The following is a 60,948-nucleotide window of genomic DNA, read 5'->3' on the forward strand; positions in this document are numbered from 1 at the left end:
GTTTACCTTATTGCTTAATTATGCAGTCGGGGTTTAATACCTAATCATGAGAATCGTACACATTTCATGACCAACTGTTTATTTCTTCGGAGAACACATCATTTCACCGATTTCTTTCAATCACTTATTTATATGATCATTAAAGTTTTAATGTATATAGAGAGAGGGGTATAGTGAGCCAGCTCTAATGCACCCATCTCCATGTGTCTGAACATTCTTTCTTTACATGGTGCATGACAGTTGACAGCATCTAAGCTTGTCTTAAAAAAAGTTTTGAATGCCATTAGCATTGGCTGCCTGCCTCTGCAACTTTTTTTTCATTCAAGCCCCTCTGGTGATTTGCTCCCTGGTGGGGGCATCTAAAAAGCTATTAATTTCATAGGGACAAATTAAATTTTAAAAAAAGAAGAAAAAAAAGTCAAATCAGCACCGCCTAATGTGGGGTTAGGTTTGAAGTTTTGAGTCTTTCATTGCTAGAACTTGGAAGCAAAAAAGAAAAAAGCTTGTGTGTGAGAAATATCATTACAAAATTTACACCAAGGTCAAAAGGTCCTCCAACCTAATCCATGTTGATGATTTTTTTTTAATTATAATAAAATCTAAAAATCTTTTAGGATTTTAAATAAGTTTTATTAGCAAATTGATCTCTAAATTATATTTTGATTCTCACATAAGTGATTAATGTTTTTTTTAATATCCGAGTTGATACTTAAATTATAATTTTGTCTTAGTTTATCTTAAAATTTAACAATATTTAAAAGGGTAATCTGTCAAAATAGTTACTTTTGTTTCTTTTAGGTTACATTTTAGACACTTATGTTTGAAATGATACGTTTTAATCACTTACGTTAATGTGTTGTAACATTTTAGTCACTGAGTCGTTAATTGCTGTTAACGGTGTAATAGTAAGTTGACATGGCACATTAAATCATCATTTTAAACAAAAAATTTAGGCTAAATTATACAATTGGTCCCCATATTTTTTTTCGTTTTGGTTATTTTTTTATGTTCTTTTAACTTTCCTTTCTTTCTTCTTTATTTTCCGTTCTCTTTTGCTTCTCCCTCTATTTTCCTCCCTTTTCCATCTCTTTTAACGTAAAAAAAAAGTTAAATTGCTCAAAACAAAAAAAATATGGAGACCAGTTGTATAATTTAACCTAAAATTTTCATTTGAAATGATGATTTAACGCGCCACGTCAGCTTACCATTACACCGTTAACAACAATTAACGCTTAGTGAATAAAATGTTACAACACGATCACGTAAGTAACTAAAATGTAACATTTCAAATTTAAGTGGCTAAAATATAACCCGATAAAAAAAAATGATTATTTTGATAGTTTACCTTAATTAAAAAGAACTAAATGCCAACCAATAAAAATACACTACATATCTTGGCTACCTATGTCATGGATGATGTCATTTATCGTGTGTCAAAATTTTTATTGATGGAGTTTTTTCAAATGTTCACTTTTTGGGTAACGTAGACCAAAATCATAATTTAAGTATTATTTTTGACAAAAAAAATGAAAATGAGATTTAAGATTGGTTATTTTTATTCAAAACTTTTAGTTTATGAATTAAATTTTAGCTCGAATCTGAGGTAAAATACATTTAAAATATACGGATTAAATTTTAAACACGTGTATACTTACCGCACGAATATTTGAATCTATTAGTATTTTCACCACCAACATTTTGAATCTTAGAAACTGATTTGAAATCTGGATTATAGTTTGAGGATTGGCTGGAATTAACCCTTTATTTAAATCACTGCTAATTTGGTATTTCTCTTGGCCTTGGGAAGGAAGGTTCCACCACTGCATTATGTTTCTGATTGGTCAATTTCTCATTTATGGGAGTGCATTTGTCTTTTCCGAGAGACATATGCTTATGTGTATTCAATATATATGACCTAAAATTTGTCTCTGGATTGTTTCATTAAATTTTCAAGATATTATAATTATTTTAAATGCATAAATTGGGAATAAAATAAGGGGTGCACTATATCTAAAGTTATTAAAATGTTAGTATGTTTACGTTTTAGTAGTTTAACTTTAAAAAGTTGCGAAACAGTTACTGAACTTTTTGGAAATTGTTATTTAAATCACTGAACTATTCAAAAGTTTTTGTTTAAATCACTAGGATTTTTTTTAGCGAGCTCAAAGCAACGATCAGTATGGTAGATCAGTACCCATCAGTGAGTAGAATAACATACTTTAGATCCAAGTCAATTTGACGGTTAGTGTCCCAGATCAGAGAAGAAAGCTATTTCATGGGAAAAAACTGAACTATAGAAGAAAAGGGAAATGTGAACTTTTGATTGGTGCAAGCAACGTGAAATGAGAAGGCCATATAACAACAATTTTAACAATCTAGTAACTTAAATGAAAACTTCCGTATAGGTCAACGACCGTTTTGTAACTTTTTGAAATCGAGTAACCAAAAAATAAACTTACTAATAGTTATAGTTTAGCAACCTTGGGTGTAGTTTGCTCTAAATTAAATTACAAAAAAAATATATTAAAGAAATATGATGTTTAAAATACATTAAGAATATATTTGATTGTTAGCTGCTTCTTTGTTTTTTGAGGGGAGTGTAAATAAAGGAATTTATTATCCCAATATGAACTCTAGCAAAATAGATATGTTACATTGTAAATCCTATAAAGAGCAATAGGTGGAAATAAGCTATTGAGTAGTATAACTAGTTAAGAAACTTGTAATTTTATTAGCTCCCCTAAAACTTTCATAGTTGTTTGCATAAACTTGAATGTTCTGAACCGAGGATTTCTTATTGTGTCTCCTTGGCTACGAGTTTAGGATATATATAACCATGATAATATTTTCGCTTTCCATTGTCACTTTTTGATATCCCCTCGACCAATCCATCTTCAAATCATATTATATTGCCATTTCTTAAAACACAGAGCAACTATCAATAAAATGGTTATGCATTGGAATGCAATCCTTATGCTCGCCCCTGATCACTCCACCTACTAATGCAAGTAAGAATGATTGTTTCTTTTGTAGTGCGACATATCATAAAAAAAGAATTGTATCAATTATCATACTTGGCGGATAAAGAAGGGTTCACTTCTTAATTTTGTTTCTTCTAAAGTTAATTTAACTTTAATACCTAGTTACATTTGGTGGATAGATTCTGGTGTAATAATTCACATCAAAGTATCTATGCAAGATTATCAAACTATCGAAAGCCTAATCAAGATGAAAGATACATTTATGCAGACAATGGTAATTTGATAGAAGTTGAAGCAACGTGAACTTTTAGATTATTATATAAGAATTGGATTTTATATGGATTTGGATGAGTTTTTTTGTTATTTCGCCTTTTTTGTAGAATTTGATTTCTATTTTAGCATTGGACAAATTCGATTATTCTTGTTCATTTGGAAATAGAAATTTTAGTTTTTCAGAATTCAAAATTTGTTAGTTTCAGTTCTTTATCAAGTTATGATAATCTATATTTACTTGATACTATTGTTTCATTTAATGCATCATTGTATACTACCGTAATAGGTAAGAAATACAAATTAACCATTGATAATTCAACTTTGATGTGGCAAAAAAGATTTGGTCATATCTCCAAAAGGAAAATTGAGAGACTTGTGCATGATGGTATTCTTGATTTGATTGCTATTTCAAATTTTCATGTGTGTGTAAATTGTATTAAGGGGAAACAAACAAATATAAGGAGATTTGGTGCCATAAGGAAACTAGACGTCTTAGAACTAATACACAAAAATGTTTGTCAACCATTTCCTACAACTTCTTAGAATGATCAACAATATTTCATAACATTCACATACGATTTTTCGCGATATGACTACCATTATCTCATTCATGAGAAATCACAATCAATAAGTGTGCTCAAAAAATTAAAAGATTGGAGTTGAGAGCAAACTCAATAAAAGGAATAAAAAAAGTTCAGATCATGGTGATAAATATTACGATAAATATGATGGTTTGAGTAACAACGTCCAAGACCATTTGCAAAATTCCTAGAGGAAAGTGGTATCATCTTACAGTGCACTATGTTGAGTTCACCCCCTATGAATGGTGTTACAAAAAGATGAAATAACACATTCAAAGAGATGGTGAGGAGTATGATTAACCATTATACCTTGTCCAAATCACTTCGAAGAGAAGTATTAAAACCGTGGCATATATGCTTAATAAAGTTTCGACTAAAGCAACTAAAAAGATCCTTTATGAGCTTTAGAAATGTAAAAAGTTTGGCTTAAAACATTGCACATTTGAGGATGTCTACTTGGGGTTAGGCTTTATGGAACAAAAGAAACGAAATTGCACTTGAGGATTGTCTGTTTCTATTTTATAGGACACCTTGAAAGGTTTGGGGGTTACAAATTTTACGATCCCACTATTAAGGCTATTTTTGAGACAAGTACTGCTCGATTCTTTTAGGATGTTGAGTTTGTTGAGGAAGAATTAAGAACATTGTATTTGAAGAAGAAGAAGAAGAAGATATTGATATTCCTCAACACATTTATTTAATTGTTGTTTACAATTATTAAAAACAATTTACTATACATTATATTTTTCAAGCAACAACTCTGAATCAAGACAATGTCATTGAACCTTTCGATCAAGTATAAGAAAATTTTCAAAAATAGCAAACTCTACAACCTCGAGAAGGCATCGATTATAAAGAGACTTTCTATTTGGTTGCATTAAAAGACTCTTTCAGAATTATAATGGCTTTAATGACATATTTTGACTTTGAGCTACATTGTATGGATGTCAAGACTATGTTTTTCATTAGTGACATTGGTGAGATGATTTAAATGGTGCAACTAGAAAACTTTGTGTCCAATCATGCAAAGTTAATAGTTTGCAAATTGAAGAAATCTATCCATAGACTTAAGCAAGCCTCTTGTCATGGTATTACAAATTTTATCAAGTGATTATCTCATTCGATTTCGAGATGAATATGGTTGGTGATTGTATATGCCAGAAGTTCAATAAGAGTACGCATATTTTTCTAGATTTTATATGTCGATGAAATACTAGTTTTAGTAACGAGTTCAGTCTCAATTAATGCTCCAAAATTTTATTTGAGTTTAAGGAAATGCAAAATTTCCTTATGCTTCGGTAGTGAGGAGGAGTTTGATGTTTGCTCAAGTTTGTATGCATATTGATATTGTGTAGATTATTGGGATGTTAGGCAAATCCTTAAGCAAATTCAGGTATTGATAATTGGAAAGGAAACGAACAATATATATGGTATCTTCTGAAAACATAACATTTTATGTTCACATGTTAGAGGTTTGATAAGTTAGATATAATCATGTATACAAACTTCAATTTTGTTAGAATATGGATGCAAAATTCTTTCATTAGGATTTGAATTGTGATGTTAAATTGCAACCATTAATCCAATAATAACAATAACGCATCAAACCCAAAGCATATAGATTTTAAATTCTTGGTTATTAAAGAAAGAATTCAGGGAGGACATGTGTCTATGGAGCATATTGGGACAACCTTTATGGTGGTTGTGAATGCACTTGCTAAGGGGATATAACCCAAAGCTTTTCACGAGCACACCATTATACTGGTGTTATGTCATTTAAGGATATTAGTTTTAATGGGGATTTGTAATTTTAAATGTTCTTTGTTCTTGTTATAAACTCATTTTCAATTATTTCAATTTATGGATAATGTAAGGGTTTTTTTTTTGTAAAAATAAGGTTTTTTTTTTTATTCACACTTTGATTTTGATAAAGTTTTATCTCAAGAAGGTTTAAGGAGGACTAATGAAAATAGACATGTTTAGTTCACATTACATGTAGTTTTCATATTACGCATTCATACTTGATTTATATTATTTTTTGTGTTAATGTATGTGTTAGGGATGGATTTAGTTACAATATGTGTATGTAAAGTAGCCTTAGCTCGTGTTAATAAAATTAATGAATGAGACTATTTGAAATACATTTTGGTTATGATAGTGAACTTTTGAACTCATAAGGTCATTTTATAACATGTAATTATAAGTTGATAAGTAGTCCAAGTGGGAAATTGGATCATAACATAAATGTCACATATATATAGTAAGTATAATTACAAGTTATTGGTTACTATAATAAAATGTTAGCTCAAACTAAAAGTAATCTATAATACATATTAGGCTTCAATCATTGAATAAAGTATGACCCTAAATATGTTAGATACTCAAGTAACTAATGTTTAATTGATGACGAGCTAATTAGAAATTAAGTTTAAAATACAAAAGTTACTTATTAGGATTATGGTCTCCTGATTACACAAGTAATTTTTCTAACACCTATTTTTATAAAAGAGAAAGTTACCTTCTCTAGGAATGGGTGTATTAATTTGGAAAAATAAAACCACAAAATTTAAGATTTTAATGTAGATGAGGTTTATAATATATAAATAACTTGATATATCATTTGATACTTGAGTTTGCTTTTTTCTATTGTGGTATCCATGTTATTTTTGGTTTAATCCGATACCTACATTTGACAAAAGTTATATATTTTGATACTCAAGATAACGACATTAACTTTTTAGTATTTAATTTGAGTTTTAAGGTTTATTTGATTAAAATTAATTGCTAATAATATTATGTTTGAAGTTTTCTTGATTTTATTAATAGAGTAAATTTAGGTTAATTGTGAACTTGTTTAATTTTATGTTAAATTTGCCAAATATAGTTTGATGAATGTGATTTAATTTGGGTTTTAGGGTTGATTTAATGAAAGTTAAGTGCTAATATTATTAGTTAATTATGAATTTTCATCATATCAACTCTAAAACTCAATTAAACACTAAAAATTAACAATGTTATCTTCAACTACAAAATATATAACTTTTGTCAAATTCAACTACTATATTTAATCAAATTTTAACACATATACCACGTTAGAAAGAAAAATATCAAACTTATTTCTTTAAAGATTTAATTAAAAAATGAAAATAAATTTAGTTGGCCATCCAACAAAGTTGCAAAAGCCAGTTAGCAAATCACCTATGATTGATTGTAGGGGAGAAGCAGGATCATTTTTTAGGGGTAGAATGAAATTTTAATTTTTTATAATCTATATATTTATAATTTTTAAATGATTAAATCGATTTTTAAAATTTTAGGGGGCAAAGTGTAATTTTATATTTACTAATTTAAAATTTTAAAACTCTTTAAAGGACCTAAATAACAATTTTCCATTTTAGGAGGGGCTGGGGTCCTGCCAGCCCCTCTAGCTTCGCCTCTGATTGGATGGCTTAGAGTGTATATGAAAATTAATAATCCTAACAACTTAATTCTATCTAACTGGGTTAAGTCAAATAAAAATAAATTTGATATTTTAAAGTAAAATTTTAAATTTGAATTTTGTGAATAAAAAATAATATGTAAAGAATTTTATTTCATTTTAGAAATTTAATTTAACTTATTCAAAATTAAATCGAGAACCAATATAATTAACGAATACCGATAAATCTCAAAATTAAGCATTACATTCTTATCTATAAAGATATATATTTTTATTTGGTTGCATGGAATCTTAAGGGTAAGATTACTATACAAATTAATAACTAAGAAAATTTCATAACAAAAAGGCTTACAAATACATATTAATTATTTTTTTGTTTTGAATAGGGTGATCGTTCGATCCAATCGAATTGAGTGAAAAAATTTCGAGTTAATCGAGTTGACGAGTCCAGTTTTATCATCCTAACTTGAAATCATATATATTTGAAATTTTTTTTAAAGAAAAATAAAAAAAATATTTTAGTATGATAAACTTGAATCATTAATTAACTTATTTAGGTCCCAAAAATATTATTTTAGAAAAAATTTAACTTTCTTTATATATTTATTATTATTTTAAATTTTTATAAATATTTTGAATTATTTTGTATTTTTTTTAGAGATCAATTTGCTAATTTTCAAACTTGACAAGAACCAAAAGGGTATTTACATCAACTTGTTATTGAATTATGAAATTCAACTCGAAACTTGAATAATTTGAATAACTCAAGATTCAAATTTTTTCAAATTTTTCGAACCTAATTTTAAATATACAAATAAAATCATATCCAATATTTATTTCAATTGAAAAATGCAGAAGAAAACAAACAAACAAACAACTTCCTCAAATGACAGTATCGAATAATATCTTCCTTACAGATTAGCTAAATGAGGAATGTAATTTTAAAATTGCTTTTATTTATCACAATCTATTATTTATTATTTATGTTATTCAGATTTTATTTATTCAGGATTTTCCTTACAGATTTTTTGTACCTATATTTAAATATGACCCACCAGGGAGCTGGCAGTAGGGCAAAGTTAGAAAATTGTATATTTTCGTAAAAGTTAAAATGTAATTTTATCAATTTAGTAATGTAAAATTAAAATTTTATCATGTTGAAGAATTAAAGTGTAATTTTATTATGTACTAATTTAAAATTTCATCAATTATAAACGGTCAAAAATGAGATTTCCCTCTTCTTTATATCAAAAGATTACATAGTAGAACAGGGGGATAAGGTACCCTAGCAATATCTTCTTCTAAAAATTTTTGGATCTCCATAGGCGAGGCTTTATATAAGCATAACTCTTTTTCGTTTGCAAAGGCCATTTTGACTAAAGTGTCTGTTGCCTGATTATTTTCTCTAGGAATGTGCCGTACGAACCACCTTTCTTCCTGGGATAAAATATGTTGAATCCCCCCTAACGAGAGAAATACTTGGTTCAGCTGAATTGGGATCGTAAATAACTTTGACTACCTCTAGATTGTTTGACAGTAATACCCTTACTTGCGAAGTAGAACTAGACCATCCAAGATTCTCCATAACTCAGCAACAAAAACTGAAGACTTACCTAGAAACCATTTATAGCCTAATATCCACTTTCCCATTTTAAAGGGCTGTATAAAGGGCAAATAACGGTTTTCGCCTCTTATTTGATTATATCGCCTTTTAAACCCTTATACTTTGTAACGTGATAACTAATAAAATGATGAAATTTCATAATTCAATTTCCGATATAGATTTCAAACACAAATACTTAATAAAAAAAATATTCATTCATGAGATTTAAAGTGAAGGAATACTTTTAAGAATAGAATCTAAACTAAATGTAACTCATTTGTCTGGCTTACAATTTCTTTATTATATACATTTTTCTTACAAAATCCCTTCAGACAGAGCTGGATCTTAGGGTGTGTTGTTAAATTGCTTCACATAGTTGAGCATTTCAAAAATACATGTGGGCATATATATATATATATGAAAAAACACATGGAGGAAGTTGATGTAAGAAAAAGTGTCGGCAATGGAAGTTTCCGACCCCCCACCAATAATGGCACTGCTGGGACAATGGAACTGTCCAGTACCCTAGAAATGGAAATATTTTAATTCAAATATTTATTAGTTAAATTGTTTTTTATTAATTCAGCAAATTACCGGTTTCAGTACTTTATTTATTTAAAATTTCCCATATTTTCGATATTCGATAGTTACATTGATAATAATTAAATTGATATTTATTTGCTGTGTGTGTCCTAACGTAAGCATGCATGCATATTTATGTTAGGACTGTACATTGAATGTTGGGGGGACTTAAATATAAGAACTATAAAATTATTGAAAAAGTGGGTCAAAAAAAGGACACCACAAGGGGATTTGGGCCTGATATTAATTTTTGGGAGGGACCAATAAGATTTATTGATATTAATGGTGTGTGCTTTTTCCCTTTTTGCTTTTGGACTTTGTAAAATAAAGGTATAATGTTAATTTTAACTTTAATGTGTCAATTTGACCTATATTCTTTTTCTAAGTTAAATTTGATCTTAACATTTGATGAAGAATCAAATTTGACTATAGACATTTTGAAAAAGATTCAACTAATTTTTTTAACAAATATACTGACTAAAATACAGAAAACATAATTTCAAGAAAAAAGCATAAAATGTTTTACTATTTTTGATTAAGGATTTAATTGATTATTTATTTGTTTCTACGAGGATTTAAGCTTTTCCTTTTCGTTTTTTTATTACATATTTTTGGTTACCGTCCTACATTATGTATATTTTGTTCTATATTGGTCTCTAGATTCGGTAATTTTCTTTTAATTTACTCTTTGAATTTGGATTCCGTTAAGACATGATGATATAATATTTTGATATTGCGTCACGTCATCACTTTAAAATATTTTTACGTTCTTTCTAACTTAGTTTATGCGTTAAACAAATTAGGCTATGTTCCATTACTTTTATATCCATTATTATCTAATACAAGCTTAATCACCGTCCACAAGTATACCTCTCGAGGAGTTTTATGTTCTAATAGTAGTAGATATCAATTTTGACTAATGTTAAAAAAATTATAAAATTTTCATAAAAATCATTATTTTATCCAATATGTTTATGTTGTTATGAAATAAAAAATGAAGAGAGTAAAAATAAGACTAAAAGAGAAGGAAGAATCGGAGATAGAGAGCAAAAGAGAACATATTTTTATTGATCAAATTGAGATGTTTACAATACTTCTCCAAAATCTATATTTATAGATATAAGAAGTATAATTGAAATAAAACTCTACTTTCAATGAATATTAGGGTGTTAAAGTATACCAAACTTATCTTGAATTTGATGAACATCCACTTAATAATAAGATATTCATAACACTCCCCCTTTAATGTTCGTTGGTAGATAATGTGACTCGTTATAACCTTACTAATATAAAACCCCAGTGAAAAAAATCCTTAGTGAAGGAAAAATAGTACAGTTATTTATAATACGCATAACATGTTGCCCTCATTAAAAACCTTACCAAGAAAATCCAATGAGATAAAACTTCGGTTAAAGGAAAAAGAGAATAACGTGTATTTACTCCCCTCATGACAACATCACATAATATCTCATATTCTATGTATTTAATCTTGATCGTTAGCTTTTCAAATAATCAACATATTTGATAAATATTTATATCATCATTCTTCTAGAAGTCATGAGTGAGGAAAAATTTGGGAAATATATTTTGAACTTTTCAGAGTTTAACAATAATCATAATAAACATTGATTATGATCCTTCTATACATGCGTATATTTGATCATTTTATAATCTTCTTTCAACTATTATTCATTGATTCGATTTTACCACGTATGTTCAAATCAATTTAATTCGTAAATATTTACATAAACATGTTGAACAATTTTTGAAAAATTCTATATGCTTCTAACATTCTAAATTCTTAAAGATTTTAATATAAAATTTACTATATAGTGATCCATATAAATTTTATAACAATAATCATTAGACACATGTCAAATCTTTCACAAACTGTCAAACTAATAAGGGATCTAAAGGTTATTGCATCCACTACAAAAGAATACATTTTCATAATTATTGCCAGAACTTAGTGAAAAACTTCTTCTTCTTTTTTCGTTTTTACAAAACTGCTCATTTGTACGTCTCTGGCTTTATACCTTTAAATGTTTGAACTATTGATCCAAAATCTTCCTAAATTTAATATTACTTGAATTGCATCTTTCCATTTCGGCCAATCTATTCCATGTCTATATTTCTCAGCACATCTATTCAATATCTTCATTTTCTTTCATTATTTCAATAATAATATTACTTGCAAGGCCATTGTTGACAACTTTTATTTTCATGGTTCCATTATCGAGATCTTTTTATTTCCATCATTTTCATATTCAAGTACTTGAATCTCTTCTAGAGTTTGAATAGTTAGTTATGTCTTGGGTCTTTTCAGGATCACCCGCAGGGGCGAAGCTAGAAAATTTTTATGGGGGGCCGAAATTAAATTTTAATTTTTAATATCTTATTTTTTTTATAAATTTTAAAATATTAAATCAAATTTTTATAATTTTTAGGGGGCAGAAATTAAATTTTAATTTTTAATAGCTTATTTTTTATAAATTTTAAAATATTAAATCAAATTTTTATAATTTTTAAGGGGCCAAAGTGTAATTTTAACTTTATTAATTTAAAATTTTAAAAATTATAAATGGCCTAAATGGATAATTTTCTATTTTAGGGGGGTCAGGCCTCCTAGATACGCCACTGAGCACCCACCTTCACTATATGATTGTTTTACTTTATTGTTTTTTACGAGCATTTTCATATTTGAAAGCAATGGATCTACCATGCTTTAGGCATGTATTATTTTCAATTTATTCTAATGAGTTGTCTTACTGGACTTCGACACATCAGCTAGTATTCTCATTAGGTCAAAAAATACATCTGGCAGTTAACTTGTAATAGACTGAATTATCCTTTTGAACTTCCGGTTTAAATTACTTTCTATGAGGAGCTAGGTAATGATAATTCATTCCAAAAAATTATTTCATCTAGCCATTATCATTTCTCTCCTCCTAATGTTGAGAAAACTTGTAAAATCAAAGTTGTAGTAACTAAATCATATTATAATCACTACACCAAAACAGGCTTTTAGCGGCGTTTTTAGTGGCGTTTGTATAAAAAACGCCGCTAAAAATCAAGCATTAGCGGCGCTTTTAAAATACCGCCACTAAAGATCGGGTATTAGCGGCGTTTTTTAGAAAACGCCGCTAAAAATGAGAATTAGTGGCGTTTTCCAAAAAGCGCCGCAAAAAACCTAAGCCCAACGACGTCTTTTCCTGAGTTTTCGGGGCCTTAGTGGCGTTTTTCAAAAAGCGCCACTAAAGATCTGGTCTTTAGCGCGTTTTTGGAAAAGCGCCGCTAATGCTCTGGTCTTTAGCGGCGTTTTTGGAAAAGCGCCGCTAATGCTCTGGTCTTTAGCGGCGTTTTTGAGAAAGCGCCGCTAATGGTCTGGTCTTTAGCGGCGTTTTTGGGAAAGCGCCGCTAATGCTCTATTCTTTAGCGGCGCTTTTGTGAAAACGCCGCTAATGCTCGTCTTTAGCGACGTTTTGTAGAAGTGCCGCTATTACTCATCTTTAGCGGCGTTTTGGGAAAGCGCGCAAAATGTATTTTATCTTAATTGGTTTATTTCTAATTGAATATTTAAAATCTTAAAAAATAGTGACACGTAGAAATAATTTGAAATAAAATACATGGAAAAATAAAAATACTATTATTTAAAATATTTTTAAAGTTTTTGGGTGCATAATTATTGATTCTTTTTAATGTATATATTAAAAATTTCTTATATAATCGTAAAAGAGATAGTATTAATTTTAAAATATTAAATTAATTATCATTATAGTTTAGGGTTTTTTGTTTAGGGTATATGATTAATTTAAGATTTAAGGCCGGTTTAGGAGTTACTATTTTAAGGTTAATTTAGGGATCAGTATGGATTTAGGGATTATGATTTAAGGGCTGAGATTTAAGATTTAGGGGTTTAGGTGTTAGATGTTAGGGGTTAATAGTTAGGGATTTAGGTTTTAGAGATTTGATGGTTTGGGTTTAAGGTTTAAGGGTTTGTGATTTAGGGTTTAGGGAATAGGGATTAGGGGTTTAAGGTTTAGATTAATTAGTATTTTTTAATTTATATATTAAATAATTGTAAAAGAGATAATATTAATTTTATTATATTAACATTATGATTATAGTTAAGATTTAAGGCCAGTTTAGGATTTACTATTTTAAGGTTTGGGGATTATATATGGATTTAGGGATTATAGATTAGGGATTATGATTTAAGTGTTGGGATTTAAGGTTTAGGGGTTAGGAGTTAGGGGTTAGGGGTTAAGAGTTAGGGATTTAGGGGTTTAAGGGTCGGGTTAAGGTTTAGGGTTTAGATTAATTATTTTTTAATTTATATATTAAATATATTCTTATATAATTGTAAAAGTGATAATAATAAATTTAATATATTGAAATTATGAGTATAGTTTATATTATTTAAGAGATATATAATAGATAGACTTTATGTATATTGAATGGTTAATTTGGGGTTTAAGGCTTATTTGAGATTTGTTAAATGATACAATTTTATACAATTAATTAATGCTTTTATATTTAAAAATACTTAATCTAAACCATTTGATATATTTGATATGAATATATAGGTAATTATTTAATTTGGATAAGACCAAATTATAAGAAAAAAAATACAAAAATAAAAATGAAATAAAAAAACTAAAATTTATAATATTATCTAATTCTTTTAAATATTACCTAAAATATTAATTATTCTTTATGTAAAATTTATATGAAAGATACAATAATTGAATATAAAAAATATGAGAGCTTTAGCGGCGTTTTCGGCAAAAAACGCCGTTACTATGTATTAAAATTTCTCAAAACGACCCCGTTTCAATTGAAGAATTTAAATTTTTTAGTACCGGCGTTTTTATTAAAAACGCCGCAAAAAATGATTTCACTTGGCGCCCAAAATTCCCCCCTGAAACCCCTAATTCCACTTTTAAAATTTCTCCGCCTAGTTGTCTTGCTCCTTCTCTCGTATAAATTTCACTATTCCCTGTTTAATTCATTTCCATTTTGTTTTGAATAAATTTCAATTTCCTTTTTACATTCACCGCTGCAAGTGCAAATCCAAGGGCTGCCATCTTTCAATTCCAAAAATTTTATTTTTTCTCCTCGTAGATCCTTCTCCAGTTCATTGTTCTTTTTTCATTTTTCATTTCATTTCAGATTTTTTTAAAAAAAAATTGTTTTTGAATACTATTTTGGTTCAGTGAGGAAAGTGCTGAGCTTTGTGGTAGTCAGATCTAATGGAACCATGAACTTGGATTTTCATTCTTGGAATTTTTGTGAGTGTTTCTGTATTAGGTTTTAAGAAGCAGAACTAATAGCCTTGCTTAACAGCAAGCACTACATACCAACGCCAGCTGAAGATGGAGACGGAGAACCAGAACCCTTTTCAACTTGATGTGATAAATCTCCTCGCTTTTAACCCTTTTCACAACTTTCCTTCCCTCCCCACTTCCAGGTTTGCCCCTTTTGTTCCTTCCCTCCCCATTTTAGGGAGGTCTTTTATTTCATCTTTAGTGCTGATATATTTTCTCCTTAGTCTGGACTATGTCTTCTTGTCTATTATACCTATTGAACACTTCTATTTTGAAGTAAAATTGTTATAAACAACATGGAGGTTTTATTAAGCAACGAGGGTTATTTCTTCCATTGGCTTGGAGGGCATGAAATTGTTTGAACTCTTTGAAGTGAATTGTGGTTGCATTTAGCTTTTTTTTTTAACAAGTATTTGTTTGATTTATGTTTTCCTGAAACTTTGGTACTCTTGTTCGAAGCTAGGATTATAATTTGTTCTTCTTGCTTGGTACTCTTGTTATTCTTTGTTAGTTCGTCACATGATATGTTCTTTTGTCTCGGTTTACTTACGATGGTAGATTAACAGATGATTCCAAGTCTGTCCTCAATATTCAACCCAATTGTTTCTGTTTTCTGTAATTATTACGACTGGAAATGTATCTTGATTTATTGTTGATTTATTGTGTTTTTTTTTCCTTTTGATTTTTGGCGACTTAATAATAGGGCTTCACGGTTTAATATTGGTAGATCTTTACATTTATGACTAAAGTTAGATATGTTTCAAAGCTAGAAAGTAGAGTTGCAGCAATGGATGGATCTATTGTAAGTTAGATATAGCTCTTATTGTGTTTATTGAAGAAAAAGAATCGCTTAATTCCCATTATTGAGTTTAGAGCCATGGTATTAGTCTAAGTAGAATGCGAATTCGAATTGAATTATGCAATGGAAAAGCTTTACATATTGTATTATCTAATAATATCTTATTAGAAGAAAATTGGAAAATTCATGTATCTGAATCTAATATCTGCAAGAGTTAAGATTTTAATTTGGTTCGTTAACTTGTTCTCCTTGTTGATGTCAAAATTTGTCTTCATGAGTTTTTGAGCTTCCCAGCGTTTCATTGTTAACTGCTCACATTTTCTATTATTTACAGTTGTTGATAATAAGTCGTATCTCCATGTTTTTTTTAACTTCCTTATTGCAGAATCTACGTAAGAGGAACTATCTTGGGTTACAAGAGGTACTAAGAATTTAACTTTTTATTGCCTTTATTGTATTTTTGTTCATCGGTTTTAAGTCGTTCCTTTTTGTGGAATTAGTGAATTTTCTTAAGGAACTTGAATGTTTAGTTATATGTATGAGAAATTTTAGTGAGTTAATGTTCCAAAATGGAGTTGAAGGTTTATTATTATTCATTTTTATTAAAAAAAAAACTAAGTCTGGATATAGGAAGAATTGTAGACTTCTGGATTCAAATTTCGGACTTTCTCGGTGCCACCTTGAAAGGATAATTACATGAATTATTTGAGCTAAGCATTGGGTTTTGGAGTTTTCATTTCAGATTTAATTGGTACGAAATTGAGTAAAGGAAATTTATTTGCAGAAGTAAGGTTTTTATTGGCTATGCTCTATATTGATCCATAAATATCTTGGAGTTTCTATTATCAGTTGTCTTTAGTAAAATTCTTAGTTTCAGTTTGGGATGGTTTCCTGTGAGTTTTGGGTACCAAACACTTGAATGTACTAACTAAATACAGTGTCATGTTTGCCTGTTTAGCATTCTCTTGTAAGCACGCTTTATGATTGTTCGTTTCATCTGTTAAGTAATGAAGGATTAAGAAATTACTGGTCTGGCACTGGAGGTCTTATCCTTTATGTTTGGATTTTGGACATGTTATGGTCTTTCTTTAGAATGTCCTGTGCTCCTCTCTTCAGCCTACATCAATTTCCCCATGTGTTCTGTGTGTCAATGGAGTTTAGATACTTCTCAAAGAATAGCTTTTTGTATTATCTCTCTGTATTTATTTTCTTTAGCAATTACCTTAACTCTATCTTGCCACACAAAAGCGTCGCACATTAGGATCCTGGAAGATAGTAAGACAGTGGAGCCTCCTACCCACTTAGCTTCTTTTATTGCCCTGCTTTTGTTTCCATCTATCATTGGAACTCTTTAAGTATTTCATGCTATTTCTCTCAAAGAATCTTCCTAAAACATATAGAAAAATATAACCTATTTTCCAATTCCATTCATATAATATAATATGCCTATCGAAACAAGCTAAGAAGAGTTTCTTATTTGGTTAAAGAGCGAATCACTTGGTTAGGCATCTAGAGGAAACTTGTTGGGTATTGTGTAGCTTGAATTATTGCAATCATCTACAAGGTCTTGCAATATTTTGCATATATTGCAAAAATAATCATGAATTTCTGCAATTACCTATATTCTCCGTTGGATCAAAATTGTTTTGTTTATTTGCAAAGTTTTGCGGGGGATGCGAGTTTATATTTGTGAGCACAATACTTCTCCTCCGTGTAACTGTAAACTTCAACTTATCTTGGACTTTCAATATGTCTTGAGGAAACATATTCTTTACTTATGTCTTGAATTGATAATGCACTTTTTAATGTATCAATGTTTAATAGTGATTAAATTGCTATTATAATTTGATTTTAATGTTATATGTTATTGATTTTTCGTTTATACATAAATGCAAGAAAGTAAACATCCAATAGCTTTGTTTATAGCCTCTTATTTTATAATTTGTACATGCATGCAATTATCTGCTTGTTATCTTGTGGATTCCCCAAGATAATAAGAAGAGTGCAAGAAAACTGCTTCTAGATTTGTTCTTATTCACAAGCTAGACAATTTTACTCTTCCATGTATATCCAGAGAGCCAGCACATAAAGACAGACCAACAAAACATACTCATTAGGTCGCTCATGCTTAATAACAATAAGGGTGGTTCCAGTTCAAAGGATGTGAAAGCTGCAGCTGAGGGTCCTAGAAAGAGGCATTGATTTTGTATTATATTTAACTTACCTAGAAAGAGTTAATTGTCTTATCACTCTCTTTAATCCTCATTTCAGGATAGGGATCTGAACATCCTTTTGTAGCTTCATTCATGGATCAGTACGAAATTGAGTAAAGGAAATTCATCATGCTATATTTTTCTTATTTCATGTTGAAGGCAGGCTTTGTAATTTATGATTTGAGATGAACAGTGCCCAGCATGAAGTTAGTCATAGGTTCTGCACGATCAATGAATGAAAAATATGCCAAGGCTGGAGTGGAGAAAGCGATTGTGGCTATCAATGGTATTATCGAATGTGTTATATTTCCTCAACAATGTCTAATTTGAGTTTATAGAAGCAATAAACTCATGTAGTAAATGATGGATGTAGTAAACCCATTTCATCTAATTTGAGAGGGTTTTGAATTTCCATTTTAGTCTATAAATTTTCAAGTTTATTTCTGTACATTTTGAACTTGTGCTTTTTTTTTTTGCAATCAATTAGTTGCACTATTTGAACTTGAAATTTTGAACTTGAAATTTAACATGATTTTTCAATATTTTGACTAAAAAAATAATTTATTATATGATTAAATACTATCTTTTTGACTAAAAGTATATATTTAATACTAATTAATTTTTGATATTAATAAGGTTTGATTTTAATATTTAATATTTTTAAATGTTTTTTAAAAGAATGGTACTTTTAGCGGCATTTGTAATCAAAGCGTCGCTAAATGTCTTGAGCTATAGCGGCGTTTGTGAAAAAAGAGCCGCTAAAGGTCTTGAGCTATAGCGGCGTTTGTGAAAGATGCGTCGCTAAAGGTCCTGATCTATAGCGGCGTTTTTGTAAAAAGCGCCGCTAAAGGTCCTGAACTATAGCGGCGTTTTTATAAAAAGCGCCGCTAAAGGTCCTGATCTATAGCGGCGTTTTTGGAAAAGCGCCGCTAAAGGTCCTGATCTATAGCGGCATTGACAATAGCGGCATTTTTTGCGACGCTTTCAAAAACGCCGCAAATTCTTTTAGCGGCGCTAAAAAGTGCCGCTAAAGGCATAAAAAAACGCCGCTAAAAACCTGTTTTGGTGTAGTGAATTAAATCTCCAATTCATTCAGGACATTTAATAATACAAAGAGACTCATAATATATATTCCCAACTTTCTTTGAATACCTATTTTGTGCAATGTGGTGAAGCAACTTAAACATATACCGCACATTCAAAACTTCTAAAATGAGTTGTATTTAGCTCCTAACCAAAAACTAATTATAATAGGGAGTATTTATCACAAGTTATTAGCATGATGAGTACAGGTTTTGATTCATGTAAAATATCATACTTATACATATATTCAAAAAAATTTTTGTTCTAAAAAAATATGGTTTAGCTACTATATGGAAGCATTTAATTATTAATTTTGCTAAACCATTTTATACACGTAAACATCAGGCTTTGCGATATTTACTCGCACTGACAATTTAACATATAATGATCATTAAAAGCCTGACAAATGAACAAACAAATGTTACTAAGAATTGTCAATTGCATAATCTGGAAGTTTTGTTCTTAAACGAATCATTAAACAAATAATCTTGCAAACAACAAGTTGCGATTGGATAACTCACATGTAATTATCTTGTAGATTCATCTACCAAAATAATATTAAAACATTTCACTTTCAGGATAAATGAGTCAATATTTCTTTCATAAAAATGCAAAAGATTCAATCTCAACTTTTGTTAGTAAGGTCCTAATAAATTGCCTTCTTTGAGAACAATCAGCACATGATAATTCCTTAAAATGAAGAATTTTCAGGTTCTTTAATAAATGTCCATATAAATTCTCATTTATCGCATCATTATTGATTAGAATGGTCTAACTGATCATGGCTACTAATTAGTATATTTGTACTAGTAAACTTCTACCGACCCGACTCCCCCTATTCCACCCCTTTTTCTTCGACAAAAAAACACCCAAACACTTTCAAAAAAATCCTCCAAACCTCAACAACACTCATAGTTCTTGAAAATATTTTTCGAGAGGCCATCAACCACTAAAATACCAATTCCGATCTGTTGAGAAAATTCAAAAACTTATTTCTATTTTTCCATTTTTTTATTTTGAATTTTGCTAATTTCTTAGAAAATATTAGTGATTTTGAAGTATTTTTATTTCGAATTTGTGTTTTGATTGATAACTCTTGCACTATTTTACTTATTTAGAGACATTATGATTTTGCTAGTCGAATTTTTTGTCTTACTATGGTTTTGAGACTTAAAGCTCGAGCAAAGCGTCAATAAGACTCAAATCTCGAAGAGGGACAATCTAGCAGACCTAGCCAACCAAGTTCGCATTAACAAAACCCGGACCTCTTTCGAAACGACATGAATTTAACCCATTTTAGGATCCTCACCATGAGGAAATTTATTAGAGAATGAGGAATGTTTTATCCTTGACAATGCTATTGATGTTGGAGCAATCCAAGTTCGGAACATTATCAAAAGACCTCAAAGGCGAGCTTTTTGTGCTTCCTCTTTAGCAGGAGTTTCAATCTTAGTTCAAGAATTCTATGCCCATGTCCAAAACTCTAATGTCAATTACTTTTGAGCTCATCATAAAAGGGTTAAGTTCGACTTGCATACAATTAACCGTTACTATAATTTTTTAGACATAGAAAATGATGATATTTTGCAGGTGGATTTGGAATGAGTCAATCTCTATGATATCATTCGACCCTTAACAAACAATGTGGGCTAATGGAGGCAAAAAAAATATAACTACACTATAAAAGATTTTGAAAATGGTACTCTAATTCCAATCGTTTACTTTTTTCTCCATTTCATTTGTGATCATTTATTATCATGTACGCACACCTCGGATGTTACACCATTGAGGGTAGTACTATTATACTTTTTTTAGAGTAATCACTCAAACAATATCGAAATACTTAACTATAAAGAGATTAGAGCCACTGCACCAAAAGCGATACAGGGCCTCGCTTTCTCGATTGACTGTAAAGGGCGGCGATTAAGCTCAGGAAAAGGAGGCTATTGGGTTTAATATATTAATATATAAGTTTTCTAATATCAATTGGGTTGTAATGCCCCAGAATTTTGGCCTAGAAGTATTGGGCCTTGAGCAAAGGAACGGTTTAGAAACTGTGTACAAAAGTATGTTTGCTTTAGTGGTTAAGGGTTCTGAGAGGAGTTGGAAAAGTCCTGGGTTCAAACCTGGGCTTTAGCAAAAATTTTGGTTTTAAGTGGATAAAACCTTGGATGCTTAGATGTAGGTCTTTGAAATTATTGTGTTAAAAAAATGTCATAAGCAAGCATGTGGTCTAGTGGTTGTGGCGTCATTAAGGTTGCAAGGGAGCCTGGGTTCAAGTATTGGCTCTTGTAATTTATTTTGGTTTTTCTTTTAAAGGAACTTAGACTTTAGCCTTTAGACCTTTTAGTTAATTGAAGGCAAAATGTGACACAAAAGAGCTTGTGACAATAAGGTAAGTAGCGTGTTAAGCTATTGAGGGGGGCTTGGGTTTGAATCCCATTGCAAGCAAAAAATATATTTATTTTGCTAGCATGAGGCGGCAGGAGTTTGACATGGTTTTGAACTCTGTTCGGTGAGAGTTTGAATGGGTTTTGGAGGATATCAAGGAGGGATATTTTGAGAGAATATTGGAATTTGGGGTGGTTGTTGTTGTGGAGAGCTATATATCACATCTCATTTGTTCCTTGTTCTGAATGGGGGGAGATCGGTAAGGCTTTCAAGGTATTCGTTGATTGGCACATTGCCTGGGAACCAAGGGTGGAATCTGAAAATCGTATCAAGTGTGTAAACTCCCCACTGTAACTGTAGATCTCATAGCCGTGGTGAAATCTGGGCTGAACAGGCCACACGAGCGTGTGGGCCCACTTGGGCCGAGTAATGGGCCTTGGACCCATTTACACTGTTGTGACCAATTAGGTTACCTAAGTCACTCGAAGCGACTACGGACCTTTCAAGAGGTCGATATCTGGATCGAAATACCCTCGATGGTAAAATGACCGTAATGCCCTAGTGGGTAAATGACTATTTTTGCCCCTCGAGGTCAAATGATTGTTTTATCTGTGGTTAAATGACTGATTTGTTTGTGTTTGGTATGACTGATTTGTCTTTGATTTGAATGACTGATTCTGAGTATGGCATTCTGCATACACGACATACTGCATGGGGTTGAGATACTGTTATGGAGGAAGCATTGTACTGGTGGCTCTGCCACAATCACTGTTACTGGTGGTGTGGCCACATATACTAATTACTGGCAGCTTTGCTGCGATACTATTGCTGGCAACTTTGCTACGATGCTACTGATGACTTTGTGCCGATCATAGTACCGTTACTGATGGCTTTGTGCCGATCATAGTACCATTACTGATAGCTTTGTACCGATCATATTACCGTTACCGATGATTGTATGCCGATCGTTTTACTGTTACTGATGGCTGTGTGCCAATCATATCATTGTTACTGATGGCTTTGTGCCGATCATGTTACCGTTACTGATGGTTGTATGCCGATCATATCACTGCTACTGATGGCTTTGTGCCAATCACATTATTGTACTTATGGCTTGTAGCCATTCTGTTTATAGTTTATAGCTATCTTGTTTACGGCTCTTAGCCATTCTCACTACTGGCAGTTCTGCTGCATTATTACTACTGGCAATTATGCTGCGATATTGGTGTGAGGGTTGGGTGGGTTGACTCTGTCCCCACATAGTGTGTTGGGTTGTTACGGGTGGTGTATTGGCTGGATTGAGATGGATTTGTATATTTGCACCATCTCGATCATCAGACGTGCTTAGGCCCACTTGTTTCGTATGGGATAAGGTCCACATTTGTCATCATTCTTGTTAAATGGCTCGCCTAGACCGATTACATTTCGTATGTCGACTATTTAATAAGGGATTACATACTGAGTTTTCGTAAACTCACCCTTTCCTCTTAACTGTGCAGGTAATCCTCAGCCATAGTTGATTCGATGCTGCGAGGGACTCGAAGATGGCCACATAACCGCATCAGCTTTCATTTTTAGCTTTTGATTTATAAGTAACTAAATTTGGGTATTTTTATGTAAAAAGGCCTCTTTAAAGTTATAAACTTTAAATTGGGGTTTTTAGTTATTTAGTTTGATATAAACTGATAGTTGTAGAATAAGACGGGTTTTCAAAAGGTAACCGTTTTCAAAGACACCACGTTTTCGCAATAAATGAGAGTTTTAAAAATTTATAACGTTTTAAAAGTGATTAGTTTTTAATGATGCACGCTTGGAAATGAACAACTCGTTTTGGAATCACCGTTTAATAACAAAATGATTAATTGATTTTAAAGATTTCAACAACAAGTTTTACGCTAAACACCTCAATGTGACACCGCCAGATTCAGCCATAACTCCTAGGCTAGGTTTGGGGTGTTACATGGGTGGTTACCTTACAAAAAAAGTGTAATAGCACTACCCTTGATGGTGTAACATTTGAGGTGTGCGTACATTGTAATAAACACACTTAAATAAAGTGGAAAAAAAGTAGGCGACTGGAGTTAAAGTACCATTGTTGAAATCTTTTATGATATGGTTGTCTTTTTGGTGCATCCATTGGCTCACATTGTTTATTAAAAGACGAATGATATCATAGAGATGGACTTGTTCCAAATCTACCTACAAAAAATTATCATTTTCTATGTTTGGCAGGTTATTATAACGATTAATTGTATGCGAGTTGAACTTAACCCTTTTATGACGAACCTAAGAGAAGTCGTCGTTAGAGTCAAGGATATGAGCACAGAATTCTCGAACTAAGGTCAAGACGTCCGCTAAACAGAGAGGTTCAATACAACATGGCAAAGGGGCGCCAGAGGTGACGCAAGGGCACAAGCGAGGTTCAATACAGCACGATGTAAGGGTGCCAAACATGGTCCAAACTTTCGAATTTTATGACGTAAAACGTTGACGAAAAGTTTCAAGATCGCACGCAGGAGCGCCAAAAAGGTGAGGCACTAATATAATATTACATAAAACAATCTATATATATTAGGATATTGACAAAAAAAACACTTTAAGAAGGTACTTCTATATGCAGTGCTTCCACAAATATAGATTGTCCCAAACGTAGTATTTTGTTTTGCTTTTGATTTTTTTCCTTTTGTGCCTTAAATAATTCATGAGGTAGCGATTTAGTAACTAAATAATTGACAATATCGACATACCATGGAATAATCATTTTAGTTACGAATTAATCTATCATAATTTAATATGTCAAATTAGGTGCCCCATTACACTTAAAGAGCTTATTTTCAAGCAATTTATATGTCTTTGTCGTGTTTTTAGTTAGTTTTAGTTCTTTGCATTAATAAATGATAATGTGCATTTTGATGCTGCTTTGAGACCCAAATTGGCCAAATGGCACCCGAGGAATCTAATGAGGTTGGAGAGTGATGCAGAGAATCAATGGTGACCCGAACAGAAAGAAAACATCACCTACAAGAGGTGTATCACGATATGGAAGCATGGGAGTTGTGATACCATTGACAAGAGGAGACAAAAAATGACTGCAGAGGAAGTCCTTGTCCAACCTTACCCCCAATAAATACAATGTCCAAGGGCATTTTGGTTAAAAACTTTGGGTTGTAATTAAATGTTAAAAGCCACTTTTGGTTGAGAAGAAAGGGAGAGCTTTTAGTTTTAAGTTTTTTTTTTATCTTTTTAACTTAGGTTTAAAGTAGTTTTCTTCTTCATAGTTTTAGAGTTTTAGAGTTTTAGTTAGAGCTTTTCCTGGTTTTTCTTAGTGTTAATGGTAATTAGTTAAGTTAGTTATCACTGTAACTAGGATTTATTTGCTTGTTTAGTACCTTAAACTCCTTCTATTTTCAATTTAATCCTTAGTATTAATATAACTCAGTTCTCTTTTAGTTTCATTAATAAAAACATGATCTTTTGAGTTTTTCTTCAGCTCCATTATTGCTATTTCTACTTTCTTCAAGTATTCGTTAAGAAATGTCCAACTTTTACTTAAAAACCTTTATTGTTTTTACTTTTAATGCATGTTTGCTGGTATGTTGGGTATTGCTTGTTTAATAATGATAATGAGTAGTTAAACCTTAGGTGGTTGGTTGATGGAAGTGTTGTCTAGTTAGTTCTTGGTATAGAGACTAAATCGTAAAAATTGGACTAAATCGAATAGACTTCAAAACTTAGAATTGACGACCCTAAGGGAAAATTTAGGTAAGTGAGACCAAAAGGAGATCTTATCAGGCACCAATTCGATAGTCTTGAATTAGTTAGTGAGGTCGAGAGATAAATCAGACTAATTTGTCTAAGTTGGTAAAGTGGAGACCGAGAGGTAAAATTGCACAAATTTAGGAATTTAATTGGTTTTGATCCCGAGTCCAAAAGTTAATTAGCAACATGGAAGTCAATCAACCGCTGTCTATTATTAATTTGTTAATTTCGTAAGTTTACTTGTTTTACAATTTGGTCAGTTTTCTTACTAAGTAGTTAAATAGCGTAGTTACCCTCCAAATTATACTTCGTCGTAATATAGAAATTAGTGAGTGGCTAGCTAGACTCCTTTCTTGCATGCTTGTTAAATAAAAATTATTAAATTGCTGACTCTCTTGGGTTCGATCCTTGAAATACTCAGATGTTCCATTGTAACACTACAAACATTACAATTGACCTGTCACACTTGCAGCCATCGCACGTAGATCGATTATATTTGTGTTGATTCCACACCCCAATGTTCACACGCCGGTGGCACGAGCGATCATGAATAAGTGTTCTACATGAGAATTGTTTCATATATGTATGCTTTGAGACTCTTTTGAACTTGTAATTGAATTGATCTCTACTTGGATAACGAGATAATTCGTGTAACATTGGTTGTAAATGAATGGTATTGCAAACATGTTGTTCCCAAGTTCTGATATTCATGTTTCTTTATGTTCAATTAATTGTTGTAAATACCTTTAAGGCTATAAGCCTTGGTTGGAAGCTGATGGCTCAAATACCTACCTCTGCCTTGAGACATGTTTCATGTATGCATCCCTTGAGACACATTCGAATTTGTAATTAAGCTGATCTATTGTCGATAACTTTGCGAGTATGCGTGTAAATTAGGTCGTCAAAATGAATGGTATTGTGAATCAGTAATTTCAAGGGAAAGATCGCGTCGGGTTTCTTGAAACAGCTGGGTTGATTACTCCTCACTTTCTTTGTTGGATCCTAAGATGAGGAGTCAATTTGCAGACCAAGAAAAAGGCAATGTTTATGGTGGGTGTATGTCTATTTCTTTGTGATGCTGGAGAACACCATGCTTTTTGCCTTATAAGTTAACTGAGACTTAAGCATTACTACTTGCATAATTTCCGGTCAATGTCCTGGTGTATATATATATTGTTTTATGCAATATTATTAGTGCCTCACCGTCTAAACTTAAACATGTCTTGAAAGAGGTCCCAATTATCCTAAGGGTTATAGATGCTTGCCATGGCATGATGGCAAGTTTTTATTGATCAAAGAATGTTAATTGTCTTATTTGTTCCCATTCTCATATCCTTTTTAAACGGAGAAAAACTGACTGGTAAGAGTGTTGTATCACTGTAATAACGAGGAGCGAACCAACTGTCTTCTTGATTTGCTCTACCATAGATAGAAACACTGCAACTTTTTCGTAATCTCTGCAAATGGCAGAGAAACTACCTTTCCTCCTTCTCCTTTGAAATCCTCCGACCCTTAAACCTCCATTTTTAAATCAAACCTCCCTCCCTCCCTCAACCCCATTCCTTCAACTTGAAGACTCCCAACAACCCATTGAGCCACGAGTACGGAACTGGACCTGCATCTGTAGTTCACCTGACCTCAACCGTGGGTTACAGGGTTGTCAACTCCTTAATCGACCCTTCTTTTGACTCCAATCAACTTGGCAGAATGCCAGTGATTTGGCTAAGTTGTTTGAGCACTTTCAAAGAAAACCCCGATTCAAAAACAAGAGTATTTGACTGATGAAGTACTAGTAATTGTCAAAGGTTCAGGCTTTTGCAAGAAATTCATTGTTGCTGTTGTTATTAGTATCTTAAGGAAAGAAAGGTCTGTGTTGCAGGTAATTTGTTAAATGGCTTGCATAATGAAAGGGTTTAGTTTTGATGTATATGCTTATACTTCTTTGATAACTGCATATGGCCATAGTGGGAGGTATTGGGAAGCCATGGTGGCTCTTGTTGATGGGATGAAGAGTGATGAAATTGCCCTGGATGGTTATAATTATAATACACTTATAAGCTGTTCTTAAAGAGGGCCTTTGTACGAGGAAGCAGCTTCAGCTTTATGGGTGGCTAGTTTTAATCCTGAAAATGTTGCACCCGATTTAGCTGGCAGTGAACTTCAGAAAGTGTTTCCAAGGACGAAGTGAGGCAAGCCTCTTTGTTAGCAATCTTCAGAAACTCGATCTGCGTATTTCGAAGAACGAGGAAATTAGATTATTAGAACGTATTGCAGAAAAATGGTCATAGAAGAAGGTCTTAAAAACAACTTTCTGTACTGTGTTCTTGCCGTTGATCATTCTAAGTACGGAGACAGTGAAAATATGATAACATTGCACTCGCTTTAACTCGCAGCGAACTTTGTATCATACAGTCAATTAGAGAAGAAAGAGGAATGGAGAAAGAAGGGAGAGGTATGTATAATCCCTTTTATTACCAATCCAATATATGATCAGGTTTCCAAGCCATTGTCTGCTTTGTTCTTTTTTTGTGTGCATGAAATGGCATCAATTCTTTGCACGCGAATTCGGATGCATTCGGTATCGTTGTGTACATTCCATTGATGAAAAATATGCATTATTACAACTAATAATCAGTGGAAAATCATGAATTATAGTACATAAGTATGAAAAAGAGAGATCCTACTCTAGTTTTGAGTTGCATCAGGTGAAGTTTCTGAGACTTCTTGGTTAATCCCCGGTGATGTTAAATCTGGAAGAAGACTAACCGAGGCCTCATCCGAAACTTCTTGTTTCGGTCGGGGTGTGTCCAGATTATCTAAAGGCACCACCAGTTGTTCTATATCATCAAACTGGGTCCATTTCCTATCCTTTGCATGAACTAAAACAGGGTACATTAAGATCCCAATGATAATAACTATACCACTTACAATGAATGTTGTTGCAGAAGCTAGGCACATGACAAGAACAAGTAACAATGCAGGTGGCAAGCAAAGCATTGTTACACCAAATGTTTCCAAAGGGACCCTGTAAGGTCTATGTAGATCTGGTTTTTTGATTCTCAGTTTTATGAAAGCAGCAAATTCGAGAAGCATTCCAATTGAGTAAAGGAAATTCAGGAATTCCAGAATTTCCTGGAAACTCATCCATGACAAGAAAATAACTCCAGTGGCTGAGCACAATATGCTGAACGTTGGTGTCCCATACTTTGACCTACAAAAAATGGGTTTTCAAGAACATGTTAATACATAGAGTGTGCTGGTGCAATAATAGAAAGGGTTGTTGTCGAAGTTTAAAAGAAACTTCTACTTCGACTCTTCGTTTTTCTTTAAGTATTTGTTTCGTATACATACTTGAATCTTAGTACAGGGATATGATCCTCCACTTACACTCTAAAGTCTAAACACCCGAATTGGACTAATGTAGTCATACTTTGAAGGTAAAAGTATCATAGAAGCCCTTGTACTAAGAGAGAGATTACATTTTGCTCCTACTCAGAAAATGGGCAAATTAATCCTCATATGTTAGACCAAAAAGCGAATCGATCCTTTTTGTTAACAATTTCATCCAATGGTACTATTAAAAACTGGCATGGCTGGGGAAATAACAAGACAATGACATATGGCGTGCACATATACTTTATGTTGACATAGAGAGACTAGCTTTTAACAGTAGAAATGAATGAAATTTTTAAGAAAAGGACCAGTTTGCTTTTTGATCTAAGGACTAATTTACCTTTTTTTTAGTAGAAAGGGCAAAATGCAAAAAAGTCTTAGTATAAGGGCCTCCATGATACTTTTACCTACAAAAATGGGCTTCCAAGAACATTGTTTGTAATCATGTTGATACATACAGTGTACTGGTGCAATAATGGAAAGGGTTGTTTCAAAGTTTAAAAGAAACTTCTACTCCGACTCGTTGTTTTTCTATAAGTATCTGTTTCCTGAAACATGCTTGAACATTGGTATGGGGACATGACCCTTCACCTATACCCTAAATCAATCAACGAGTCCGAATACTTGCACCCGAGTTTGACTCGTGTGGCTTCTAATTCAATGCTTTCACTCAATTTTAATCATATAAGGAAGCAAAAAGATCAGGGAACTTAAAGTTACCTTGAAGCAAAGATGGCTGGGAGCATTCCCATCTCACTCATTCCTAGCAGTTGAAAAGCATCTGCACTCATTTCAGCTTCAAACAACCCCAAATTAGACATTGCAGCAGCTGCTTGAATCCACCATTTCAGCCAAAGCCCTCCTATTAACATCCCAACATCAGAAAAATACCCATCAGTCCATTCACTAGAAGGAGAATTCAAAGTCCCTGTCCCGGCCAAAAGCGGAATCAAGTACGAACAAACCACCAAAACCACCGCCCCGAGAAGCGCTTTCGGGAACGTCTTACTCGGATTTTCAACCTCCCCCGCAAGAGTACTTGCCTTATCCCAATAATTCAGATTCCAAAACATACTATTAAAGTAACCCCTCCAATCCACCTTGTTAAAATCCACAACAAGCCATTGTTTAGGCTTTATCCTAGGTATTGAAATCACCCCCATTACAAGGAAAGGCAAAAGTGAGAAACCAGCAAGTGAAACAGCTGAAACTCCCACAATGTGTAGCCCTCTATAGTTCAAATATGTTAATGAAATTGTGATCCCTAAAAAAGCTGGAATCCTAGCAATCATGGTGTTAAATATGGGAAATGAATGTTTCAAGTAATCGAGGAACAAAACAGGGTATAAAGCATTGTCCATTACACCACTAAACCATTTCCAAAAACCTTCTTGGAAACCCCAAAAAGGACCAAAAGCTGAAGATATCCAAATAACATATCCACCATTTTCAGGGAAACTTGTAGCAAGCTCAGCTGTGATTAGAGCCTCTGGGATGCTCCAAAACAAGGGGAAAACCATGAAACCAAGCAAAGACAAAAGAGGGCCACCCCCTGCCCTTACTGAATCTTCTATACCAAAAGGACCACCAGATACCTCATAGAATATCAAAGCTATGAGTGGCAATAGTGTTAGTTTTGGATTGGTTTTGATAGAGCTGGTGCTTGCACCCTCTTCCCCACCCATCAATAGATAGGGAAACAAGAAGACAATAATAGCTTTCCCCTTGAAAATGGGCAAAAACAATGATAAAAATCAGATCTTTTTTTGGAGTTTAAAGATGGAAACTTCAATATCCAAAAGAACCCAAAAAAGATATGGATTTTCTGATTTCGTTTACCTGTTCTTCAAAGGATTAAAAAAAACCTGGGTCTTCTCTGAAAAATAATAATAAGATAAGGAAGCTACAATCTTTTTGAGATCTTCAATGATATTTTCTGGAAACTATTACTTTTATTGGGTGGGGTTCATTTATTCCACGTTTTATTGCAGAAAGTGTGTTACACCCAAAATTGAATATGATATATACATATACAAAATTTGCTGACAGATTCATACTTTTATTCGTGAGCATAATAGATAAAAGGTAATATAATTTTTTTCTCAATTTTATTTTGGTATTTGTATTTTTTGACACATAAATTTGATAATTAATTTATTTTAATTTCTGAACTTAAAAATATAAAAGTTTAATGATATGACACTCATTTCGTCACTTGAAAATTAAAATTATATAAATTTTCAAGTGATGATATGATATAATTTTAAGATGTCACATTCGGTGTTTTAATAATTCTCGATTCAACCAGTTTAATCAATTTGATTACCAAATCAATAATAATTAAATAATTAATTAAATTTTCATAAAAATTAAAAGGTAAAAAAATTAAACCAATTCAACTATCGATCTTTGTTCTAATTTTCAATTTTACCAATTTCAAGTCATTTTCAAATTAACCAATTCAACCATTTTATTTGGACCATTATGTTGATCATTTTTTGTCGACTAATCCAGTATTGTTCCAATAACAATGATCAAATCATCAAAACTTGACAAGACCTAAATTCAAGTATCAAAATATATTTAATTGTCAAATTTAAGGAACAAAATGGAAAAATAAAATATAAATACCGAAATTGACCTAATTACCAAATTTGAAGCTAAAATTATATTATTCCTTAAAAAGAAAACCATTGTTTTTTAATTAAAAAATCATTAAGATGTGACATATTCATCCCATTTATTGTAATTTAACTCATATTATAACATTTAGTAGGTGAATGGGATATAGAATTGGATGAATCTGTATACTATTACTCTAATTAAACTACTTTAGATAAGTGAACTCAACTAAAAATGGTAGTATATTTTCAAGTAAACATCACATCATTTAATTAAATTATCTCATAAAATTGGATTTCACAAAATGGTAATTTTAGATTTTTATAAGAGAAAATATTTAGTACACAGAATTTTTAGACTCTAGAAGCAACGGTAGAAGTTAACAAGTTGTAATACTCAAAATTTTCGTTTCTAAGAAAGGATAAGTATTTTAAATGTGACTCAAGTATTTGGAGAGAAAGTATGAATAACGAAATTCAGTAAGGATCAAATTGGAAATTTTTAAAAGATTAAGGACTACAGTGTAAATTTATCATTTTGGAAAAAAAGGGTGAAAATTTAAGAAATAATTTTTGATGGATGTGACGAGATATATTGATATGTGGAAATTGAAAGTTGAGATAGGGACTAAATTGAATAAAGTGGGGAAGTAGAGGGACTAGAGTGCAATTTTTCCATTTGTATGGAGGAGGGACTTAAATGCAGATTTTCCATTTTAATTGATTTTTAGATACAAAATGATGGGGTTAAAATCCAATAGCTGATGAGGTGGAAATTTTGTGGAAATTTATGGAAATTAAGGTTGGAGAGTGTTGAAATTTGATTGGGTGATGGAATAAATGGACTAAAATGAAAAAAAGGGAAAAGTGTATAATTTTTTACACAATTGGAAGGCTGAAAGGTAGCATCTTGGGGCAGCAAAAATAAATGGGAAAGAAAGGAAAGGAAAGGAAAGGAAAGGAAAAAATGAAGAACTATGAGTGTGATTATACTAAGAAAATGTTATGAATCAAGAATGGAATTGTAGAGAAAGTCAAGGGCAAAATAGTTATTCCTTAAATAAAATAATTATGAGAAAATATCATTGGCAAAATATGGGTCATTGGATGAGATTGCAAAATAAGATGAAATCTCGACCATTTGATTGTAATGATTAAAGTTAGATTTTTTATATATTAAATAATAATATTTTATTATTAAATTAGTTGAGATATTTTGATGGAAAAATGAAGAAACTTCTTCATCTTTTATATAAGTGATTCATTCCACTTTCAAAAAAAAAAAAAAGAGAGAAACTTTAATTTTTATACAATTTGGTCTTTTGTTATAAAATTCCACCATGTCACCTCAAAACCTTGAAATTTTTCATAGCCACCAAAGAGGAAAGATGAAGTATAGGTCTAGAAGAGCTTGTATAACATCTCGGAGGCAAGACATAAGAAATTAAAAGTAAAACAAAGTTGGAAGGAACGTGTAAGATTATGATGAGAGTGAGAAAGGAAGAGAACAGAAGCAAAGAAAGTGAGGATTTGGCTAAAATAGAAGTAAGTACTTAATTGAATTCTAGTTAGTTTACTTTAATTAGAAATTTGAGTATTTAAATTCTAAAATGAAATAATTAAATAAGATATGATTAAGATTCTTGAATATGTATATTGAATTTAGTAGTAAATATGTAATTAAAGGTATGTTTGTAATGTAAGAAATGGTAAAGTGATAATTTAGTAATTAGTGAATTTTATGAAACTAAGGATTAAATTATAAAGAGTGAAAGTTATTTATTTGTCATTGATTGATAAGTGAATAGATGCGAATCTGAAGTCACTATAGAGTGGACTAAATTTTAAAGAGTGTAAAATTTTATATGTGAAACAAATATTGTGATTAAAGGTTTAAATGAAGTGAAATTGTTACGAGTAAATATTGAAATTTCGTTAATTTAGGGATTAAATTGTAAAATTTTCAAAATTACTAAGTGTGCTAAAATAGTGAAATACAAATTTCAGCAAAGTGTTATATGAAAGTGAATTAAAATCTAAACTGTAAAGTATTGTAAATATGTGATATGTTAGTGTTCATGTGAACTAATGTATGAAGTGAAGATGTAATGTATGTAGTATGTATTCAAAGTGAAAAAGTAACGTGATGCAAAGTGATTTATGTAATATGTCAAGTAAGTCATATGAAAGTGAATGTGTGAATGTGTGAAATGAAAATATTATGTATATGTTTATGTGATTTAAAATGAATGAAAAAAGTGTTATGTGAATAAATGACTTAGTGAGCTCAGATGATAGATGATATGTGATAATAAAAAGATTTTGGAGTTGAGAGAGGTTGGGGGTTTAGATGGGAATCAAGCTGGTGTTGCGGGGGTTCAGAGGGGATTAGGAGAGGAGAAATGGGATATGTAATGTGTTTAATGGAGTTCTTATAAAGGTCAGGAGTTCTGTTTTGGCCCAAAGCTCTACAATGTATCAAAATTATTAAAACTCATCTGAGACTCATTAAGGACCGCAAAAGTGATATGTGAAAGTAAACGTATATATGTATGTGTAATGATATGTGAAAATAAAGACAAAAATGAACGCGTATGTTAAGTTTTAAAAGATATATGTAAATTAAATGTTTATGTTATGTTTGTGAAATGAGAGAAAGATTTTGATATGCAAATGTAAAAGTTAATTAGTGATAATATATGTTAAAGTTAAGACTATAAGTTATAAAGTTAATTTAAATGATTGTATGTTTTGGAAAAAAGAATTAAAAGTTTAAATATAAACTATGTGAATAAATGTTATTAAGAATTTATTTAAATGTTATATATATATATATATAAATGGTAAGATAGAATTCAATTGAGTACTTACTAAGCTATTCACGTAGCTTAACAAGTTTGTTTTAAACGCGTAGGTGATAGATAAGTTTTGAAAAGAATTGAGGATTGTCGAAACCGTTTTTTTGAAAAACAAATTTTTTAGGTTGTCGACTTAAAAAAAAAACAAAATAAATGGGAGTCGCCACCAATCTTTTATTGAGGTGTGATTGGATCACCTAAAAAAACGGCTTTGGTCTACGAGTTTTAGAAAAACGGATCCGGGAGTCAGTTGCGTACGAGGAAGGATTAGCACCCTCGTAACGCCCAAAATTGGTACCTAGTTAATTAATTAGTGTCTTAAGGTCGAGAATTTGGAAAAAACGTAATCCTTAGCAAAACTTAAAAGGCTACGTATTAAGACCCTTATTATTTCAGAGAAATAAGATACCACACCCAATGCGTTAGGGCATAACATTCTAATTTTCCCCAAAATGAATCGGGCCAAAATACTTGTACAATAAAACTTTAAAAGAACATCCACTTATCCAAGATTTAAGAAATCACACCCAATACGTTAGGGCACGATTCCTCTAGAATCCCAAACTCGGAATATTTCCTTTTCTTTAAAAGAACATCCACTTATCCAAGATTTAAGAAATCACACCCAATACGTTAGGGCACAATTCCTTTAAAATCCCAAACTCGGAATATTTCCTTTATTATTTAAAAAAAATCTTTATTTCGAGAAATCAATGCGTCACATCCAATACGTTAGGACACAACGTGTTGAATTCCCAATAATGAGTTTTTATTTTATTTTATTGAAGAGAAATGCTTGATTATCGGATTTAACGAAGAAAATCGGAACTCAATACGTTAGGGCTCAATTCCCTTGAAAATCTTAAATACGAACATGATCTCAATTTAAAAAAAAATCTTAAATACGAACATGATCTCAATTTAAAAAAAAAAATCTATCTTTAAATTTGAGTAAAAAAATGATGTAATGTGATTTTATACATGCAAATGCTATAATAACAATAATAACAATAATAAATACATCATCGACATAAAAATAATATAAGCAAATGAATAAACGAAATAAAAAAAGGTAATCCATGACATGCAAAATATTAAGTGTAAACACAATTATACAATGGATGGGATAGCAAACAAATAAATAAGGATCAAAAGATGTACACATGGAAATTATGAACATTAAAATATACATATAATTTACAAATAAAATTTTAGGTTATGGAATTTATATATAAATACAACACATAATATACTTATGAAAATAAGAAAAAAATTATACATACATATATAAAATAATAAAAAATAAGTATATTTTAAAAAGGAAAAAGGTGAGTATTTAATCACTTAAAACGTAAATATATACATATATATATATGAAAATATTCATTAAAAATAGGAAAATATTCGTTTTTTAATATATATATATGTGTACATATAAAAGGAATATATATAGAAAAAAATTAGAATAAAAATAATAATTACACTATTAATTAATAAAATAAATAAAAGAACATAAAAAAACTAAATTGAATTGCAATTAAAATATCTGGGGTAAATCCTCAAATAAATAAAAGTAAAAGGACTAATTTGAACGTGCGAGTTACATAGAGGGGCTGGAAGGGAAATTTTCCCTTCTCCTCTAAAACGGTGTCGTTCAAAAAGATTAAATTGGAATTTAAAATAAATAAAAGGGTAAATTAAAAAAATAAAGAAAACTTAATTACAAAAACATTAAAAGGCGGAGGGGCTAAATAAAATAAATAAATAAAATTCGCAGTGGTATCACCTTCTCCCTTTTTTAAAATCGTAAATAAGTAAAAAATAATAATCGAAAGAAAAAAATAGTAAACCACCTTTAAAAAACTGCCAATCGTTCTTTTTTTATTCCTCCTCCTCTTTTCTCTCTCTCCTCTCTACAATGAAGGGAGAGGCCTCTATTTATAGTTGAGCATCCCCAAATCCAACGGTACAGATCAACGGCTGAGATTAAAGGGTATCTACAAATTAAATCTCTAAGATTACATATCATATCTAAGATTGCATATCATATCTAGGATTGCATATCATATCTAAGATTGCGTATCCTCAGAAATTATGTTTCCATATGTGAGCCCGGGCTAAAATTTGGTATTACAAGGATTGTTACTTCCATTCAGATTACATCACTCCTCAAGCTCTAAGTTCAAGCCTTTTGGTATATATATTTTGAACTTCAGTTTGGTATGTACTTTGGTTTATTAGTAAAGAAAATGTGAATTATGTATGAATAGTAATGTTTTGTGCTATCAGTTACCTAGATTATAATGAAACAAAAATATGTTTAAGTGGTGAGATTAGTGTTTAAATGTAGCATCTTTTACTCGAATTGGGCGAGGGGTGTTACATGAGTGTCTTATAAGAGTATAATAAAATATTAAAAGATAAATATTTTAAAAAAGAGACATGTGACAATTTTTTAAGGATGTTTGTGGAATTAAAAACAAGTACACTGCTAGTTTACCAAATACTAACATTTTTTTAATACATGAGTTTTTTTCTCCTGATTTAAAATGTAGGGTAAACTGTCTAGTTAGTCATTCAACTTTTAGGTTGTTTCTGTTTTGGTCACCCAACTATCTAAATTTTCAATTTTTTGGATTTCTTCCATGTCCATTTTGTGATCCATGATCAGAGTTTGTGGTTGCCTCTCCCAATAACATCGTTTCCAATGTTTGAACTCACATTCTCTTTTTTTGGAGTGCAATATGTCTTACTACTACACTTAGCACTTATTAGTATTAAAAATTTCAATTTAATCACTAAAATTTTTGATTTTTTTAATCATTCTGCTGTAAGTTTGAAACAACAGAATTACATAGTGTTTATTTTTCTAACATGGAATCCAATTTTTTTTTTCTTGTGTGGACTTTATTTATTTTATTCTACTTCATTTCATCATATTCTCTAAAAAAGGAACAAAGCTTTAGGAGTTTCTTCCCCCATGTCATGCCACCATTGGAACCACCATATCTCTGGTGTATTCTCTAGCCATTCTAGATAACGACAAAGTTGTCTCATCATCCACAACCACTCTACCAATTAGATTTTTCAGAAATCTCTTCAAAACTTCAACCTAAAACCAAAAGAAAAATGACTCTTGTTTGCAGTCTCTACCATTCGATCAATATGGAATAGAGATATATTGTTCTCTTCCTCTTCCTCCACCTCCCCAATTGTTAGGAATTGGACAAAGATGCTCTTGTGCTAAAGAATCAAGAGAGTTTGAAGATGGATAGCCTCCTCCTCCTCTTTTTTTTTTAGGGGGGTGAGGGTGGGGGTTTATTGGATTTCCAGGGTTTGAAATGTCCATTTGAGAATTCCAACGGTGAGAATTATTGTTGGTAATGCAAAGGGTTGGTGTTAGTGGGTATATCCCATATTGGTTAAGTACAAGCTATCAAGAGAGTTTCTATATAGCTTTAATTCTTACTCTAATTGAGTAATTGGGCCATAGGTCTATCACACATGCGCGTCGTCGTCGCTTGCTTGTTTCGATCTGTGTTAACACAAAAACTTGGAATTTGGCTATTGAGCAAAAATAGTGGGACAATTTCAAAATTGCTCCTGCACTTTTTCCTCTTTTGCCCCTACCCATTTACCGTTTTACCCTTTCATTTTTAGTATAAATAGATGGTTAATTTCCTCATTTTTTTCACACTGAAAGAAAACACAACACTCTATGAAAAACTCTTTTCTCCTCTTCCTTTCCAATTTTCTTAAACACTCTGTCGGTTTTTCTCCTGAATCAGTTTAGAGAAAATTATGTCTAGGAGTTTGAGTTTTAAATGGGACTAACTGTGACCCCTCCAAACTTTCCTGGAAATTAATCCTACTGTGATTTCCCTGAGAAGAGCAACACCAATTGAGTTTCATATTTCTTATGCAGGTGTGCAAATATTGAAGCATTGTGTTAACCTTGGGGACGACGTCCACTACAATTACACCGATTAGGGTGAATTCGCTTCAAAGGAATAAATTTCTGATTTCTTAATTCATTATTTATTTTCCAGTCAGTGCTAATAGATTTTATTTTGTAGTAGCTTAATTTTCCAACAAGTATTTGCCCAAGAAAAACAACATATCTCGAAACCAGTCCCATTGGGCAGTCATCGATAGAGATCTTACCTGGATAAGTTTGAATATTTAGTGACTAAACAGACAGTTTACCCTAAAATTTAAAATAAAACAATAGACACTTTAATTGATAGTCAACGGTTTTTGAGTCTGGAATAGGGATGTGGGGTTCAAGCGCGGGTTGATGCGCGTGGGATGAGTGATGGTATGGTCCCCCGCTCCCAAGGGTGTGGGCGTGGCTACCCCCAAAGTCCGAGACTTTATGGCTTTTAAAAGTGGCTTGTCAATGAAAAATAGCCACGTGGCTGTTTGTGAGCAATGTCATCAATGATAAAAAAATTATTATTTGCCAATTATTAGTACGTGTTTGACTGGATCAATGAAAATTTTGGGATTAATATACCATTTGATACTTAATTTTGACTCCATTATTCAATTTAGTACCTAAGTTTTTTGTCTCAATTTGATACCTAGACCAAATAACATTATGTGGCCTGATAAAATATTTGACATGTGTGCTCTAGTAAATAAATATATATACTAAACTGGGATAAAAAACTCTTAAGTATCAAATTAAATATTGAAACTAAACTCAATGCTCAATTGAGAAAAAAATCAGATATTAATTTAAACATTTAAAACAAATTTAGGTACCGAATAGTATATTAACCCAAAATTTTTAAGTCGTTGGGTTAGGTAATTGTAAGGCTTTTGGTATTACCAAATAAAAATAAAATTGTGAGGCTTCTGTGTAACAATATGCGTGCATGTATTGTATATATATATTATATTAGTTTTATTCTTGTGTTTAATAATTAAAATATATTACCAATTAGAGTTATTTACTGCTCGAAAAATAATAGGGTTTAAGTAAAAATATAGATAGAAAAATGAGTTTAGGTAAAAAAAAGGTCTATTTAGAAAACGGGTCAAGTTTCGAATAAGTTTTTTTGGCCTGGGCCTGACCCAATCCAACCCAATTTTTTAATAATAAAAAAACCTGTTGCTTTTTCACCTTTTGTTGTTGTTTTGCTACCATTTCACCATTATTTTGCTACTATTTTGTTGTGAATGTTTAGATATTGTACAACACATGTTTTATTGTCAATTTTACTAATATTTTAGATGTATTTGCTTATTAACTTACAATTATTTTAGTGTTATTTAAGTATCAAGACTTTTTTTAATTTATTTTTAATTTATTGGGAAACATTTATTTTAATATTTTTAGTGTATTTGATGTGTTATATTGTAAAATTTTTTATATAAAGAAATAAAATTAAAAAAATTTAATACGGGCTAAACCGGAGTTTTAGTATTTTTATCTGGGTAAGCCTAGGACTAAAATTTTTTTAAGACCCAACTCAAACCATGGACAACTCTATTACCAATAACACCACTAACCCAATGATAAAGTTGTGTGGGTTTCAAATTGATTGGCACGAAGTTTAGAGTTTGATCCCTATACTTGGAAAACCTCTTTGCGTTCCCCATTGTAATTTAATGTAATTGTTAATAATTAAAATATATTAAATTAATTAATATAAATTTTTTTTTATTTTTTTATAGAAAAGAGACAACACTAGGCGATTACAACAACCAATTCATAAATTAGAGGATTTAGACCCATTACGATCTTCAATCCAACAAATCTCTAACTGAAATCGGCGCAATTGCAAATAAACGGAGCAAAGAGTCTCCTGTATCAACACATTTAGCCATGTGATATGCACCCCCCATTTTGATCCCTCGAAATATGTCGAACACGAACCTCCCATCTTCCCACAACAAGATGTAATAATATTAATTCCACTAAACTAATATTGGCTCCTCCACCAGACAAGATTAATTTCACCAACAAAGCATTATCACACTCAAATTCAGCATTGCTAAACCACCCCATCATTCAAAGCATCCTCAACAACTATACACTCCTTGACAATTTGAGAATCACCCTTCATAAGAGTTTTTTCCGGGGTCCTTTCATGGTCACAAACTAACCCTTCCATCGTCGATTTCAACCCAATCGAAGCATGCGAATGATTCCCCATAATCTCATCTAATGGCCTCCCTTTCTACCCAGAAATTATATTATGAACTCTCGACTGCAACTCTTGAGAGGTGCCGCTTTTTTTACCAAATCTAAACATCACATTTTCTTTATCGTTATACGAATCCACATTTTTCCTATCAATTATGCGCATTGCAGTGTGCTTCTCTTTATTTAAAGTCAGTGATATATCTACTGGTTGTATGACTATGTTTTTTCCCCGATCAGTAGCACCCATAGGTCCCGATTTTGATCCATCATCAAACAGCCCTTGCCTAACATTAGTCTTCACTCCAAATATGTCATTATTGGGCCTCAGTGCTGATGAACCAAACTTTAGCCCAACATCTACCATTACCCCTTTTCCCTTATCCCGCTTGTTGAAACCATTTTTTGAAAAATAAAAATTTAGTTGTCGACTTTAAAAACAAAAACTGGAGTCGCCACTGATCCGTGATTTAGGTGTGATCGGCTCACCTTAAAAACAAATTTGGTCTACGAAATTTGAGAAAACAGGTTCGGTAGTCAGTTACGCATGAGGAAGGGTTAGCACCATCGTAACGCCCAAAAATGGGTACCAAATTTAATTATTTAATGTCTTGGTGTCGAAAATTTAAAAGATTTTGTTAAACTCAAATGCTGAAATCTGAAAAGGATAATCAATTATTCAAGTCATATGAAGAAATTGAGACTCAATACGTTAGGGTACAATTTCTCAAAATCCCCGAATTTTGAATATCACTTTTGCTTTATAAGTAAATTTCATTTCGAGGAAGCAATTATGTCATGCCCAATACGTTAGGACATAACAAATTAAGTTCCCAAAAATGATTTTTACTTATACATTTTGAATAACGAATATTCTTGGTTATTTGGAATTAACAAAGAAAATCGGAACCCAATACGTTAGGGCTCAATTTCCTCGAAAATCCCTAACTTTGAATATCGTTTTTATTTTAAAGGCCTTTGGATCATAAAAAAAATGATTTTAATGTTTTGACAAAATCAAAATATATATATTTTAAAAATATGTTTAAAAAATATTAATGCAATATGAAACAAATATTTTAATTTAAAATATACGTATACATAAGTATGATATATAAACAATTTTGCAAATATGTATATGGATTGAGAGAAAATGCATAAGTCATAAAAATAAAACAATAATAAAATACATATAAAACATATTCATACATATTAAAAATGTATAAGTATAATGTATTAGTAAATATAAAAACGTGAAAAATATTTAATAAGCCTTGAAAAGAGTACAAAATATATATGTACATGTTATAAAAAATGTATAAACATATAAATTATAAAATTGAGAAAACATATAAAGATTATGAAATATAAATGTGTATATATATATAAAAACTGTAAAAAATAAAAATAAAATATGTATATAGAATATATATTTAAAACGCTTTTTTTAATATATATATATATATATATATATATATGTATTAATATGCATATGCGCATGTAAGTAAGTATAATAATATTAAACTAATAATAATACAGTAATAATAATATAAATAAACAGTATTAACAATATAATAAAAACTAAAAATAACAAATTAAGAATTAAGTTAAAAACAAACAGAATTTGAGAGCTGAATTTGAAAATCAAAACAAGAAAGGAAGTAGTTTAAAACACACGCAATAGGGGGAGGACCTAAAAAGAAAATTCTCCTAAACCTCTTAAACACTGTGTTTAAATGGGATTAAAATAAAACAATTTAAAAATTTCATGGAAAAAAATTTAAAAAATAAAAACCACGATTTTGAAATGATGGAAAAATAAAAAGGACTAAAACCATAAATAACCCATAAATAAAATCCCATTACATTTGCAGCCAATGAAACCCATTTCAAACCCTAAAAAAAAGGCTCCTCTGTCATTTTTCTATCACACCGTTGCTCCCCCTTTTGCCCTTTCAAATCTGTTCCCAACCGGCTACAACGACGACGACAACGGTTCCTCGACGGCGCGCTTGCCACCGGTAAGAACTTCCCTCCTTTCTTTTATTTTTGTTGTTTTAAGAAACAAAAGAAAGAAAACAAAATAAAAATAAAAACAGTAAAAAGAACAGAAGAAACAGTAGACCAAATTTGTTTTTAAGGTGAGCCGATCATACCTAAATCACGGATCGGTGGTGACTCCAGTTTTTATTTTTAAAGCCGACAAGTAAATTTTTGTTTTTCAAAAAATCGTTTCGACACCGCTTCTTAACCTTGGTATCCATAGATCTACTCATAGTCACTTGGATCCCTAAAACCCCAATGTCACCTACACCCTTAATCTGTCCCTGATTTCTTTCCTTCATTTCGCAGTCAAACTTCCCACCAACATAGTAATACATTTTCTTTTAGTAATATTAAATGATTGTGTTGTATTTTTATTTTAAATGGGAGTTTACGATAAAATAATTATGATTGAAATTTGCAACTTAAAAATAAGTCTTAAAAAATTGGCTACCAAAATTCTCAAATAAGAAGCATTCTCCAACGAAGGTAAGATTCGTTGAAGTGAAGAAACCTCTTCCTTGTATTAAACTTGAGATAATAAATTTACTATCATTGAACTTGAGATGCATACACTTATCAATGATGTTTTCCTTAAAAAAAAAAAGGTTTTCACCTTATTAAATTTTCGATATGAGGTGTTTGCACTAAACTTGAATTTTGTTCATTGACCAATTTTTATAAATATCGAGGATAAATTTTTTGAATTTTGTAGTTTTAGGATTAAATTGATAGAATTTATAAATATTAGAGAGCTAAATTTGTTATTAAGCAAATAAAAAAAAAGATTGAGTTAGTTTTCTGTTGGGCGATAAATATAGAAAGCAAAACAGAGATTGAAAACATGAGTCTCGAACCCCTGTCTTCTTTTTTCAGGGTATAGCAGACCTCATCTTTAAAATAATAATAAGCAATGGCGATATATATATATATATATATATATAAATCAAAACAGAGTTTGAAAAAGTAATAAGCAATGGGTTCTTCCGATAATCAGCAAGGGGTTAAATTGATAGCGTGTGTAAATGATGGAGGGCTAACTTTGTTATTAGACCAATAAATAAAAAGCTTTTCCCTCAGGTGAAAAAGTCGGGCGATCCAAGTCGCGAACTCCTGGGCCTAAATCCAACCAAACCTCAGCTTTGTAAATTCGTCATCTCTTCTGTTATTGACATATATATAAATCGAAACAGAGTTTGAAAACATGATAAATTCGTCATCTCCCCTGTTATTGCAGAGGTTTTCTCTGTCCTGCGACATATATTTAAATCAAAACAGAGCTTGTAATCGCTATCAATGTACATTGTTTAACATGCATTTGTCTTTGTTGGCTCTAGTTAGAAGAGCTGAGGTTTGCTTTAAATACCCTTTCATTGGACAAATCCTTCTACCAGAACTGCGAATCACATTACATTCTTGTTCTGCGTTTTGGGGAAAAAAAAACCTTGTTTTAGTTTTAGCAGAGCTGAAGAAATGGAGCTGATCGACGAAGTTACTCTAGTAGCTAAACATGTGCACAGGTGGAGGCTTCGTGATCGTAGCCATACACTTCCTGCTGGTCGGATTGTTTTAACGGTTATTGATGACGAGATTCAATGGTGGCAGTTTAAATGCCGGAGTAAAGGAGACATGCACTACATCACCGGCACCGAGTGGAGCTGCTTTGTTCGACCAAGGATCGGTGCTAGGCTCACTCTTTATGCTCAAGAAGCCTGCGAGAACTTCCACAGAATGAAGGTGATAATGGGGAGGAACTAGAGAGCTTATTTGTGTAAGGGTGTAGGAATGAAAGTTTATGATATTATCATGGTCTGTTTCTGCTTTTATTAGTGCAACTTTATTGAAGCCAGGCACCATTGCTTTCTGCTGTTGCATGGTTTTAAAAAAATGTCGTTTTCTTTTCTAATGCTTAAGCTTAGTTATGCAATCAGAAATATGCTCCATTCTTGGTGATGTTATATATTAGAATCTCTTTAATTTAGCTCAAACAAACTTAGATATATATTATTGATAAAGACAGAGTTCACCCAAAACACAACACATGACACAGTCCATTCACCTCCCTTAAAATATTGAAAGAAGTAAATGATTGTATACACATGATCCATTCATGCTTTCTCCTTTGAATACTTACATCAGCTGCGATAGGACTCAACTGGATCAATGCTATCTTCCTTTCTTACTTTGTACTATTTCATCACTAAAATCTACTGATCTAGTTAAGATTTATTTGAAGAGAATGCAAAATGCAATCTCTAAAACAACTCTAAAAAGAAAACAATAAAATTCAAATGTTAAATTTCCAATACTCTATGTAAGTTTTGAGTGTATAAGAATTTTTGAATTTGTTAACATGCACATCAATTACAATAATAGTCTTCATCAAAGTAGCCTAAAAAATATTATTAAGAATATTCTAACAAACAGAAAAAAATCCATTTGGGCTGTCATGTAGGATCGCCATTAGGGAGGTAATGGAGTTTAACAGTAGAGTGACAACTTCGTAACAAAATAATAACGTAAGTGGCTAAAACGTAACACTTCAAACATAGGTGACTAAAATGTAATCTGAGGCAAACAAAAGTGATTATTTTTGTAGTTTACCCTTTTTTTATATTATTGAATTTTTTATGTTTTAAGTTTAGAATAAAAACAATAGGTTAAAAGGGTCTAATTTTATTATTATTTTTAAATTAATTTCATTTGATGGATTCAAATAATTCGATATTTGTTGATAATTTTTACTTTGTAGGAGCTAAATCAAATAAAAGAAAAAGGACTAAATTCAAAATTTATAAAGAGTACAGGGACTAATGGCACATTTTAACCTTTTGTTGCCTCCTAAAATGAAAAGTAGTGTGTTAATGAGATATTTAGCGGAGTGCCCAAACTGGGCCTTTAGTTCCATATTTGCTCTGTTTTCCCCGCCATTGTCTCTATCTCTCTATGTTCATGCACAGATATGGGTTCTGAAAATCCAAATCCTTTCCAAGCTTTGTTCCAAACTGTTGAAAGATTCTCGAATTGTGTCCAAACCCACCTCGCCAATTTCACTCAACAGGCTCATCGTTCATTACCCACCAAGAAAAACCCTCTCATCTCTATTTCATCATCAATAAACGCCGACTCCCCTGCCACAAATACCCATTTTCTTGTCAAGGTATTTACTTGCGTTCTTCCCAGTAGGTCATCATTGATATGCTTGTTTGCTTGGTATCGATTTCGAGGCTGGTAAAAGTTAATCAATGGTGTTGCTCGTAGTTTTGCTCATTAACTGTTTGACAAAATTTGCAAATGACGCCTATCTTCTTTTTAAGAAATTGTTATTAATTTCTGAGACCCATTAATTTCTGAGACCCATTTTGTAGTTATATAAAATTAACATGGTCGGTTGAATGTTTATTGACAGAAACCGGCTGCACCGGTGACTAAAGAAGAACTTGGAAGAGCTACTTGGACTTTTCTTCACACTCTTGCTGCCCAGGTCTTTTCATTTATACCTTTGCTTTTGGTTCCCCCGCCCCCCCCCCCCTTTTCTATTTTTCATTTATAATGCCTACGATTTTGCCCTGATGACCGTTTGAATGAGGCTTCTTTAACCATTTTATTTATTTTTCAGTATCCTGAAAATCCAACAAGGCAGCAAAAGAAGGATGTAAAAGAGCTGGTATAATATCTTAATTTCCTTATTCAATCTTTGTAATTTCTGAGATCAAATGAAGCTCGATCCCGATACAGGTTTGACTAAAAGTGAAATAAGCTACCAACAAGTGTTAGGTGTAGTGTTAAACACATGGCACTCCCCAGTGAGAACTCAGGTTTGAATTCTAGAGACAATATTGTTGGGAGGGGCAGCTATGAATCCTGAAAGGATTAGTCTTTATGAATTGTAAAACTGATATGAAGGATACCTTGGCCATACAAAAAATATGAGTTGAGTCCAAAGACTAAAGTGCTGCTTAGCTTAATTACTCCCCAAGTGTCTACCATATCAGTTTTTGATTATTTAGACTTTTAATGACATTAAAAGAATTGTAAGGATAGCTTATTGTCCTTTATAAATTATTTAAACCGACCAATGACGAGTGATTGGCTTGCAGATGTCAATATTATCTCGGATGTACCCCTGCCAGGAATGTGCAGATCACTTCAAAGAAGTTTTGAGGTATTTTTTTTGTCTGCTCCACATCGCTTTAGTCGATACATGTTAAGAATTTTCATGCAACCACTTCCGTTAGCCTTTCTTTTAGATGGGATAATAAAAAGTGACTGCCAAGCAAGACCAGGAAGGTATTTGGCTTCACATCCCCATACGGGTTTGAAATTGTGGCAGCACTAGTATAAGTATTTGCAATAAAAGCTGGAAGGAAAAGCGAGAAAGAGACCAAAAGTAACTCAGTCCTGGAATTATTGGAACTGCCAAGTGAAATATGATGAAACTTCTAAGTCTAAGATTTGGTTAAATCAAAAAATTATTTGTTTGTTCGATGATCTAGTTATTCATCATTTAGTTGGGAGGAAAGCTGTGGAAGGCCGTACGTCGATTTTACTGTTTCCCTGTTTATTCATAATGTTATATAATATTGGATTGTTCTCACTTGATTCAATCAAAATTTTGTATTGGAGGTTCTTCCTATATATATAATGTATGTGTATGTATATATGTATGTACAATGGCTTCCATTGATATTAATCTATGCATATGCTTTTCAGGGCAAACCCTGTAATGGCTGGATCTCATGATGAGTTTTCTCAATGGCTCTGTCACGTGCACAACGTTGTTAACAGAAGGTAAATTCCATAGTCTATCTCTTTATTGTTGCAGCTCATGCTTGCATGTCAATTAACATACTTGCCTAGGCAGATACGCCACGGTGCCCTACCGTAACGGTTATTCTGAATAAGCATGTGCCTTAAGCTTTGAAACATATTGTATTGACCTTATTCAGTGCCTCTACTATAGTTAGTTGACATTGGTTGTTTCCATTAGCCTTGGAAAATTGATATTCCCATGTGAGCGAGTGGATGCAAGGTGGGGCAAGCTAGATTGTGAGCAGCGTGGCTGTGATTTGCAAGGAGCAACATCGAAGCATATCGAACCCTGAGTTCATGGATGTAGGTAGTGGTGGTTTAAACCCTGCTTTTATATTTATTTGTTTCTTGGTACCGAGTGGATGACTACCGGCGCAAAGAAGAGGGAAAGGAAGAGAGGGTGGAAGAACTGAGTTGGATGATTACACTAGTAGTTGGAAACATTATACAGTCAAAGCTCGAAGTCTACTCGTCTCGGGTTACAGATATTGAAATTCAAGTTTCAAAATTGTTGAACTTCACTCTTTAAAAATGAATGATTGTATGTACCAATTAAGTTTTGGGTACTTCAAGGTTGGTTTCAACTTGTATAGCACAGGTTCTATGAAAATGGTCGAGCATTTAATAGAATCAAGTCGAATTAAGTGAAAAAGCTTCAAGTTAATCGAGTTGATGGGTCCTATTTTATCATCCTAACTCGATTTGAAATTTATTTGAATTGAGTCGAGTGAAATGAAATTTAAGTAAAGTCGAATTTAGTGAAATTTGTTCGAGTTAAATTAAAAAATTAAACATATCAAATTAAAAATTCATGTCGTAAATTTGAAACCCTGTATATTTGAAAACTTTTTACATCCCTAAATTGTTATTTTAGAAATTTTTAAAGATTTAATTTAATTTATATATTCTGTAGATTCTTTTTAAAAATTTTTAAAATTATCTAAAAATATAAATTTTGCAATTTTTATAAATATTTTAAAATTTTAAAACTATTTTGAATTCTTTTGTAATTTTTGTTGAGTGGGACTAATTTGTTGATTTTCAAAATTGAAAAGAACCAAAAGGGTATTTACACTAATTTTTATTTGAATTATTCGAACTGTAAAATTTAATTATATTCAAACTTGAAACCGACTTACTTATTCAAGTTGATTGAAAAAATTGAATAACTCAATTAAATTAACTTGAAATTGATTTTTTCATTTTTTAAAATTGAATTGAGGTTTGCTCACCTCTAGTCCTAAATTAACAATTTTCTTTTCTGGTTGTGGTGGCTTTTATCAAGCCTTAGATCATATATTTCATTTACGCGAGTAAAAGAAAAACATGATATTAAAATTATATTTATATGAAAAATATATATAACTAAATTATAGTTGAAATGATAAAAGTACAAAAAGTGTTCATGATTTAATGTGTTTTTAGGTTTGAGTTAAATCCTTAGATAGTGTATTTGTAATTGTTTTATTTAAATATTTTATATAAAAATAATGAAAGAGGAAAACAATAATATATTATTAAATTCTTTATTAAAATAGGGTTTTAAAATAATTTTTAATTGAATTGGTATTGAGTTGATTTATAACAATAACTTATTAAAGCACTCTTAATCGAGTTGGTATAGATTTCAAAATCGTTTCCAAAATTGCGAGTCATTTTGTTTGAAATTTTTCTTACAAGGATGAATCAAGAATGTGGTAATATTCCACTTATTGGTTCCTGAATTTTTTTTGTCAACGTTAGTCTCCAAACTTAACAACTATTCAAAATTTATCTTTTTTAGTCACCCAACTATATTAGATTCTTAGGTGTTTCCGTTTTTACGTTAACCAGTTGGTGACCAAAAAAGACAAAATTAAATAGTTGGATGGCCATTTCGTAACTTTTCATAGTTGGGTAACGAAAAAAAGGAATTTGTTAATAGTTAGGTGACAAAAAAGAAATTTACTAATAGTTGGGTGACTATTTGTGCAGTTGACCCTTTTTGTTTTAAAATTTCAAGTGATGATATGGCGCAGTCTCATAGTGGCACATCATCATACCTTAATGGAATCTAATTTCAGGGATCAAATTAAGAAAAAAATGCCAAGGACTAAAGTGTAAAAGTTAACAAGTTCATGAACTAAATATTATTTTTATCACTTATTTTTGCCCAACCTTGACAATTTGAAACCTAGGGTTTTCGGATTACATCTATAAATACTCTAATTTTCCCACTAAACCAAACCCTTCCTCCAAAACTAGGCCGCTTCCGTTTATCAGAGCTTTCTTCGACGAGCAGCCATTTGTAATCAATCATGGGTCATTCTAACGTCTGGAACTCTCACCCCAAAACCTACGGCCCTGGCTCTCGCGCATGGTAACTTCGTCTCTCAATTCCCCCTTCTTTAATTGCTTAGAAATTTCAAATAAATTACTATTGTTACTTTTTAGTGTATGTCAAACGGAAGGAAATGAAATTTTAGGTTGTTGATTTTTGACTGCACTAATCCAACGAATTAGCATGCTCATCTTTGTGGTTTAGGGTTTTAATGGTGTAGGATTTGCTTAGATTGAGACTGTTTTGAGTTATTTGAGGTACTGCTTTGCGTTTGGGAATTTGAGTTGTAATCGATTTAATATTACGTGATAAGATACCTTTTTTCTGTTCAAATTCATTGGATTTGTTGGATGCCATTAATTGAAATTCTTATAATTATTAGTGGATTTCAAATTCGTGTTTTTTCTTACAAGTATATAATCACATTACCATAGCTATAATTCAAGGTATTTGCTAAATTTGGGTAATGTGTTGGTTAAAAGATTTTCTTCTTCGTTCTGTTTTTATAGCCGAGTGTGTGGAAACCCTCATGCCATCATCAGGAAGTACGGGCTCATGTGTTGCAGACAGTGCTTCCGTAGCAATGCCAAGGAAATTGGATTCATTAAGGTATCGCATTGTTACTTCGTTGATTACTTTTTTGATGGTTAATCGTTTATCGCTACCATAATCTTCATATTCTTTTTCTTTTGTATCAGCAATTTCTTAACCTCTGGGTGTTGTTGTTATGTCTTCTATTTTGCAGTACCGCTGAGGAATGTTTATATGGCTAGAAGTTGGAAACACTTTTTAGCTAGTATGAACCTTTGTTTCGAAATTGTAGCAACTTTTAAGATAACATTGCTGTTTTTTGTTGAATTTAGTTTAAAAGCTTGAAGTTTTGTTTCTGCAAAGGATAATTTGTTGTTTTCTCAATGAAGTAATCATACTGTTTTTATCTTACTTATTGTTAATTTTGGTATAATCTCCTATGCATTTTGATGATGATGTTGATTATTAGCATTTGGCAATTCCATAAATGGAATTCAAGGTTTTAACTTGTTTGAGAACTTATTTATGGTTATGAAAGTATTGTTGTTTGCTGGTGTTTTTGTTGTTAATTGTGGTCCATTTTTGAAGGTTAGAAAATGGATGACAACAAGCACATGCTGGAAATTACATTATGTTTTTTTTTGACACCAAACTATTAATTTTTTTTAAATTGGTCACTCAACTTTATTGGATTTTTTTTGTCCTTTTTCGTTGGGGTGAGCAAAACTTGATTCGAAAAAATTTGAATTTTGAGTCAATTGAATTGAGTTATTTGATTTTTTTTAAGTAAACTTGAATAGATCTATTCATTGGTTGGGCTATTCACTTAGGTTTAAAGGTTTATTTGAAATTTAAGAGGGTTTGAAAAAAATATTAGACTTGAAAAATGGACTTGGGTAAAAAAGTTAGGCCTATTTAAAATGTGGGTTGGGGCACTTGTTTTAAGTTTATAATGTTTTATGTTATATTATTTTAATATATTATGTAATTTAAAACCCATTAATAAAATAAGCTTATATTAAATATATAATATTACATTAATAAATATTAAAATAATGGTAAGATAATATAAAAATGTCCAATAAATAAAGAAGGTATGAAATTATTAAATATTAAAATAAAGTAAAATAAATATTTTTAAAAAAAAAATTAAAAATAATATGGAGGGACTTAAAATAGACTTGGGTTAATTTTTTGCAAATATAGATTTTTTGTAAATATAGGTGGGTTTGGGCAAAATTTAGGTTCAGATTTTGGGTTGGGTCAGGCTTGAGTAAAGCATAAAGTATGTTGATATCATGCTTAGGTTAAGTCTAAATTTGACTCGACTCAGCCCATGAACATTTCTAAACTCAGTAGTTCAAGTCAAGTTAAATTTTAAATTTCGAATAATTCAAATAATATATTGGTGTAAATAATATCTGTCAATTTTGAAAATGAACAAATTGATCTTTTTCAACAAAAAATATATAAAAAAAGAAAATAATTTTAAAAATTTCAAAATTTACATTTATTATTATTTTTTTAAATTTCTAAAGAATATACAAAGAAAGATAAAATTTTAAATTTTTTTAAGATAATAATTTTGAGACCTATAAGTTAATTAATGATTCAAATTTTTTTGATAACATGCTAATATATACAAATATATATATGCCAATTCATCAAGACTTGATGTTGGTTCGCTCTACAAGGTGGGTTTATTATATTTTAGGAAAGTTTATGTTGGGGATCGACCTGTATATGCAACGAGAAAATAAAAGTAAAAGTAGAAAAGATCAAACACAGAAATATTTACGTGCAAAAATTCCTCCAAAAAAGAGGGCAAAAAATCACGGGCAAATGAGACTTCACTAAATGAGCAAAAATCGAAAGAGTACAAGATGAAGATAAACAAACCTAAATCCCTAAAAAGAAAACACTCTGGCTAAAACCCAAAATTCTCCAAAACTCACAGAACTCTCTCAATTTAAAAGATGATGAAGATTATTATTCTAGGTTACAATAGCCCTTTTTTAAGCTAAATTCTTAGATTAAATATGACTAAAATAACCTAAACTAATCAGAGTTTAATTGGGAAAACAATAGTAGGATTTAACTAGGAGAAGAAAACCAGGTTGAATTGGGGAACACATCGCCACATCACATGCTCCTTCTTGGGATGTCGTTCTTCGCGCCATCAGGACGTGGCCAATCTTCTCGTCGAGGCGTTGTGGTCGTCTCGTCACAACATCAACTCTTCCTTGTCGAGAAGTTGGCTCGTAAATACGAGGCACACTCCACAGTTTAAGTTGTTCAAAATTGTTGGGATCGCGACCAATAGTAAGGACATCCTCAGCAAGATTCGTTGAAGCATGCATTGAAGAAGCGGTTGTAATCTTCTTGTACCGGACAACATGAAATAGGTTGAGAAGTTCCGAGAAACGAGAGTATAGTTCATGAAGCTCCCTCGAATTAAGTTGATCAATGGGAGTTTTCCACCAACAATTAGTGTCTATCCCACTTTTAGAGTTTGAAGAACCAAAAGTGTGTATAGTTAATTATGCTTAGTTAGTCTATGGTACCATGAAGAAACTGTTTCAATAAATTGATAATATCCATTTGATGTTTAACTATTTATTAACTTGTTAGTAATTGAGTCTAATATTGGATCAAGTAAAGATATTTCTTGAATACGATACTTATAAATCTTATCTCATTGATCAATCGTATATAAATCTTATCTCATCCATCGTGCTTTTAAAGACCAAATTGTTGTCATATAGTTTGCAAACATATTGCATTGTTTTACAATTTGTGTAGCATGTAAGTTGTGCAAAATGTTTGAAAGAAGGAAGAGTTGCAAATAAATAAAAAAAAAAACAAAGTGCATAGAAGAAATATCTAATTTATTGCATTGCAAGCAATGCAATAAATTAGATATCTGTTATTTCCTTCTATACACTTTGGGTCTTTTTTTTCTCCATTTCATTACAGGTTCTCTCTCTTTCAAGCATTTTGCACAATACAAAAATGGCGATACAATGCAATATGTTTGTGGGCGATGAGCTATCAATTATCAAGTCCTTAAAAACACGATTGACGAGACAAGATCTATATACAATTAATCTACGAGACAAGATTTATAAATACCACATTCAAGAAATACATGTACCTACTTGATTCAATATTAGACTAATTACTAACACGATAATTGATTGTTAAACATTAGATGGATATTATCAATTTGTTGAAATAGATTTTTCATAGTACGCTAACTAAGCACAACTAACTAAACACACTTTTGATAAGCGACAAAAGACCTAATTTCATTTGTTTGAGCCTTTAATTCTCGAGTTTTATGTTTTATATATGCATCCCATCTAATAAGAAATTTATAATTCCAAAATATCCAAGAAGACTAATAAAGCATTCTGTTCAAAAAGTGTTTAGCAATAGATTCAATAGAAGAGTAATCAAATGAAAACGATTTACCTCTCGGAGGGAAGACAATAAAAAGAATCTCAATACCACATAAAATGGAGAGCTCACGTATTTTTTTTATAGATTCCAGATCGGCATTTCAAAAATGTGATCAATCGATCATCCTCATTTTCGATCTCAAGTTTTTGTCTTCCCCTAGTTTTCTTTCATATGTTTACTATTGCTAAAAGATCTTTGAACAAAAGAAACAAGCAAAAAGGTTAAAAATGAATGCTTTATTAGCCTTCTAAGATACTAAAGAATGAAATTCTTATGGACGAAACGCATATATATAGGACAAAAAAGGTAAAAAAATTAGAGGCTCAAACAAATGAAATTAGGTCTTTTAATGGTAATCGTTTGCCACTTACCAAAAGTTTGTATAATTTGTTTTATGATACAATGAATTTGTTTCACCAAATTAATAATATCCATTTTATGTTTAATAATTGATTCTCGTGTTAGTAATTGAGTCTAATATTAGATTAGATAAGTGAATTATGTATTTCTTGAACGCAACATTTATAAATCTTATCTCATCGATTCATCGTATATAGATCTTGTCTCATCAATCGTGTTTTTAAGGACTCAATTGTTGTCTTATAATTAATTGAATGTTTGAATGAGGGTCGAGGGAGGACTTATATAGAAATGAAGGGAAAAAAAAACCCAAAGTGCATAGATGGAAATAACAACTATGTAATTTATTATATTGCAAATTATACATTTTAGAACACGTCAGGATGTGTAAGCATGACGTGTTCTACCAATGCAATATGATGCATGACAAATAGGGGCGAAACTAGAGAAGGCTAGCAAGGCCCAAATCTCCTAAAACTTGTTAATTTTCAATTTAGTCATTATATTTGGTTCATCGTTTAGATTATTTTTAGCCCACATTAAATATCTAAAAATATGATCATTTATATTGGCCCCAAAGTTTGCATTTTATTTTTCAATTCACATAATTTTGTGTGTTTTTTTGTAATATAAAAATTTATATGCATATTTTAATTATTATACTTGAATTTTTAATAATACAATCAACCCTCTCTATAACAGTCCATTTGTTTGCCCGATTTTGTTTGTTATAGAGAACTAATGTTATATACCTATAACGACAAGTTGTTATAGAGTGATAATCGTTATAAATTTACTATGGAATTCATATCGTGAATTTTCATCAAATAAAACAAAATGAGAATTATGTTAAAAACGAAAGAAAGTTGTTATGCATGCATTATTGTTGTTATGCATATTTCATTTTACATTAGTTCACATGATTAATTATAAAATTCATAAATCTAACAAGTTTAATTAATCAACAAGAATTATCAAATTACATTATTTAATTTATCATGAGTTACCAAATTCAAGTAATCAATTTATAAGTTAATAATGTTTCAAATTCATAGTAGAATATTTAATTAGAGAACTTAATAGTTTCTTGAATTGATATCTTTAATTTTGCTCATTGAATGTTATTTTATTTAATAAAATATGATTAATAGATTTATTAACGTGAAATTTAACAATTTATTGAAATAATATTTTAATTAAGACCAATTTCATTTAATAAATGATAATTAATCAATCAAATGCTATTTACTTAAAAATTTAGACAATATGATGTTAGTACAAATTTCCGGTGAGAAAAATATCGAACACACAAACGGAACTCAAACAGGAAAAGAAGAAATAGGACAAGGCTCCAAGGCGTGTATCAAGTCACTATCTTTAAGGTTATATTCGCCCTCACATATCTTTGGTGTGCAAAAGAGTTTCAAGAAAAATAAAAAAATAATTAAGAAAACAATAATAGTTTGATTTTTTTTTTTGGTTTTAAGTATATATTTATATGAAATTAAAACTTGATTGAGTCATTAATATAAGTAGATACTCAAGCTTTAGCAAAAAACTAAAATTATATATATTTGGAGTAGTGAAATGGAAATAGATGCAACTATACTTTTATTAATCTTTGGTTTATTGAAAACATATATATGAATTGATACGCTGGTGAACATATAGAAGATTGAAATGGAAATAGTCTTGTCCCCTAAGCAGTGAAAACTTGATGTTGGTTGGCTCTATGAGGTGGAACTTATTATATTAAAAAAAGTTTAAGTTGTTTTAGAACTCTTGGTGGTGGTGGCCATTGCCAAAATATGTTCAAGCTGACATTGAAGAAGCGTTTGCAATCTTCTTGCACCAGGCGATATGGCATAGGTGGGAAAACTCTGAGATACGGGAGTATAGTTCATCGAGTTCCCTTGGGTTACATTGATGGATTGGAGTTTTCCACCAATGATTAGTATTGTTTGTCTCATTTGTCTGCTGAGCTGAAACAAGCACCTTTTTTTTCCTTTTGATTGCATCCATTTGGCTATGGACCTCATTGTAGTGTTGGACAAGTTTATTGGTTCTTACCATACGGCAAGCTTCAATGAGAATGTTAGTGTTGTCATTTATAGGTCTATTTCTGCTCAAAAAGTGGTTTGAAACAGATTCAATAGACGGGCAACCAAATGAAAAGGGTTTACCTGTAGGAGAGAAGACAATAAAAAGGATCTCCGTACCACATAAAATGGAAAGCTCACTTATTTTTTTATAGATTCCCAGTCGGCATTTCGAGAATGTGACTAACCGATCTTCCTTGTTTTCTATCATTTTCATTTGAATCTTTTTTCGTCCCCTAGTTTTCTTTCCTGTGCTTGCCATTGCTAAAAGATCTGAGGACAAAAGAAACAAGCAAAAAGGTTAAAAAGGAAAAATGCTTTATTAACCTTTTCAGATATATTGCGGAATGAAATTCTTACAGGATAGAATGCATATATATAGGACAGAAAAACCCTAGAAATTATAGGCTCAAATAAATAATCTGTCACTTACCAAAAGTGTTATAATTTGTTGCGCTTAGTTAGTCTATGGTACTATAAAGAATTTGTTTCAACAAATTGATAACATCTATTTGATGTTTAACGACTGATTATCGTGTTAGTAATTGAATTTCTCTCTCTTTTTCGCATGCAGTTAATAATTGAATCTAATCTTTAATCAAATAGGTAAATGTGCTATTTGAATGTTGTATTTATAAATCTTGTCTCATTGATCAATTGTATATAAATCTTGTTTCATCAATCGTGTTTTTAAGAACTAAATTGCTGGTATAGAATGTATATAGAAATGGAGGGAAAAAAAGCCCCAAAATGCATAAAAGGAAATAATAGATATTATGATGCTATCAATAGCAAATTGCAGATTATCTTACCATGTATGATGATAATGATTATAATAAGTACATTTATTTTAATATTATCTAAATTAATTTATTTTTAATTCCAACATCATGTCTAAAATAAAAATTTTAACTTTTCAGCGTACTTTTTGACAATAATGTCAAACACTTGAAATTGACAAACTACACATTTTCACAATACATTTTCCAAACGAAGCACTTTAAAAGCACTTCTCAATAGAAATATCAATGCCAAACTGGCCTCTGTGGCTGCCACCTTCGTAGTGGCACCCTCTGTGGCTGCTCAAGGGTTTGGCCTGTATGGAAAGTCTTGTGGCAAATATAAAACATTCATGGGCTTTAGACTATCGTTAGTGATGGAGGTTGTGGTGGTTAAAAGATTATCGACGTCGGTGGTGGGTTTTTGATGGTTGGATTTATGGTCACCTAGGGCTTGGTAAGAAAGGAAAGCCTTGTCGTAGAAATTGCACTTATAAAAACAACTTTAAAACCATCGAAGTAGATTCTAATAATAATGACAAGGAAGATAGACAAAGGCCATCAGCATCGTCAGTGAAGACATTTTGGTTGTCGTTAGTGGCAAGGGCGAAGTCAAAATTCTTTTGAAGGGGACTAGAATTAAGGTGTATATTTTTACAATAGTCATCTGCCACGTTTTACACTATTATTTATATCCATTTTCACATAATTTTAGCTTGTCTAATAACTAAATCAAGTCATTGTAATGTTAATTCATGTTTTTTCAGTTTAAGTATTAATTTATGCTTTTTAGTAGTTTTTATCATATTTTATATCTAAATAAGGTTATGTGGTTATGTAGGGTGTATCGGGATCTAAAGATGCAACTTTTGGATGAAACTGATGCCAATTTTGCGATATTAGGCCATGAAAGTCGCGACACTAAAGATCGAAGCAAGAACAAACTCCAGGGATGAAACTTTCATGAATGTCACGACATTGGAATTGAATGTCGTGGCATCGCTTGAATGTTGCAACATTGGATTTGAATGTTGAGGCATCGTTTCTGCGTGGCCATAATTTCCTGTGTGTGTTGGCTGTGATTTTAAGGGCAATTAGGGTTTTTTTCCAACTTAAAACCCTAATTGTCATTATAAAAAAATGGGAAATTTAGTCTTTTGATTTTTGTCTATATAAACAATATTATAACCAGATTTAAGGGGATTCAGACTTGATTAGATTTTCCATACCTTGAATTTTTAGCTTTCTATTCTTTAGTTTAGTTTTTCTTTTATGTTTTCTTAGTTGGAAAATTTCCATTTTGAAGTTGAAACGATTGCAAGCAGAGATTGTTCTGGAACCACACTAATACATCGATTAAATTCATGAGCATTCTCTTCCTTATTCTGTTTATTCATAGCTCTATCGTTAATTTGATTAATTGATTGTTTGTATGATTAGTAGAATAAATTTATGTTTTATTCATATTTCGTATGAATTGATTGCTTATTTAATTATTCGATTATGTAATTAATTATCTAAAATTGGGTGTTTATTCAAGTCTTTCAAAGAACTTAGTATATTAGGATTGACGACCTTAGTAGAACATATTCATAGGTGAGACAAAAAGGGTATTCTGTTGTGCTAGCCTTTAGGAGATTTGTGTTGAACGGTGAGACCGAAAGGTTATCTTAGGTGGTAACTCTTAACGAGAATGAGACCGAAAGGGTATTTTTTGTTAAGAGTGATAAATAATTCAATTAAGGGTAGTTATTGACTTAATTAATAATTAGAGATTCAATTGATTCTAGGCTAAGTAGCTCGTTAATTTGCAACTAGGAATAGGAAGTTAGTTTAGTTTAAGTTTAGTTTTAGTTTAATTTAGTTTTATGGTATCTTAATTTGGAATTTGCACTACTAATTCGTAACTCGATTAGATTAGTAATTATTTTCATGTAATTAATTTAGTAATAATTTTCTCTAGTATAACAATCCCTTATGTACGATCCTCAGAATACTACCTCAACAAAGTAATGTTCGAGTCGTACACGTAAACCTTGCTATTTGGCCGACCACATGTTTATTATATCCTGAGTTTTCTTGCAACATGACCTTATCGGGTAAAGGGTACCCTCCCCTATAAATACCCCAAGGCAGGATGAGAGAGGGGCTCATTGCCTCTCTTTCCAGCAACCCTAGGAACATACTAAGCCATCAATCTCCTCCTCTCTTGTCTCTTCCCTCCTTTCTCCTCCTTCTTACATATTCCGGCTCTCCACCTGACTTAGGTGAATTGACCTCCTTATCACCACTACCATCTCCTCATTGTCTTATCATTATAATATTGCTCTTGATTGAGTAGGTGTCTAACCACCAACCCAATTAGGAAATGATGTAAAAAATAATTCTTAAATAATAAATACTATTGTAATGATGTTTTGTCTTTTCATATTTTTACATAAGAGTTGAGGATCAAACCAAGGTTGATAAAAAATTGTATACAAAACCTTTAGTGATGTACCTATATATATAATTCAATAAATTATTATTTCTAAATATATATATTTTACATAAAGAATTTACTTGAGTGTGGCATAATCTTAGTTTATTTTAGGATAAATCCTAAAACTATACATGAACTATGGTTTAATGTGCAATTGTATGCATGAACTTTAATTGTGTGCAATTTTATACACGAAATTTTGATTTGATCAAATTCTTGTAAATTATTAACACAATTATTGTTATAACATCATTTTATGTTTATATATTTCACACATAAATAATTATATACATCCGATATAAAAATAAATTGATGTATTTATTTCTTTAAATGTGCATGATTAATAAAAATTAAAGTTTCAAGTATACATTTGAACCATAACTAGAGTTTCACGTGTATAATGGCACCAAATCAAAGTTTGTGTATAATTTTGAGATTTATTCATTTATTTTAAGAGTTTGTATTTGACGCATTATCTATATATGAATCTATTTGTAACATCCCTCGCCCGACCTGATCGCCGGGTCCGAGTTACAAGATGCTATAATCAATACTGAAACAATTACATACATTTAAATAGACAAATTACATCATAATTCAAGCATTTATAATCAAAACATTTCACAATTACATTATACGATCATTTCCGGGTTTTACTCGAGAAAATATTAAATTCTTTATGTCGTAACTATTTTTTGAAAACAAAATTTTGGGTCGACTTAAAAAATGTAAATTGGAGTCGCCACCGATCTTTTATTGAGGTGTGATTGGATCACCTTGAAAAAATGATTTTGATCTATGAGTTTTAGAAGTGGGTTCGGGAGTCAGTTACGTACGAGGAAAGATTAGCGCCCCCCCGTAACGCCCAAAATTGGTATCTAATTGATTATTTAATGTCTTAAGGTCAAATATCGAAAAAAATAATTTAAAAACGATTCCCCTTTTAAAAATCTTTATTGAAAATTATTATTTTGAAAACTAAAAAAATTGGTCATCTTGCTTCAATGAGGAAATCGAAACCCCGTAAGTTAATGTATGATTCCTTGAAATTTCGATGACAACATGAATTTGCCTTTATAAAAAAAACCTCGTCTTGAGATAGTAAAATGTCATATCCAATGAGTTAGGGCACCACATTTTGAATCCTCGAGATAAGCTTTATTTTGGAATTTTTACATTTTCATTGAAAAAGGGATACTCGGTCACCTAAATTCAATGAGAAAAATTGAAGCCCAGTAAGTTAGGGCACAATGTTCTCGAGAATCTTGGATACCAAATATCTTGGAAATTTATGGAAAAAAACCATTTTAATATTTTAATCAAATGCTACCTTTTAAACGAATAATGCGATTGAATGATAACATACAATGTAAAAGGAAAATTTGTAAATACACATACACTAATGAATAACAAATAATCAATAGATAAATGCAAACAAGCATAGCAACAATAAATCTCAATCATACATTATGCAAATACTAAAATTAGCAATCAAAAGCTAAATGGATTGAAAGTTAAATAAAGAAACACCAAACAAAATAATACATATTGATTTAAATAAGTAATACATGTGAAATGAAAGACTTAATATGAATAATAATATATGTATAATAATGCATATAGAAAGTTGAAATAAACCAAGTATATAATAAAATAGGGTCTTAAAGTATAAATTATATATATATAAGTAAATTTTCTTTCAAAAATATAAACACATTTAAAAGAAAAATTAAGGTATCAATAATATACATATAGAATAAAAAATAATTTAATATGAATTATATATATGTATAATAAAATAAAATAAAATAATTATTGGATCATATTGAAAACAAAACAAAATTTGGGGGAAAAATCGTAATGAATAAAAACAAATCGGGACCAGATTGAATGCGCGCTAAAGAAGGGAGGACCGAATGGCGAAATAAACCATCCTTTAGACATGTGTACACTTCCCAGCGTGCCAGTGTGCCAAGGATTAAATTGCAACGCGCAAGAATTAAGCA

At 31.2% G+C, this 60,948-nt stretch overlaps 3 protein-coding genes across 3 annotated transcripts; 2 read left to right on the forward strand and 1 right to left on the reverse strand.

Annotated features, from left to right (window-relative positions):
* Positions 1 to 27,595: 27,595 nt before the first annotated feature.
* Positions 27,596 to 30,369, reverse strand: LOC105780593 (probable polyamine transporter At3g19553). Its single transcript, XM_052629114.1, has 2 exons — positions 29,145 to 30,369; positions 27,596 to 28,242 (listed from the first exon to the last, which is right to left on the reverse strand). Exons 1-2 carry the CDS (start codon positions 30,107 to 30,109, stop codon positions 27,717 to 27,719), a joined length of 1,491 nt encoding a protein of 496 aa, XP_052485074.1. The 5' UTR covers positions 30,110 to 30,369; the 3' UTR covers positions 27,596 to 27,716.
* A 14,598-nt stretch (positions 30,370 to 44,967) lies between these two features.
* Positions 44,968 to 47,561, forward strand: LOC105780876 (FAD-linked sulfhydryl oxidase ERV1). Its single transcript, XM_012605405.2, has 6 exons — positions 44,968 to 45,257; positions 45,507 to 45,581; positions 45,717 to 45,764; positions 46,198 to 46,262; positions 46,811 to 46,888; positions 47,088 to 47,561. The coding sequence occupies exons 1-6, from the start codon at positions 45,060 to 45,062 to the stop codon at positions 47,200 to 47,202; spliced, it is 579 nt and encodes a 192-aa protein (XP_012460859.1). The 5' UTR covers positions 44,968 to 45,059; the 3' UTR covers positions 47,203 to 47,561.
* Positions 47,562 to 49,099: 1,538 nt separating this feature from the next.
* Positions 49,100 to 50,171, forward strand: LOC105780858 (40S ribosomal protein S29). Its single transcript, XM_012605382.2, has 3 exons — positions 49,100 to 49,268; positions 49,739 to 49,838; positions 49,975 to 50,171. Exons 1-3 carry the CDS (start codon positions 49,207 to 49,209, stop codon positions 49,981 to 49,983), a joined length of 171 nt encoding a protein of 56 aa, XP_012460836.1. The 5' UTR covers positions 49,100 to 49,206; the 3' UTR covers positions 49,984 to 50,171.
* Positions 50,172 to 60,948: the final 10,777 nt, after the last annotated feature.

The sequence above is a fragment of the Gossypium raimondii genome, chromosome 4 (assembly GCF_025698545.1).
Source record: "Gossypium raimondii isolate GPD5lz chromosome 4, ASM2569854v1, whole genome shotgun sequence".
Classification (NCBI taxonomy): Eukaryota; Viridiplantae; Streptophyta; class Magnoliopsida; order Malvales; family Malvaceae; genus Gossypium; species Gossypium raimondii.

Excerpts from the sequence above, each read along its gene's own strand:
- LOC105780593 (XM_052629114.1), bottom strand. The coding sequence starts at position 30,109 with ATGGGTGGGGAAGAGGGTGCAAGCACCAGCTCTATCAAAACCAATCCA. Across the intron at positions 28,243-29,144 it reads CCAGCCATCTTTGCTTCAAG|GTCAAAGTATGGGACACCAA; the intron begins GTAACTTTAAGT and ends CATTTTTTGTAG.
- LOC105780858 (XM_012605382.2), top strand. The coding sequence starts at position 49,207 with ATGGGTCATTCTAACGTCTGGAACTCTCACCCCAAAACCTACGGCCCT. Across the intron at positions 49,269-49,738 it reads GGCCCTGGCTCTCGCGCATG|CCGAGTGTGTGGAAACCCTC; the intron begins GTAACTTCGTCT and ends CTGTTTTTATAG.
- LOC105780876 (XM_012605405.2), top strand. The coding sequence starts at position 45,060 with ATGGGTTCTGAAAATCCAAATCCTTTCCAAGCTTTGTTCCAAACTGTT. Across the intron at positions 45,258-45,506 it reads ATACCCATTTTCTTGTCAAG|AAACCGGCTGCACCGGTGAC; the intron begins GTATTTACTTGC and ends GTTTATTGACAG. Across the intron at positions 46,263-46,810 it reads CACTTCAAAGAAGTTTTGAG|GGCAAACCCTGTAATGGCTG; the intron begins GTATTTTTTTTG and ends TATGCTTTTCAG.